The 72,089-nt window shown below is 35.7% G+C and overlaps 2 protein-coding genes, 2 long non-coding RNA genes and 1 pseudogene across 4 annotated transcripts; all 5 read left to right on the forward strand.

The window, feature by feature from the left end:
• The first annotated feature begins 17,217 nt into the window (after nt 1–17,217).
• LOC136063825 (uncharacterized) lies at nt 17,218–25,297 on the forward strand. Its single transcript, XR_010625461.1, has 2 exons — nt 17,218–17,992; nt 25,026–25,297. It is a non-coding gene; the product is annotated as an uncharacterized LOC136063825 (long non-coding RNA).
• Nucleotides 25,298–30,506: 5,209 nt separating this feature from the next.
• Nucleotides 30,507–33,055, forward strand: LOC112007468 (uncharacterized). Its single transcript, XR_010625463.1, has 3 exons — nt 30,507–31,103; nt 31,231–31,806; nt 32,794–33,055. It is a non-coding gene; the product is annotated as an uncharacterized LOC112007468 (long non-coding RNA).
• A 4,235-nt stretch (nt 33,056–37,290) lies between these two features.
• Nucleotides 37,291–43,970, forward strand: LOC112011062 (mogroside IE synthase-like; annotated as a pseudogene).
• Nucleotides 43,971–56,178: 12,208 nt separating this feature from the next.
• Nucleotides 56,179–56,859, forward strand: LOC136063821 (uncharacterized). The gene has a single exon (XM_065764749.1). The coding sequence runs from the start codon at nt 56,179–56,181 to the stop codon at nt 56,857–56,859; it is 681 nt and encodes a 226-aa protein (XP_065620821.1).
• A 669-nt stretch (nt 56,860–57,528) lies between these two features.
• LOC136063822 (uncharacterized) lies at nt 57,529–59,445 on the forward strand. Its single transcript, XM_065764750.1, has 2 exons — nt 57,529–58,386; nt 58,456–59,445. The coding sequence occupies exons 1-2, from the start codon at nt 57,529–57,531 to the stop codon at nt 59,443–59,445; spliced, it is 1,848 nt and encodes a 615-aa protein (XP_065620822.1).
• Nucleotides 59,446–72,089: the final 12,644 nt, after the last annotated feature.

Genomic DNA, 72,089 nt, shown 5'->3' on the forward strand with positions numbered 1-72,089 from the left:
AAATGCAAGCTGTTTATGCCCAAATGGGGGGTTTGGGTTTGGATCCAAGTCCAACCTCTGAAATCCAGGTTTCTTGACAGGCCATGACGGCAACCTAGACCTGCAATGAAAAACTTCCATTGAAGCTCACAACGCTTCTGTCTGCCGACGACTGATGCGGATGTCATACCCATCAATATTATTATTTGGCTGGTTTATGGGCTGGGGTTTCTGAGAAAACGGAGGATGAGAGAGAGAGAGATATATGTTGCCGTGTAAAGGCAAAAAGAAGCTCAGAGAGTGGATTTTTTTTTTTTTTTTTACCAACTTTAGCTTAGGATGTTTCTCAAAAAAAAAAAAAAAAAAAGCAAAAACAAAACAAAACGAAAAACGTAGCTGAGGATGTAAAAAAAATAATATTATTTTATTAGCACTTTGCCCCATCCTTTAAATTCTCCAAATACATCATTAACCACTCTTTTGATACAACTAGTCATTTCATTCCACATCTAATCATCATCTTCACCTAGGCATCACTTGTCCTCTTTAATCAATCTATCTTTGAACACAATCACTCTCTAATTCTCTCTCTTTCTCTCTCTCTCTATTTTTTCCATTAATTTCTTTACTTTATTTTTTATTTTTGTTTAAGTTTCTAATGCACATATCTAGTACCACCAACCAATATTGAGTGGTTACATTCTCCCCTAATATCATCTTACAACCTTTACAACATCTACCATTAACTTTTCAAGTAAGGATTAAATTTATCTACTATCAATTAAATTAAATGTGGGAATCCCTCTTCTTAAACCAAGTGTTCATTAATGCTAAATCCTATGTTGTTGTAAAATCTAATTTTTTTTTTTTTTTTTTTTTTTTTTCAAATTTGATTGTTATTTGCCTTTTTTGTTTTCTACAAGTTTCAACTGAAATTTCAGCTGTTAATATATTAAAGGTTTCAATTTTGGAAGCTTTTTATCACCTATTGAACAGATTTGTGTTTCTGTATAAATATGTTATTCATGAGCTTAAAATACTTATGCTCTGTTTGGATTGAGGGGGAGTAGAGTAGAGTGAGGGAGAGTAAGTTAAATTACCTTGTTTAAATGTTTTTTAAGAGAGGAGTGGGAGGGATTTGGAGGGGTTCTAATTATTCCAACTTCTCATTTTTAATTCCCCCAAATTGGAGAGATTTGGAGGGAGAGTAGAGTACAGAAATTTTTGACCAAATGAATTACCCAATTTACCCTTACCATTTTAACAAAATTACAAACTATATACCTCTGTAACAAATATATATTCTTGGCCTCCTATTGTGTGCACTTGTGAAAGTGAGAGGCTGCGGCGTTCCCAGTCACAGTTCTGGCACAGAGCAAAGCACTCTGTAGAGCAGAAAATGAAAGCAGGGGAGGAGTCACAGGAATCACAGAGACGCGAGCGAGTGTGCTTGGAGAAGAACTGGTTGGTAGAGTGGACTTCACGGTCACAGAGGAGGCAGAGCTTGGCTGAGTCTGCTGAGCTGTGGCTTCTGAGCAATAGTCATGCTTTTGAATTTGAGGGCTCATGATGTTTTGGTCTTGTTCTTTTGTTTGATTTCTAGAGTCAGTCATTTTTTGCTCTAAATTTCAAGGGTTTTGGGTATTGGAGCTCTGTGTAATTTTTTGCTTTCTCTGTATTGTGTGCTTCTTTTTTTTTTTTCAAAGGGTTTAGAGGTTTGTCTATTTATTGCTTCAAAGAAGGAGAAGAAGAAGGTGGGTAGTTTGAATTTTTTTTGAGATCTTGGAAAATTGTTGAATTCTTTTGTGAGAACTATATATTCTACGATTAATCTACTTCTTGAACATTTTTTGGTCAGTAAGGAGCAGCAATGGAAAAAAAAAAAAATAGTAATAATAAAAGTGTGCTAAGGCATATAACTATTTAATTTAACAAATTAATCATAGACCAATGTTGCGAGTTCATTTTTAAACAGGAATAAATTTGTTTATTTAAATATATTTAATTATTTCCTCATCTTTCCATCCTAATTTTTAAAACATCCAAACAAGAGGAAGGATTAATTATTTCTCTCCTCCTTCTTAATTTTATAAACATTTAAACAGAGTGGAGGATAACCATTCTCCTCTACTCTCCTCTCCATTACTCTCCTCCCCTCTACTTTCCTCTCTTTCTAAACTTCCAAACATAGCATTAGCCTGTTAGAGTGAATGCCCCGGGGATTACCCAGCAATGGGTTCTAGTAAATATAAATAAATTTGTTTATGTATGTACTTATATGTGCTCGTATATCTAATTGGACTTAGGGACTAGCTTCTAGATATGCATAATTTGGGATTATTTAGATGGGTTAGTTAAGCATGCTACGTCTATTATATTTATTAATATGTAATTGTAAAAAGTTATTGGTTGAAGTTGGAAGGGAAGTTTATTGTTAACTCTCTGTTTCATGGCTGTATAATTGATTTTTTTTTTCCTTTTGGGCTGTCCATTTTTCATTTGGGATTTGTTTTATGTGAGTTGAGTTTCCTAATTATTGCTCAATTTATTGTATGTTTTAGTTATAGAGTTACTCTTTTATTTTTTTTAAGGGGTTGATGCAGCTATTGAAGATTAATTGCTACTACTTCAAAATTCTTCTAAGGATCTACATGTGAAATTCAATTAAAGTAAAAATCATTTGTTTTTGAAGGTTTAGTTATATGCGTGCTTAGGTTTAAGCGGTTTTTAATATGGGTTTTTATTTAACAAGTTATTGGTCAATTTTGTATTCAAAGGGAAAGGGAAAATTGTAATGCATACTTTGCTTGAACTTAGTCATTCATTGGCCACATTAAACTCCCAAGATGACTCAATTTGTCTTCATACCGAAGGAAGTGTACGCTCAAGTTCTAGCTCAGCAAAAGCAAGTGCTTCTTCCTTTGCTTTTACTCTAGCCCAATCAAGTAGTGCACCCTATTGTGTATGTTGATGGCCAATGTAAGATTTAGTCACTTTATTATAAATGGTTCCACTACAGATACAAGTTTGACCATTCCTTACTAGCAGTGTGCTGCATCGGACCATGGAATTAATGAAAAGTGGGCAAGGGTTGGTTAGAGTGTTCTTTGTAAGAGAGACAATCATTGGTGCTTAGGTATAGTGAGAAATGAGCAAAAATTCCCGCACTTTGATAAGTGTGTGTAAAGAAGTTAGTCCAAGACAATAGAATTTATATAAACACTTCATTGGGTCTTTAACAGGGAAGCTAATGTAAATAGTAGCTAAAATTAGTAGGAAAAACCTTTTAGGTTCGAGAACATGTGGCTAAAGGATGAGGGATTTTTGGAAAGGGTGTGTTCTTGGTGGGAGTCCTATCGTTTCCAAGGTTCTCCTAGTTTTATTTTGGCTAACAAATTGAAGATGTTGAAATTGGATTTGAAGAGATGGAATGTGGACGAGTTTGGTAATATAGGTCTCAGGGTGCAGAATTTGTGGAAGGATCTCAAGGTGTTGGAAGTTATCGAGGAAGATCGTGTTCTTTCAGCGGAGGAAAGTTTGGAAAAGGATCAAATTTGGGGAGAGTTAGAAAAATCAACTTTGTTGGAAGAAATTTGCTGGAGGCAGAAGTCTAGGGCTCTTTTCCTTAAAGAGGGAGATAGGAATACAAAATTTTTTCACCGTATTGCTAATTCTCATAGAAGAAGCAATACCATCGATAGGCTTATGGTGGATGGTGAGTTATCCACAGATCAGGGGATCATAGAGGGGTGCATTTCTCATTTTTATAGACAGTTATACTCGGAGAATGAGGTTCTTAGACCTCTTTTGGATGAGATTGCTTTTTCTAGCATATCTGAGGAAGATGCCAATTGGCTGGACAGACCCTTTGATGAGGATGAAGTTTTTAGAGTGGTCATGGATTTCAATGGTGATAAAGTGCTAGGTCTGGATGGTTTTTCAATGGCTTTTTTCCAATGTTGTTGGAGCTTGTTGAAAAATGATATTATGAATGTGTTTCATAATTACAATGATCCACAGCATCATTTTTCTCAATATCATTTTTCTTGCTTTTCTCTTCCTGTTTTGATTGATCATTGTAATTTGGTTTCTTGATGTTTTTGCCGGTCTAGTACATTTCCTATGTACGGGGCTGTGTTCTTCTTTAATATATATCTTTTGTCACTTATCAAAAAAAAAAAAAAAAAAAGTAGGAAAATAAACGTAGTGTGCCTTCAAGAGATCAAGTGAGTAGGCGAGAAATGTATAGAGATTAAAAGTACATGATATAAATTATGGTATACAGGAAAAGATGAAAATATGAATGGGTATGGATAATCCTAGATAAGTGTCTTAAAGAAAAAGCTCTTGAGGTTGGAAGGATAGGGGATTAAATTTTGTTAATAAAATTTGTTTTAGGAGAAGAGACTATTGACATAGTGCATGCACTCCTCAAATAGGGGTGGGAGAATGCATTAGGCAGAAATTATGGGAGGATAATTCTGGGAGGATTTGTATGAATTGATTTAAGGTGTACTAAATTGGTAAAAGATTTTTATTCAATGAGATTTGAATGGTCATGCTGGAAAAGATAGTGGAAGTTTTGAAAGAGTTCATGCCTTCACGGAGGGCAAGGTTATGTAGTAAGAAATGAATCAAGGGATGTTATTTTAGACTTTGCCACAATCTATGATTCAATATTAACGGACACTTCGTTCAATATATGATTTATATTAACGATTACTTGGTTCAAGAGGAGGGATTCACAATTACACTTAATTACCTTCAAAAGTGGGACAAATATCAGCAATATAAATTTCATCATTGAAATGTTGATAGTGGATGTTGTAAAGATTGTAAGGTGATAGCAGGGGAGAGCGTAACCACTCATTATAGGTTGGTGGCATTAGATTTTTTAATAAGAAAGTGAAAAAGGAAAAAAGAAAAAAAGAAAAAAGAAAAATGAAAAAAGAGATGATATATTAGAGATAGAAACCCAAGAATTAGGAGAGGGTTTTTTTTTTTGATAAATAACGTAAGAATATTATTAATAATAGAAAGATTGCCAAACCGAGTACATTGGGGATGTACTATGGGGGCACAAATCAGGAAACAAAAGAACAACGATAAAAAAAAAAAAATAGAAAAAGAAGAACAAGAAAAGTGAGAAAAGACCATACTCCACTCAAAGAGAGTGTTTAAGAAAAAAGACTTAATCTCCAACAAAGAACGTTTACAATCTTCAAAGCTTCTAGCATTCCTTTCACACCAAATGCACCAAATCAAGCAATGAGGCACTAATCACCAAAACGTCAATGTGACGATGTCGTGCAAACTTTCCTTGCCAAGCCTCAAACAACTCAAGAACAGTATTAAGCATAACTCATTGAATACCAAACAAGCAGAAAACCAAAGACCACAACTCCCAAGCTATGGAGCAATGAAGTAGAAGATGATCCACGGACTCCCAACACCTCTGACACATATAGCACCAGTCAAGCACTATCACTCGTCTTTTACGAAGGTTGTCTGTTGTTAAGATCTTACCTAAAGAAGAAGACCAAGAAAAGAAAGCCACCCTTGGAGGAACCTTTGATTGCCATATCATTCTCCATGTAAAGGAAACAAGAGTAGGAGCGTAGAAGGATCTATAATAACCTCTAACTTCAAAACCTCTCTTCCTTGCAAGCTTCCAACAAACCTTATCTAGGCCAAACCCCTAGACTGTTGAAGAATAGACCAACCCCATAAACCGGTCAAAGGCTTCTTCTTCTCAATCTTGTGATGGACGACGAAATTGCACATCCAGTGAAACCTCCCTGCAGACCACCCCATAACTTCAGCCATTGAGGATTCCTTAGACCTAGGTGAGGGGGTTTGAAAGGAGACAAACAAATTGATTTTAAAGATAAAATGATTAAAGAAGGTAAGTGAGGTCTATATGAAGCTGTTCATAAGATGTGGAATAAAATGAGTAGTTATATTACTAAAAGAGTGATTAAGAGGTATTTGGAGAATCTAAAGGATTTGTGCAATGAACTAAAGAGATTTGGTGGAGGAAAGAGCAACTTCAGGCAGCAGTTATTTCAAGTCAAAAAAGGATAAGAGCAAGGAGAATGAAGTGGAAAAGTATACAGAAGTATTTTATGATCGTTGGATACCTATTAAGTTAAAGGATAAATGTTATAAGATTGCAATAACACGAATTATACTCTATGGTATTGAATGTAAGGCTATTAAAAAGAAATATTCATAAAATGAGTGCAGGCTCACTACAATTTGAGGCCTAAGGCATGATAATTTGAAATAAAATGTTTCTTACATCAAATAACTAAGCAACATATATATATATATATATATAACTTTCTATATTAAGATTTTTATTATTATTTTATTTATAGTCTATTTTTTCAGTTTTTAAGATGCGAAATTAATAATGAAGTTTTTGTATTCAAATTTTGCTAACATCTCCTTTTATATTGAAAACATGATTAATCCATTTAGTTTTTCTTGTGACATGGATTTTATTAAATTAGTCCTGAAAATAAATACAAACTGTCAATATTGAATAGAATATTTTTAGAACTAAATTAATAAATACAAACTGTTAATAAATATTGATCATGTGCAGCGGAGATCAATTAATCCATCAATGAGGAATATGAGTTGGTTCGAGTTGAGTGAATGAAAAAAGGTATAGGAAAATCTAAAATAACATTAATGGAAGTAGTAAAAAATGACATATCAATCAAGGAGACAAAGAGTATGATTAGAATGACAGAAAATAATATATGTAGCTGACTCTGATTAGCCTGTTGAGGATCCCTAGCAGATTTCTAAGTTTTGGGACTAAGGCTTGGTTGTTGTTTCTATTTCAACATCAAGACTAATGCATGTATGAGGAACAAGAAGTCTAATATCAGACCTATTGCTTATTGAATGACTTAAGTTATTACAAACTCACCACTGCCCAAGCATACACTCATATAAAAGACTGAATTTTTAGAATTTTTGATAAGACAAATTGTCAGAGATTATTTCTTATAGTAAGGGTGAATGAAATAATCTTGATAGTGGCTTATTCATCTCTTGATAAGACAAATCTTCAGAGATTATTTCTTATAGTGAGGGTATATTGATAGTGGCTTGTTCATCTCTTTGCAATGAATTGCACTCATTGTGGTAGGTTTGGGAGTGGGCTTCTTCTCTTCCTCACCTCGTTTCCCACTGCCTTAATTACTTTACACTTTCCAGTTTTACTTGATACACATTTTGCTATCATCTTGTTTTTCATCATGGCTACAATCGTCCATGGCATTGCATATATGGGGATAAAACTACTACCTCAAGACACTAGAACCTTCCCAGATTTTTAAAGATAAAATGATTAAAGAAGGTAAGTGAGGTCTATATGAAGCTGTTCATAAGATGTGGAATAAAATGAGTAGTTATATTACTAAAAGAGTGATTAAGAGGTATTTGGAGAATCTAAAGGATTTGTGCAATGAACTAAAGAGATTTGGTGGAGGAAAGAGCAACTTCAGGCAGCAGTTATTTCAAGTCAAAAAAGGATAAGAGCAAGGAGAATGAAGTGGAAAAGTATACAGAAGTATTTTATGATCGTTGGATACCTATTAAGTTAAAGGATAAATGTTATAAGATTGCAATAACACGAATTATACTCTATGGTATTGAATGTAAGGCTATTAAAAAGAAATATTCATAAAATGAGTGCAGGCTCACTACAATTTGAGGCCTAAGGCATGATAATTTGAAATAAAATGTTTCTTACATCAAATAACTAAGCAACATATATATATATATATATATAACTTTCTATATTAAGATTTTTATTATTATTTTATTTATAGTCTATTTTTTCAGTTTTTAAGATGCGAAATTAATAATGAAGTTTTTGTATTCAAATTTTGCTAACATCTCCTTTTATATTGAAAACATGATTAATCCATTTAGTTTTTCTTGTGACATGGATTTTATTAAATTAGTCCTGAAAATAAATACAAACTGTCAATATTGAATAGAATATTTTTAGAACTAAATTAATAAATACAAACTGTTAATAAATATTGATCATGTGCAGCGGAGATCAATTAATCCATCAATGAGGAATATGAGTTGGTTCGAGTTGAGTGAATGAAAAAAGGTATAGGAAAATCTAAAATAACATTAATGGAAGTAGTAAAAAATGACATATCAATCAAGGAGACAAAGAGTATGATTAGAATGACAGAAAATAATATATGTAGCTGACTCTGATTAGCCTGTTGAGGATCCCTAGCAGATTTCTAAGTTTTGGGACTAAGGCTTGGTTGTTGTTTCTATTTCAACATCAAGACTAATGCATGTATGAGGAACAAGAAGTCTAATATCAGACCTATTGCTTATTGAATGACTTAAGTTATTACAAACTCACCACTGCCCAAGCATACACTCATATAAAAGACTGAATTTTTAGAATTTTTGATAAGACAAATTGTCAGAGATTATTTCTTATAGTAAGGGTGAATGAAATAATCTTGATAGTGGCTTATTCATCTCTTGATAAGACAAATATTCAGAGATTATTTCTTATAGTGAGGGTATATTGATAGTGGCTTGTTCATCTCTTTGCAATGAATTGCACTCATTGTGGTAGGTTTGGGAGTGGGCTTCTCTTCCTCACCTCGTTTCCCACTGTCTTAATTACTTTACACTTTCCAGTTTTACTTGATACACATTTTGCTATCATCTTGTTTTTCATCATGGCTACAATCGTCCATGGCATTGCATATATGGGGATAAAACTACTACCTCAAGACACTAGAACCTTCCCAGATTGAGGTTCATTTGTCTGGTTTATGGAATTATTGCTATAGAGCTACTTTTTGCAATAATCATTTCTCCCTTTTGGCTATTCATAGTTAATTTATGTCCAATCCTGATCCCAGGGGCACCATGTCATTCGTACCAACAAATTTATCATTGTCTGTACTACACAGCTAATTTGGTACTCAATGCAGTATGTATCTTGCTTAAAAAGATTTGTCAATTAGTTGATCAGATATATGACCAGGTCCAAAAGAAATTCCAGTAAAGCAGCTTCTCAAGCATTTTATTCAAGGGAACCGGAAGACAATGGTATGCAAATGGAAGAAATTGTTTAAGTGACCTGTTATTGTTAATTAGACAAATTGTAAGCACAATTTTCACTTTGCAATTTTCTGTCTGTGGAAGTCTGAATTTAATTACATTTCATTCAAAGTGAGGTTATTTATACTATATTCAGCATATGTTTTTATACTTTATGGAAGATCTCACATCCAACTGCTTAGATAATAAAATTTGCAATGCAATTTTGCAAATTTTCAACAACTCGACTTTAAGGTTGAAAGGTTTTATGGAAAGTGAGATTTCCATTTCATTTTATTTGTGACAATGCCAAAATTCAGTAGCGAGGGAAACAAAACCAAACAGAAGCCAGAAAATTAGGACACCACATCTGACCTAACCATGCAGCCATATGAAAATACTACAAATTGACAAATCAGTTATGGAAGTTTAGACATGCATATACATTCATGGTGCTACTTTAGCCAGACTAATCGCGTCTCCCAAGATCTAGGAATGGCTTCTAACTGATGTCTGCACACCTTGTGGTTCCTTGATAGGATAATGATGCTTGTGATTCTAATTTAAAAAAAAAAGGGATGTTTTTGATTCCTTTCCTTGGTAGTAGAGTCAGCTGGTGTAAGAGTCAAACTATCTAGCATTATTAGCTTTATTTTTTGCTAACACCAGCACTGCATTGTGACTATATCCTCACCACATTTATTGCGATTCTCTAGTATTTCTGATAAAAGAATGTTTGAAATCCATATGGACCAAAGGCCTTTAAAACTGTCATTTAAGAGGGCATACGGTACTTCTGTAATTGATTAGTATCTAGGCACTACATGTCTATTGCATGAAGTGGAGTCAAAATATGTTCCACAGAGAATTGAGATAGATTCCTCTAAAATGATCCACAATTCCTTGTTCCTTACTGTACTGAGTCGGTCCATTGATCATCTGCCATTTGAGCCTTAAGATTTAAATATTCAGTCTTCCTTTGTTCACCAACATATGAAAATACTTCGTATTTCTCTCTCAACAACCACCAGTCTGATCTACCCTTTTGAGTTCACATAATTTGCTCCCTTTCTAATAGTTCAGAGATTTCCAAATGGAATGGTGCAGAATTCTTCTTTTTGCAGATCTTTCTTTTTGGATGAATAAGATATTTATCCAATACAGGAAACTCCAAAGTAAAAGAATTACATCAATACATTGACCCCCTAAGTGATACAGCCTCTTCTAATTTTTGCATGCTCTGTATCACTGCAACAGTAAGATTGTGTCCCCAAAAATTCCTTTGTTGGCCACTGATACTGTCCTTCCTTCCCAAAATTTCTTGAGAAACATGTCTAATAGGAATTTGAATTTTTTATTAAATTTGAAGAAAATCCTGGACAAAGTGCTTATTACTAGTTAAGAAAGGACATTATTATTCAGTTTTGAAATAACAAACCTTACTACAACCACACCATATTTAAAGGGAGGTGCAAATTAACCCAAATAATTTGTCATATGTGAACTGCCATACCTCTTTATCTTGTTACAAGTTTGGGCTTTGAGCATAAATACAGGTAATTTTCTAAAATCGTACAAGGAAGCAAATGAAGAGCAAGCATGGAAAGCTCTTAACTTCTGGCAATTATCAAGCAAGTTGACATCTTACAAGAATTCTGTCATTACATACTTCATCCTGCAATGAAAACAGAACGCCTAACATGTATCAGCACCATATACCTCAGTAGAGCAGAATCATATTAGTCATCAACGTGGTTAATTAATTTTCAAAGCAAGTCTCATGAGCTTCCTGTGAAGATGTTGCGGGGTGGAAGTTTGATTTTGAAAATGTGCATAAAGAGATGTTCAAAAAGCATAGATTTAATTTTTCATGGTGCAACTAAATCCAAATGATAGGGTAAGTGCATATCGTTATATTTAGAACAAGTAATTAATGACAAAGGACAAGGGAACATTACGTACAACCCTATGTGTACAAGAACGGTAATTAGGAACAGAGCAACTTTTATGTTGTCCAACAAAGAACAACTTTTCATGTTGTCTTCCAAATGCGTGAAATATTCTTCTTCTTTTTTGGACTGAAATGAATGTCAGATGAAGAAAGCAGCGGGGAAAGTAACGTTTTTATCAGGAGAGTTCTTTTTCTTTAACCATCTTCTTCAAAAACGAATTGTGTATCTAAGGAATTCCAGATGTGTCCCACATCATTGCCATTTACTAATTGATAAACTGCTTAATCATTGCAAAGGTCGCAGTCCAGCAGATAATGAAATTTAGTGAAAATCAGTGCCTATGATAGGACCCCGTTTGTTCTGATGATTATTGCTATTGTTGAAATCGAACCAAGAATGGTGTTCTTGATCTTTTGGTAGCTTTTAGCATTTATTTTAGAGAAGATTGTTGTAGGTTGCATTTAGCATTGGCTTAAAAAACTCAACTTATTTTACTATTTAACTTATTTTTGCTATTATTTATGGGTTCTATTGTACTTTTTGGCATTATTTATGAGTCTCATTATATTATTTCAACTAACTTTTATCTCTATCTACAGTACTTTTTAACAAAAAAATTTCAGTTTTACCTAAATAAATTATTCCAAACGTACGGATAAACTTCTTATTTTATATTCTATATGATGGGTACACGTGACACCCTTGAATTTTAGCACACACATTTGTCAAAGCTCATTTATGAGCTTGTTCCAAAAGTCTTCAAAGTTAGCTTTCTTATTTGTTGATAAATGACCAAAGCTTTTGAGAGGTCTGATTTCTCTTGATGAGAAGTGATGCAAGGCGTGTCGGACACGCTAAGGAAAATAAAAAATAAGCCAAAAGAAAAGATAGGCCATTCGAGCAGAGATAGGAATGACAACGGGCGAGTTTGGAGCAGGTTTTTTTATACCCAAATCTGACCCGTGGGTTTGTACCAATTACCCAAATCCGGCTTGTTTAATAAAAGAGTTTTTTTTTTTTTGGTTGCATCCAAACCCGCCTCGCAGGCCATAGCCCCAAATCAGAAATACAGAAATCAATACAAACCCAAAATCACAAATCACATAATATACATGTCACAAACCCAAAAATAAATAAAAATAATTATAGCATTTTCTTTCCATCCAAATGGATGCCAAGATCTAACAAACCAATATCTACAAAAAAATCCAACAAATCCCAAAAATTGCAAACCTAGAAATAAAATTAGCAAATCTGAAAATCCCACCAACAAAACACAAAAAAAAAAAAAAAAACCCCAACAAATTTGGTTTGTCGGCGGGCGAGGATTTGGGATGATCTGTCAGTGAAGAAATTTTTTTTTTTCCTTGGATTTTGTTTTCTGGGCTTGGTTGTGGCTATGGTGGTTTGGGTGACTTGTGTGGTGGAATGATAACATGTTGGCAGGGGAATAGAAATCAATCAAAACACAATGAGAGTGAGAGTGAGGGTGAGGGTGAGAGGCGAGTTGGCCAAGTTGGCCTTGACAATGAGCTGGAGGGAGGGCTTGAAGGGGGTGGCTGGTGATGGACTGTGTTAGGCATCTACTGGTACAAGTGTATCTATCTGTGCAGGGGTATGCGTGTATTTGTGCAGGGGTATGCGTGTATTGGTGCAAAGGTATGCATGTGAGTGTTCAAGTGTGTGCATAGAGTGTTATGGTGAGGTAGTGTATAACAGAAGTTAGTTAGTGTCAGTTAGATGGAGTTAGTTAGTTAGTTAGAGGCATTTACATTTACTGGATGTATAAGATGATTGTGGATGGCTATGGTTCATTCATTAAGAAATAACACTTTGGTTGACTCTCTCTCTCTCTCTCTCTCTCTCTCTCTCTCTCTCTCTTGGTATTTCTTCCAATTCTCTATCAATGGAGGCCTAGGTCCCCTCGAAGTGACCTACTCAAAATCTCCATTACTTCATGTACCTTAACATTGGTATCAAAGTCAATTGATCCCAATTCACCACCATGGATGAAACACATTCTAATTCCCAAAATTCTGAGAAGATTGCAACTATGTCTAAGGTCCTCGACTGCCATGAATAAACATTACAAGAAATTTAGAAACAATTATAAACCCTCAACTCGTTTATACAAAGAATAGCAAAAAATGAGGAGAAGGGTCTCCATTCCCCCATTGATGGAACTCACTAATGAAGACTCTAAATTGTTGGCATTTCCAATTTGAAGAGCTCGCGACCCATTAGAATAACAAAATTTCAAATAGGCACCAACAATTCCCATGAAAAAATTTCAAAAGCCTTATATCAAGCTACATTCAATCAAAAATAGAAATTGAAAAAAAAAATGAAAATACCCATGATAACTCCCTAAATGAACATATTTACAGATACTTGACTATATGGTGCATGATGTTTCAAAATGTAGTTTTGTAATAGGCAACTAGATAACCACATTAAAGTAGTTTCACACATTAGATTCCGCAACTACTCAGAAATAGTAACCTTAAATCCTTAATCTCTTCATCTGTTATTACCCTGAAATTACTATTATCCATCACCTATATAGGAGGGAGAAGTTGGAAATTTTGAATAGAAAGAAAACCAAATGAACTCTAAACAAATTTTTTTGAAAGGTAAAAATAATTTTATTGAAATGAAACTACCTTGTGAAAATAGTCATGAAGTAGCCTAAAGAATTCCAAATGGAAAATTGTCTACACATGGATTGAATCTACGAAAGAATGAATAGACTTATAAACTCTAAAAATTAAAACTCCAAACAATAAACTATTTTAATTTTTTATGATGTTTAGAATTGTTCATTAATGGAACACATAAAAAGGGAATATTATTCTTATTCAAATTATAAACAATAGTAGTTTAAAATAAAAACCCCAACAAATTTGGTTTGTCGGCGGGCGAGGATTTAGGATGATTTGTCAGTGAAGAAAAAAATTTTTTCCTTGGATTTTGTTTTCTGGGCTTGGTTGTGGCTATGGTGGTTTGGGTGACTTGTGTGGTGGAATGATAACATGTTGGCAGGGGAATAGAAATCAATCAAAACACAATGAGAGTGAGAGTGAGGGTGAGGGTGAGAGGCGAGTTGGCCAAGTTGGCCTTGACAATGAGCTGGAGGGAGGGCTTGAAGGGGGTGGCTGGTGATGGACTGTGTTAGGCATCTACTGGTACAAGTGTATCTATCTGTGCAGGGGTATGCGTGTATTGGTGCAAAGGTATGCATGTGAGTGTTCAAGTGTGTGCATAGAGTGTTATGGTGAGGTAGTGTATAACAGAAGTTAGTTAGTGTCAGTTAGATGGAGTTGGTTAGTTAGTTAGAGGCAGTTACATTTATTGGATGTATAAGATGATTGTGGATGGCTATGGTTCATTCATTAAGAAATAACACTTTGGTTGACTCTCTCTCTCTCTCTCTCTCTCTCTCTCTTGGTATTTCTTCCAATTCTCTATCAATGGAGGCCTAGGTCCCCTCGAAGTGACCTACTCAAAATCTCCATTACTTCATGTACCTTAACATTGGTATCAAAGTCAATTGATCCCAATTCACCACCATGGCTGAAACACGTTCTAATTCCCAAAATTCTGAGAAGATTGCAACTATGTCTAAGGTCCTCGACTGCCATGAATAAACATTACAAGAAATTTAGAAACAATTACAAACCCTCAACTCGTTTATACAAAGAATAGCAAAAAATGAGGAGAAGCGTCTCCATTCCCCCATTGATGGAAGTCACTAATGAAGACTCTAAATTGTTGGCATTTCCAATTTGAAGAGCTCGCGACCCATTAGAATAACAAAATTTCTGATAGGCACCAACAATTCCCATGAAAAAATTTCAAAAGCCTTATATCAAGCTACATTCAATCAAAAATAGAAATTGAAAAAAAAAAATGAAAATACCCATGATAACTCCCTAAATGAACATATTTACAGATACTTGACTATATGGTGCATGATGTTTCAAAATGTAGTTTTGTAATAGGCAACTAGATAACCACATTAAAGTAGTTTCACACATTAGATTCCTCAACTACTCAGAAATAGTAACCTCAAATCCTTAATCTCTTCATCTGTTATTACCCTGAAATTACTATTATCCATCACCTATATAGGAGGGAGAAGTTGGAAAGTTTGAATAGAAAGAAAACCAAATGAACTCTAAACAAATTTTTTTGAAAGGTAAAAATAATTTTATTGAAATGAAACTACCTTGTGAAAATAGTCATGAAGTAGCCTAAAGAATTCCAAATGGAAAATTGTCTACACATGGATCGAATCTATGAAAGAATGAATAGACTTATAAACTCTAAAAATTAAAACTCCAAACAATAAACTATTTTAATTTTTTATGATGTTTAGAATTGTTCATTAATGGAACACATAAAAAGGGAATATTATTCTTATTCAAATTATAAACAATAGTAGTTTAAAACAGAGTACAAATAAGAAGACAACTTAAGGGTTTTACAAGAAGTTGTAGCAACCATGATATACCAAAAATAAGTATGACACAAAATTCTATTAAAAAACAACAATTTTTTTTCAGGAGTTAGGTTTTGTTGCTCCAATTTCTAGGCCCCATGGATTGGATCAAATAAGGTGTATAATTGCTACAACATAATTAATCCGATCAAGGGTTTTGTAAATGGAAATTTCAATCAACAAAACCTTAGAAAAATGACAATAGCATCATATCCTCAAACTTTTGAAGAAATATATATATATATATATAACATTTTATTCCCTTTCCTTTCCCTAATCTAGATTAGGAATTGTGCAAAATTAAAACAAAATCAAACAATTCAACAATTCGTTCAAGATCAAGCAATTGTTACCATTATTAATAAAGTATTGTGATAGGAACCCCAAATTATGTCATATGCCTTGTAATCTCCTCATAGTTGTTATAATCCCTTTAGTTAGTTAGTTGAGATTATGATGAGTTAGTTAGGACTTGAGCACATGTAGCTCATTTAATACATGACTTAATTCATAGAACAATGTTGAATTAACTAGCCAATTATCTTGAGCCAATGTGGTTAGAGCTAGTTTCGTATAAATATATAATTGTAATGCAACATTAGATATCGTTGAAGAACAAACCAATTGCTTAGTGTATTAGTGCATCTCTATCTCTTAGTCTCTCTCTTTCTCTATGAATGGTGTGTAACGGCACAAGTTTTTATTTTTATTTATTTATTTATTTATTTTATTTTATTTTTAAAAAAGGGTAAGGTTTGATATTTTTGAGACACATGTGCCCCACTTACCAAATTAACCCCCACCACTCATCCACACTATCTTATCTCCTCTTTTGGCCGGCCGCACTCATTCTTTGCTCTCTCTTCTTTTTTTCATTTTCTCTCGAACACTCATCTCTATCACTACCTCACACTCTTCCACCGGTACCTCCATACCACCATCTCCACATCATTTTTAGGGCAAGACCACCGAAAAATCCTTAGGAACCTCTAAGCAGCTTCGTACCTTTTATTTGAGGTAAAAGTTTCTAATCTTTTTGGTGGGTTTTGTACTTTTGCTTGAGGTTATTTTTTATCTAAGCTTTGATAATGATATTCATGTGATTTATGAGCTTTGGAAGTGATATTTTTGTGTTTATATGTATGGGTTTTGTATTAGTGGAATTGTTTGATGAGTGGGTTTATAGTTTTTATAATAGTGGTTATCTAAGTGGTAAAAATTTGGGGATTTTGGCATTTTAATGTGAAATAAATGGTGAATATAATTTTCATTGATTATTTGGAGCTAGTTAAAGATTCAAATTGTTTGTCTTGGGGGACATTATGATTTTTGGTGTCATGGGTCTCTTGTTGATGTGGTGTAAAGCTTGTGGAAACTACTTATAAATTGTTGAGGTTTTGATGTTAGAGATAATACCTTGGATGATTTATGAGTATAAATTGGAGTCTATGCCTTGTAATTAAATTGTTGAGAAACTTTGGAAGTGGAATATATTATTTGTGAGGTTAAAAACTAGGTTTGCCTAATCAATTGCTTATTTGGCAATTCCTAATTTGTGGCTAGATACAATTTCAAGTTTTATGCTTATTGTGATAGGTTTGCTTGATATTGTTTAGGTTCTAGCTAATCTCCTTTGGAGTTTGGAGAATTAGACTTTTTACTAGTTGCAAGGTAAGTAGCTCTTTAATGGGATTTTTGAAAAATAACCATGTTGCATAAACGTTGTTTTTGGGTCAAACACATTTTGAAAAATTATATATGGATATATATTTTCTTAAAACTGTTGTGTTGTGACCTTATTATGTATTATTATATATGAAAAGTGTATCATATTTGGTATTGCATTTGGGGAAATGCATGAATTGTTGACATGGAAAATATAAGCATCTTTTATTTAATCTTTGATAAGAAATTCATTGATTTTATGGTATATTGAAAAATTTAAAGATGCTTATCTTGTCTTTTTATTTGGGAAATTGATAGAAAATCTTTTTGACAAGAATGAAGTTGAAAACCTTACAAACTTTGTGGAAGTTAGATTATTTAAGGTTTTTCTGAAACTACCTGGATATAAACTATGTGTTTCAAAGTATATGTAACATGTGAGCTTTATGTTGTTTTAACCTTATGCCATGTGTGATTTCCCGGCGATCACTCAATATGGTTTTCGTAGTCTTTGTGACAAGGGAATCAAATCCAGGTCAGTGCCTTTTCATTTTAGATGACGTGTACTTTCATGCTGCCATGGGGGGAAAAGGTTCTTTGATTGTGTGTGGGTGAGGCTGCTGCCCATGGGGCCAAAAGACCACATGCAAAAGATGTCCTATTTGACACGTTCTCCTTGTTGCCCATGGGGGGAGAAACAAAACTTTGAGGATATGGGTGAAGCTGCTGCCCATGGGGCCAAGAGACTGCATAACAGGGAGGACAATATTATGCCAGTTGTGAATAGGTGGATTTCTTGATTGGTCTATGTGGTAGTGTAGTGTATTTGTGATAAATTACCTTATGTTAGATTTTATGGCTTTGGAAGTATATTGGTAGTACTCACAGATTATAGTATATAGTTTCATGGTATTATTTTGAAAAACTTTGAGTTCATTATTTATTATTCTTGTCATATTATTATTGAAATGGGTCTAGCAATATTCAGTTAGAAATTTCCCAAATTAAAACATGCTTTGTCAACTGTTCATCATCATGAAACTTACATTTCCCCCACCCCCATTAATTATGCTACTTGTTGGCCTCTGTCTCATCTCATTATTTTACAAACTTTTTAGAGTAGGCAACAATTATTTTGAGACAGCTTTTTGGTGATGAAGGCTAAAATCATAACTATTGATGGATGCTAAACTTTTGTGATGAAGATTTTTAGATGATGTACATCATAGAGTAGACTTGACTCATTCTTTTGTATATTATAGTAGTTATGATTTTATTCCCACTAATGGGACAAGTTGATGATATATAATTATTTATTCAAACTTCCATTCTTTTGTGGCTAAAGGTCCTTGTAATTATTGCATAGAACTCTGTCTTACTTTTGGAGTATATTTAATGGAATTATTATGATAATTCTTGATATTGGTACTTGATGTGATTATTTGGATTGAATTGTCAAAAAGTAAAAATCTATAGGTACTTTTTAGATGTCTTTCTCATACTTTGGACCCTTTTAGAGTTCAGAGTGTGACAGTTATGGTATTAGAGCTTAGATTATGATTCTATAGACTTTGAAAATAGGAATTGATTTTGATCTAAGTTAGAGCATTATGGGTTTGATGAATTTTTTATTCAATTCATTTGTTTTAGCTTCCATCTGCTATTCTTTTTTCCTTATCTATCTTTTCTATGCTAACCTTCTATGTTGCCTTGTGATTTACTTGCTTTGTTTCTTGGGTATAGGTATAAGTACCTTGGTACACTATGCTTCCTAAAAAGAAAGCATGTAAAGTAAGGCATGTAGATGAGGTTGCAGCTCTAGAGCATGGCCATAGGCAATGCCAAGAGCGTGGGAGATCTGTCACTCCTAATGGTGTTGAGATTGATAAGGTGGCATACAGGATTTATGCTAGGATCGCTAGAGTGGTCTAGGGTGGTGAATGTAGGAAGGAGGGTTGCTCTTTTGGGGAGTTCCATAAGCAAAACCCTCCAACTTTTAGTGGTGAACCTGACCCTATGGTAGCAGGAAAATGGTTGCTTAAGATGGAAAAATTATTGAGAGCCCTTGAATGCACTGATACTCAAAAGGTGATGTATGCCACTTTTTCTCTTCAGGGTTCTACTGAGAGATGGTGGACAGGCACTAAGAGTTTGTTGAGGATAGAGTTGGGAGAGAACACTCCCATTACTTGGGAGAAGTTTAAGGAAGTTTTTAACGAGACATATTTCCCTGATGTAGTGAGGGACCGAAAGGCAAGAGAATTTTTTGATTTGGTTCAGGGGGCTATAACGGTGGAGGAGTATACTGCTAAGTTTGTTGAGCTCTCTTGCTTTGCTCCTTACTTGATTCTGGATGAGCCCAAGAAGGTGAAAAGTTTCAGAAAGGCCTTAATGGTAGGATTCGCCCCCTCATTATAGCCTTTGGAGTGGATACTTTTACCGAGGCTGTGAAGCGGGCAATGAGTCTTGAAGAAGACTTTAAGTACAATTCCAGTTCCAAGGAGAATGAAAAGAAGCAAGGGCCCTCTAATTTTCAACATGATAAGGGTCAAGGGCATAAGAAAGGGTTCTTTAAAAACTCTGGTAATAGAAGACAATTTTCTAGGCATAGCAAGAGTGCCTATCCTTAGTCTGGTGATAAGAAGCCTTGCTTTCATTGTAGTAAACTGCATGATGGACAAAATTGTGATGGGGTCAAGATTTTCTTTGCTTGTAAGCAACCCAGACACTTTGCTAGAGATTGCCTAAATTCTAAGGGCTCGGGTTCCTCTTCCTCATCTCAAGTTGCAAAGGGTAATGACAATGGGAAGAAGGTGCAAGGTAGAGTGTATGCCTTGACTACTCAGGATGTATAGGCCACGGATACAGTGGTGACAAGTATACTTCCTTTGTTCTCCGCACATGCTAAAGTTCTTTTTGATCTTGGTTCTACACATTCTTTTGTTTCTTGTGCATTTGCTAAGAATCATGACAAGAGCCCCAAACTACTTGATTTTGAGTTATCAATTTCTACCCCTGTTGGTGATACTTTAATGACTAATCTTGTACTTAAGTCTTGTATTATTTGTATTGAGGGTAGAGAGTTATTGGCTGATTTGGTGTTACTAGATATGCATGATTTTGATGTCATTTTAGGCATGGATTGGTTGGCTTCTTACAACGCTAGTGTGCATTGCTTTGAGAAAGAGGTGGTGTTTAGGCCTCTAGGTGAATTAGAATTTCTATTTAAGGCTTCATGTTTACCTTTTATGCCTTGTGTGATATCATGCATTCAAGCAAACTGCTTGCTTAGAAAGGGATGCCAAGGATTCCTTGCTAGTGTAGTTGATTTACAAAACAAAGAATTAGAGATAGAAGACATTCCCATTGTGTGGGAATTTCCAGTTGTTTTTCCTGATGATTTACCTTGGTTGCCCTCAGATTATGAGGTTGAGTTCTCTATTGACCTCTTTCCTGGTACCGCACCATATATAATGGCACCCATAGAGTTGAAACAATTTAACGAGCAATTGGAAGAATTGCTAGACAAGGGGTTTATTCACCCTAGTGCCTTGACTTGGGGAGCTCCAATTTTATTTGTTAAGAAAAATGATGGATCTATAAGGTTATGTATTGATTACCATGAGCTAAATAGAGTTACCACTTACCATTAAAAATAAATATCATTTGCCTCATAGTGATAACTTATTTGACCAGTTGCAAGGAGCACAAGTCTTTTCTAAGATTGATCTTTGTTTTGGTTACCACCAGTTGAAGATTAAAGGTGAGGAAATACCAAAGACGGCCTTTCGGACTAGATATGGTCATTATGAATTTTTGGTGATGCCATTTGGATTAAATAATGCCCCTACTACTTTTATGGATTTGAAGAATAGGGTACTTCATGAGTACTTGGATCAATTTGTCATTGTGTTCATTGATGATATTTTGATTTATTCTAAGAGTCAAGAAGAGTGAAGAACACTTAAGGATTGTTTTACCAATTCTAAGAGAAAGGAAGTTGTATGTTAAATTGAAGAGGTGTGAATTCTGGTTGAATCAAGTAGCATTCTTAGGTCATGTGATCTCTAAAAATAGAATTACGGTGGATCCTAATAATATAGAAGCAGTGGTTAATTGGGATAGGCCTACAAATTTAAGCGAGGTTAGAAGTTTCTTGGGCTTTGCTAGTTACTATAGAAGATTTGTAGAGGGGTTTTCCTGCATTGTAGTTCATTTGACCCAATTAACTTGGAAGAATGTTAAATTTGAATGGAAGGAAGAATGTGAGAAAATCTTCCAAGAGCTAAAGCGAAGATTGATCATAGCTCACGTGTTAACTATCCCTTCAGGTACGGGGGGTTTTGTTATTTATGGTGATGCTTCTCATAAGGGACTTGGTTGTGTGTTGATGAAAAATGGGAAGGTTGTGCCTTATGCCTCTCGTTAGTTGAAAAATTTTAAGAAAAATTACCCTACTCATGACTTGGAGTTGGTTGCAGTTATTTTTGCTTTGAAATTTTGGAGACATTATTTGTATGGGGAAAGATGCGAGATTTTCACTGATCATAAAAGTTTAAAGTATTTCTTTACCTAGAAGGAGGTAAATATGAGGCAACGGAGATGGTTGGAACTGGTTAAGGATTATAATTGCTCTATTAGCTATCATCCTAGTAAGGCTAATGTTGTAGTTGATGCTCTTAGTAGAAAGCCTTCAAGTTTTTCAGTCGCTTTGCTAACCACACAAAAGGAAATTATTCGTGATCTTGAAAGGATGGAAATTGAGGTTGTTATGGGCCATTCTGAGGCCTACCTAGCTAGTTTGAGTGTTCAACCAACTTTGGCTGAAAGAATTTAATTGTCACAGGTTAATGACCCACATCTAAAGAAAATCATGGAAGAGGTGCGTAGTGGAAGGAAATCTAAATTTTCTATCTTTGAGGATGGTGCTTTGAGATTTGGGAGTAGACTTTGTGTGCCAAATGATCCCATTGATTAAAAAGGAGATTCTAGAAGAGGCTCACTATTCCTCCTATACAATACATATAGGTAGTACAAAGATGTACCATGATCTTCATGAAAATTTTTGGTGGAATAATATGAAAAGAGAGATTGCTCACTTTGTAGAGCAATGCTTGACTTGTTAGCAAGTTAAGGTGTTGCACCAAGGACCCTCAGGTTTGTTGCAGCCACTTCTTATTCCCCAATGGAAGTGGGAGAAAATTACTATGGATTTTTTTCAGGATTGTCAAGATCTCCTAACGGTCATGATGCTATTTGGGTGACTATTGATAGAATGAAAAAATCAGCTCATTTTCTCCCTATTTGGATGAACTACTCTCTTGATCAATTAGCTTAGCTCTATGTTGATGAGATTGTGAGACTTCATGGAGTACCTGTTTCTATTGTTTCAGATAGAGATCCAAGGTTTACTTCTCATTTTTGGGGTGGTGTGCAAAAGGCATTGGGTACTAGATTGGATTTTAGTATAGGTTTCTATCCTCAGATAGATGGACTGTCTAAATGAACTATTCAAACTCTAGAAGATAAGTTGAGAGCATGTGTTTTTGATTTTAAGGGGAGTTGGGCTAGTCACTTACCTTTGGTGGAGTTTGCTTATAATAATAGTTACCATTCAAGTATTAAAGTAGCACCTTATGAGGCTTTGTATGGAAGGAAGTGTAGATGCCCAATTTGTTGGGATTTAGTTGGAGAACGAAAAATCTTAGGGCCAAAAATTATTCAGAGGACTTGTGAAATGGTAAATCAGATTTGTGATATACTATGTGCAGCCCAAAGTAGACAGAAGAGCTATTATGACATTAAAAGGAAGGCTTTGGAACTTGAAATTGGAGATAAATTTTTACTATGTGTTGCACCTATGAAAGGAGTAATGAGATTTGGTAAAAAGGGTAAGTTAAGCCCTAGGTTTGTAGGGCCTTTTGAGGTCTTGTAGAGAATAGGCAAAGTTGCATATAGAGTTGCCCTACCACCAGCAATGTCAGGAATTCATAATGTTTTCCATGAGTCTATGTTAAGGAAATAGATTCCTCACCCTTCACATGTATTGAGCTATAAGCCTCTTCAAATGAGAGATGATTTATCATATGAAGAAGTTCTAGTAGAGATTTTGGATCATAAGGAGCAAGTGCTATGCAATAGAACAATATCTTGGGTAAAGGTCCTTTGGAAGAATCATTGGGTGAAAGGAGCATCGTGGGAGTGTGAGGATGATATGTTGTCAAGATAGCCAAACCATTTTCAGTATCAAGATACGTAAAATTTTGAGGACGAAATATTTTTATAAGAGGGGAAGAATGTAACGGCCCAAGTTAAAAAAAAAAAAAAAAAAGGGTAAGGTATGATATTTTTGAGACACACGTGCCCCACCTACCAAACTAACCCCCACCACTCATCCACACTATCTTATTTCCTCTCTTGGCTGGCCACACTCATTCTTTGCTCCCTCATTTTTTTTTTTTTCATTTTCTCTCAAACACTCATCTCTATCACTCCCTCACACTTTCCCACCGGTAACTCCATACCACCATCTCCACATCATTTTTCCAGCAAGATCACTGGAAAATCCTTAGGAACCTCTAAGCACCTTCATACCTTTTATTCGAGGTAAAAGTGTCTAATCTTTTTAGTGGGTTTTATACTTTTGCTTGAGGTTATTTTTTCTCTAAACTTTGATAATGATACTCATGTGATTTATGAGTTTTGGAAGTGATATTTATGTGTTTATAAATTTTTGAAAAATAACCATGTTGCATAAATGTTGTTTTTGGGTCAAACACATTTTGCAAAATTATAAATGGATATATGTTTTCTTAAAACTGCTGTGTTCTGACCCTATTATATATTATTATATATGAAAAGTGTATCATATTTGGTATTGCATTTGAGGAAATGCATGAATTGTTGACATGGAAAATATGAGCATCTTTATTTAATATTTGATAAGGAATTCATTGAATTTATGGTATATTGAAAATTTTAAAAATGCTTATCTTGTCTCGTTATTTGGAAAATTGATAGAAAATCTTTTTGACAAGAATGAAGTTAAAAACCATATAAACTTTGTGGAAGTTAGATTATTTAAGGTTTTTCTAAAACTACCTAGATATAAACTGTGTTTCAAAATATATGTAACCTGTGAGCTTTATTTTGTTTTAACCCTATGCCATGTGTAATTTTCCAGTGATTATTCGATTTGGTTTTCGTAGTCTTTGTGACAACAGTATTAGATCCAAGTTAGTTCCCTTTCATTTTGGATGATGTGTTCTTCTCTCCTGCCCATGAGGGGAAAAGGTTTCTTGATTGTGTGTGGGTGAGTCTGCTGCCCATGGGGCCAAAAGACTACATGCAAAAGAGGTCCTATTTGACACATTGTCCTTACTGCCCATGGGGGGGAGAGACAAAAACTTGAGGGTATAGGCGAGGCTGCTGCCTATGGGGCCAAGAGATTGCATGCCAGAGAGGACAATATCATGCCAATTGTGAATGGGTGGATCCCCTGATCGGTGTATGTGGTAGTGTAGTGTATTTGAGATAAATTACCTCATGTTAGATTTTATGGGTTTGGAAGTATATTGGTAGTGCTCACATATTATAGTATATAGTTTCATGGTATTATTTTGAGAAACTTTGTGTTCATTATTTATTATTCTTGTCATATTATTATTGAAAAGGATCTTGCTATATTTAGTTAGAAATTTTTAAAATTAAAACATGCTTTGTAAACTGTTTATCATCATGAAACTTGCATTTCTCCCACCCCCATTAATTATGCTATTTACTAAACTCTGTCTCATCCCATTATTTTACAAACTTTTCAGAGTAGGCAACAATCATTTTGAGACAGCTTTTTGGTGGCTAGCAGTAGTTAGACTAACTACTGATAGAGGCTTAACTTTTGTGATGAAGATTTTTAGTTGATGTACATCATAGAGTAGACTTGACTCATTCTTTTGTATATTATAGTAGTTATGACTTTATTCCCACTGATGGAACAAGTTGATGATATGTAATTATTTATTCAGACCTCTATTTTTTCATGGCCAACGGTACTTGTAATTATTGCATAAAGCTCTGGCTTACTTTTCGAGTATATCTAATGTAATTATTATGATAATTATTGATGTTGGTACATGATATGATTATTTGGATTGAATTGTCAAAAAGGAAAAATATACAAATACTTTTGAGATGTTTTTCCCATGCTTTGGACCCTTTGGGGTTTGGGGTTGTGAGAGATCTCACCCAAGAGTGCCTCTAAAAAAAAAGGGATTTTTGGTATGCTTTTTAGAGTACCTCTCTTTTTGGGTAAGTGGTGTGGAGTTGCCACTTTTTTTTTTTATACAAAAAAATAAGAATAAAAATATAAACACGAAGTACATGACTGAATTGTTCTTTATATTGATTGAATAATAAAATACATAATTGAAAAATTGAAAATTACAGGGGTTTGGGTCCTAGTTACAAACTACCAAACAATTACATGGCTTTTTGTCCTAGTTACTTCTACCCAAAATAAAATAAAGACAAAGCTTAGATCTATCTATCCAAAGACCTAAATTTGGAGGCTAAGTTACGGAATAGGAAGGTATTAGGCACCAATTTCGCTTAAATAGAGTCTGGTCTTCTAGACTCTTGTGACCAATGTACAATTTATGCATGCTATGTATGACATGTTGTGTATACACATGAAAAACTAAACCACATAAGGTTATTTATGAATGCATCATCTTCTTTGTTAAAAATTCAGATCTATTTTTGATTAAAAAAAAAAAAGAAAGGATTTTAGTTTGTAAAAAAATTCCAAATCTGTTTTTGTATGTGTAAAAACATGGTTTTTGAAAAGAAAATTTAGATCTGTTTTTATTTAATAAAACAAAGTCTTTTGGTTTGTTAAAAATTTCAGATCTGTTTTTTGAGAAATAAAAAATGGTTTTAACTTTGAAAAAGATCAGATCTATTTTGTGATGATAAAAAAAAATGGTTTTTGGTAACTGGAAAAATCAGATTTGTTTTTTATATGTTCAAAAAAAAATATGGAAATGATTTTTTGAAGAGGATTTCATTCATGTCATAAATTTATGCTATATAAACAAAACAAAACAAACACAAACACAACACAAACACAACACAAACACAATCATGCATAATCTTTTTCTTTGTTTCAAAATTTGCATACGTTAAAAAAAGAATCAGATCTGTATCTAAGAAAGATACAAATCAGTTTTTAATTTAAGAAAAATTCAGATATGCATCTAATAAAGATGCAAATCCATTTTTTATTGAGAAAAAAATTCAAATCTACGTCTAAGAAAGATGTAGATCCATTTTTTTATTAAGAAGAATAATTGGTTGTATGCAAATTATTGAAATTAAGAAAGAGATTATAACAAACCAAGATCATTTAAACAATGGTTAACATTCATATTAAAAATAAAAGAAGACATGCATCATTAGAAACAAGAAGCATAAAAGAGAATAGAGTGATTGAAAACAACCTCTTGCATGAGCACTCCTTGTTCTTGAGAGGATGTTTTAAGGTTCAAAGAAATTTGTTCAGTTATCTTTGAAATCTAAAAACCCTAATTTTGGTAGCAAGTACCAGAAAGGATCAACAAATATAAGCACTTGGAGAGTCTAAAAACGTACGCCCCTTAGAGCACCCCAAAAAGAAGTCCCTGAATTATGAGATTCAGTTTCTATTTATAGAGGCCAGAAAATTCTAAAAAATAGCTCTGATGTGTAGAACACGAATCAGGACTCATCCTTTTGCGAAAAGATTGAAAAGGGTGTGCCTTATTGTTACCTGAAGGGCATTGGGCCAAAGCCCAAAAGAGGACAATTCAGCACTTTTAAAGTGCCGTTCGGCACTCCAAAAGTGCCGAATGGTACTTTGGACGCCAAACGCACTTTCGTGTTTGTGTGCATTTTGGACTTTCTTTCTAGGGTTTTTTGATCCGATCTTGGTACCTAGACATGTTTTAGGAACAATTATCTTGTAGATAAATCCCTTAAAATAAATATTGATAAAATTCAGATTACCACAATTTTAATGTTATCCAATCATCCATTTTATTCCTATGCATGCAATCCTATTTTAGACATTAATTATCAACCAATCACAAAATTATTTAATTAATTTTAATTGTTAAACCAATTAGAATTAATTTAAATTAATTGTGCATGGTCGACTCTTCCTAGACACAATGCATGTTGACCATGCGATATCTTTTGATCCGGTGGTTCGATTTAAAAACCGGGCACACCTTTGCGACCGTTAGAATCTCAAGATCATTTTTATGATATGCGAGAACAAATTGATGCATGTAATGCGAGAACAAATTGGTGCATGTAATGCAAGAACAAATTGATGCATGTAATGCAATCATGATTTTTCGGTACATGAATGGTCACTCCAATAATCTTCCTTGATTAAATCATTGGTGCAAAATCAAGTGTCTATAGGGGTGTGACATGGTGACTATTTCAAATTAAATCAATTCCCTTACAATCCTTATTCATCCTCATTAGAAACCGCTAGGTTCCTAACAAGTGGTATCAGAGTCGTTGATCTTGGGATGACCAAATCCATTGCAATTCATCAAGCTTTCATGGAGTTTTATTTCAAAGGCAGAGATCTTTTTTGGTGGCTTGTTAAGCTCTATGAATTCTTTGTTGTAGATAACACACCATCACTTTGCATGGTCTTCATTGCCTCTTGTTACGTGGAAGGAGAAGTATGAAAATGGTTCCAAGATTCGGAGGCATTGGGTTTGTGCACAAATTGGGTGCATTTCATATGCGCCCTACAAGATTGGTTTTGAGCACCAATCCTTGATGCATCAATGGAGACTATCACCTAAGAATATAAGATGCAAGAGCTCGCAAATTTCATGCTGAAAGACCAAGAACCAATTATTAAGGCTCCATGATTCAAGAATCAACAATCCAAGGGTCGATAATCCAAGAATCAAAGATGTAAGCGCCAACAATTCTAATGGTGAAGTCTTGAGCATCCAAGAATATTCTAAGGTCCAAAGAATAAATGAAACCTTGAAGATTGAAGAACCATTAAAGGATAAAAAATTTGAGCAAAGGTTGAAGATCTACAAAGAAGGAACCTTCATATACATAGGATCACTTGTCAAAGAGAAATGCATGAATATTGCGATCAAAATATTACTAAGGTATTGGTCCATTGGAAGATTTCCTTTGATGAAGGTGACAACCACAACAACACTTTGTGGGCAATGTGTTATGGAGGGGTGGAAAATGATAAGAATCCCAAATTATGTTACATTCCTTGTAATCTCCTTATAGTTGTTGTAATCCCTTTAGTTAGTTAGTTATGATTTGAAGTAACTCATTTAACACAAGGCTTAATTCATAGAGCACATGTTGAATTAACTAGCCAATTATCTTAAGCCATGTGGGCCAATGAGATTAGAGCTAGTCTCTTATAAATACATAATTGTAATTCAAAATTAGATATCTTTTTTTTTTTTTTTTGATAATCTAAAATTAGATATCATTGAAGAATAAACTAATTGCTTAGTGCATTAATGTATCTTTCTCTCTTAATCTCTCTTTTTCTATATGGACCTCGAATTAAATCAGTTCTCTTACAATTCCTATTTGCCTTCATTAGAAACCACCGGGTTCCTAACACATTGTGTGAAGGACCTAAGGGAGAAGCAATTTTGAAGTCTCACATCGCCTAGGAAAGCACATGGAAATGTACTTATAAAGAATGATCTATGTGCAATGGCATGGAAAAAAAAAAGGAAAATGGTAAAATCAATTATCATCAAGGTTTTAAAAACTGGACCAGACTGGCTGGTTTGACCGATTGAACGGGGAGTCGACCACCAATCCGGTCAAAAAATAATGCCCAAAACCAGGAACTAAAGGCATATTTAGTCCGGTTTTTAAAACCATAATTATCATGTCTTAGTCAACCTCGTACTCAAATATTAGAGTATCTTAAATTTGAGTGAGAGCAAATATAACATTAAAATATTATAGACCAAACAGTTAACGCCAACTAAAATATAATATTAGCTCAGAGCTGAAATGCAAATATTAGACCAACGCAGTTAACACCAATTAAAATATTAGAGCTGCACCATCGTAAAAGCAAAATTTGAGTCTGAGTCTCTACCATAAGAAAATATTACTCAGTCTGCAGCATCAGCAAAAACTTTACCCGCCTATCAATCATGATCTCAATCCAAAGAATGGCTGGGAGCACAGAGTTAGAGTCGCAGACCATTGTCGATTCTGCGGTTCATCGTGAAAGGTTAGTCTACTGATTTCATTTTCTTCTTCACATATATGTATATATATATACACACACGCACACACACTGTTTTCACTATGTACATATATATTTTATCTTAATTATTATCTGTTAATTGTTAGATGCTGAATATGCTTAGAACAGTGGTCTGGTTGCCCCGCCTTTTGAATTTTTTTTATTAATATATGAAAAGATAATAAATCAACTTTTAATTTTTTGTGCATTAAAATAAATTTTTTGTTAAATTTAATAACACAAAATCTGTTGAGTTTTATTTGATACTTCCTATATAAAAGTTATTTCAAGAATATTAAAAAATAAGTGGGTTTCAGTTTAACTCAAACCACCTATAGCAAATTATCATGAAAAATATACTAGTTTTATTTTTCATATTAATTTAATTTTAATTTTAATTTTTAAATATATATATATATATTTCTAATTCTTAAATACGTTACTAAGTTATGTTTCCTTAATTAGGTAAGAATTTAATTTTCAAGAATATTAAAAAATAAGTGGGTTTCAATTTAACTCAAACCCACCTATAGCAAATTATCATGAAAAATATACTAGTTTTATTTTTGTATTAATTTAATTTTAAATATATATATATATATATTTCTAATTCTTAAAATAATTACTAGGTTTTGTTTCTTTAATTAGGTAGGAATTTAATGTTTTAAGAATATTAAAAATAAGTGGGTTTCAGTTTAACTCAAACCCACCTATAACAAATTATCATGAAAAATATACTAGTTTTATTTTTCAATTTATTTTAATTTAAAATTTTAATGTTTAAATATATATATTATATATATTTCTAATTCTTAAAATGTGTTATTAGGTAATGTTTCTTATTTAGGTGAGAATTTAATGTTTCCTTATTTAGGAAGGAATTTAACCGTTCTTTTCAATTAAAAAATATTTTTATTACATTTATTTTAATTAGCTATTGAGATTGAAAGTTTTTATTTTTTTTCATCAATTTCAGCAGTCTAGAGCTGATGGAGCTATTACATCAATACCTACTACTAGGAGAGCTCTGTCATTGTACTTGTCAACCGTCATATTTGCTATTTTGTAAAAATAATAGCTTCGGACAGAAAGCGTTGTGAGCTTCGATGGCAGCGGCAATGGAAGTTTGTCGTTGCCGGTCTGTGTTAAGAAACGTGGATTTCAGAACCCAAAATCCAAACAATGGCATGCGTCGAGTCGCAGATTTCAGAAATTAGTGCTCGAACGACGCCTCTTCTTCACCTTCACTCTCTCTTTCTCTCTCTCTCTCTCTCTCTCCTATGAAAAAAACCATGACTGTTCCTATGCCCTCTTATCCGCAAGTTTCAAGGCCTCTCTTTCTTTCTTTAAATATTGATTGTTACTTTGATCTATTTGTATTTAGAAGTGGCGATTGTTAACGATCATCTAATATCTCTATTCTTTTGCTTTTCAATTTTGATTGTTACTTTGATGGTTGGATTATTTTTTTGTTTATTTATTGATTTTTTGCATTTTGTTCAAGTTTCAGCATTTTTGCTGCTGTGCTTTTAGCAATCCGTTTGAGGGTTTCAATTTGGGCAACTCTTGGTCACACATTGAACAGGTTTGGCTTTATCTCTCTATTCCTTCGTTTTTCTCTTTTCAAATTTGATTGTAAACCTCAGAAGAGAAACCAAAGAAGTTTTACTGGATTTTGAAGCTAATGGATTTTTTGTTTGTGTATGTGCCAGTGATGAAGCAGTTGTTTTCTTTGAAGCATTTCATGTGTTTCTTATCTTCCTCAATTCGATTCTGGGTGCCATAATTGGTATACACTTTCAAGCCTTGAACATCTCGCCACTTGAAACACATCTTGGTATCATCTTGCTTTTCATAATGGCTACAATTGTCTATATCATTGCATATTTGGAGATAAAATTACAAACGCAAAATGCTGCCTACCTTTTCATATTCAGGCTCGTTTGTCTGGTTTCTGGAATTCTTTCTGTTGAGCTACTTGTCACATTAATCGTTTCTCCCGTTTGGTTATTAGTGGTTAATTTATGTCCAATCCTGATCATTGGTATACTGCGTCATTGGTACCAAGGAATTTATGAGGGTCTTTACAAAACAACTGATATGGTACTCAAGGCAGTACATATCTTGTATAACAAGATTTATGGATTACTTTGTTGGATGTATGGGTGGCTCCTACAGACATTCCAATCAGAAGATTCTGATGCAATTTCTTCAAGGGAAGGAAACACTGAGATGCAGCTGGCAGTAATTGAGGGTTAAGTGGACTGATATTGTTAACTACCTACAAAGTAAGCAAAATTTTCACCTACTCAATTTTCCCTGTGGAAGTTTGAATTTATTTTCAGTTTGTTCAAAGTAAGTTAATTATAATAATTTCAACATATGTTTTTATACTTTACTAATGATCTCACATCCAACTGCTTAGATAATAAACTTTGTAATGCAATTTTTAAAAATTTCAGCAACTAGATTTAAAGGTTAAAAGGTATAGGGAAAGCTATATTTCCATTCTTTTTAAACCAGACAGAAGCCAGAATAGAATACTACAAATAGACAACTCAGTTGCCATAGCTTAGAACAAAAAACATGCATATATAGTGATGGTGCTACTTTACTCCGATCTGGGAATGGACCCTTCTAACTGATGTTTACAAACGTTGTGGGTGCTAAATAGGATCACGATTCTTGTGATTCCTTTCCTGTGTAGTAGTCATAGCTGGTCTAAGAGTTAAAACTGATTGCAGTATCCTTTTTGTGTTGCATTACCAAGTGTGGCTATTGCTTTATCTGTGTTTGCACACATGAGCAGCAGCTCTCGATTTGGTTCTTTTGGATCCTGCTCTATCTAGTGTCAAAATTACTTGCCACTACAGCACTTACCAATTCTGGATCCTTTCTTTGCTAACACCAGCATTGCATTGTGACTGTACATTCTCATCACATTTATTATGGTGCTCCAGTATTTCTGATAAAATAACGTCTAAAATCTATCTAGATTATTGGCCTTTAAAACACTCATTTGAGAGGGCATTGTTTATTGCTATTTATCACTGTCTAAGAAACTGCATGTCTATTGCTTGAAGTTGACTCGTAATATGTTCTACAGAGAATTGATATGCTACAAAAAAAGATTCCACTAAAATGATCCAATAAGGCTTGTTTCATGTCTTGTACAAAATCGGTGCTTGTCTTAGTTGTCTACCATTTTGAGCCTTAAGATTCTGTTATTCGCTCTTCTTATGTTGATACATGCTCATGTTTATGCTATATTCTAGGGAGACAGCAGCTGCAGATAATGAATAGAAGAAGATGGTTGCTAAGAAGATAATACCTCAATTAGGATTGCTGCTATTTGAATTATATTAGGATTGTTGTTTTCAATAAGTAATCACTTGATGATAGGACTTCCCTTGTTATCTTGGGATAGGATTAGTCGATTAGTAGGTTGTTGGAGTTATTCTTATAATTTGAATTTCAAAGATTATGTATTTAAGGAGGAAGTGAATAATAAGAGGCATTAGATTAAAATTCCAGAAATTTCTCTCTTCTTAATACGTTCTTGGAGGGTTGTCACCTCGAATACGACTAATTCCTACTCTTATTTTACCAGTACACAGCAGTTTACTTCCAATGATACGAAAGTATCAAGAGATGGAAAGCATGTGTTTTGGAAAGATTTACAAAATATATGAAATTGATTAGTTTTGAAACCTACGTGCTGTGAGCACTTTGTGAAATGGTTTTAATACCTAGGGGCATGTCATGAATGGAAGTACGACATTGTAGCTAGTCCCAATGCACCTTTAGTAGCTCCAAATAGGGAGTTTTCCCGTCGGGAGGTTCAAAGAGGGAGTCCTAAACTCCTAATAGAAGTACTGGATTTGTATAAAATGTAACATTTTACTAAAATGACTCATCCCCATGCCCCATCCTACTTATTGGGTCCGTTTAGATATAATTTATTGTCGCTGAAAACTGATTGTTGCTGAAAACACTGTAACAAAATAATTTTTAAATGGGTAAATAGTGCCGTGAGATCTATTTTAAATATTTTTTAATGCATAAACAGTACTGCTACAGTGCGTAAACAGTACGCTACAGTATATAAACAGTAATAAATGTCTAATGCATAGTGATTTTACTGTTCATGCGTTGAAAAAAAAAAAAAAAAAAACAGAAACGTGAAATAGGAAAACGCAACGCCACATTCAGTGAGAAGAAGTGCTATCCAAACCGGCACATTGTATATTAAAGAAAAAGGGATAATTACAGTAAACCCACCTGAGGTTTGGCCCGTTTTCACTTTGCCTACCCGTGGTTCAAAACTTATCACTTTGCTCACCTGAACTTCAATCCGTTACTCCCCCGTTGCCCACCTCACCCCCAGACGTTAGACAAACACGTTTTAATTCCAAATTAGAACATATCACGGATCAAACAACACAAACTCACTCTCTTCTCACTCTCTTTCCCTCGCGAGCCCTAGGAACGCGAAAATCCATTTCTGCATCTGATATTGACATTCTGTTGCAAGTGTAAACCCAGACGAGCAACAGGTTGTTCTCATCCATGTGATTGGACTGTTCATGCGCTAAAAAAAAAAAAAAAAAAAAGAAGGATAGAAACGCAGACATGGATTTGGAAAACGTGGTATCCAAACCCACACATAAAGTAAGTAAATTTTCACTTATATAATTTTCTGTTTGTAGAAGTTTGAATTTAGTTCACTTTATTCAATGCAAGATTTTTTTTGGAGATAGTTTAAATCTATGACATTTGCTCTTGATAATTGTTTTTATTTTTTATCATCAAACTAAGATATCAAATTAATTTTTGGTGTAGGCGAGGATCGAACCTCAATCTCTTATTTAAAAACAAAAGACTTTGCACACACTACGATGCCGTTTGGATACTGTGTCCGCGTTTTAGGATTTCGCGTTTTGCCTTTTTTTTTTTTTTTCCTTGCGCATGAACAATAACATCACATGGGTTCACTGTGCAAGGGACAAAAATCACTGTTCATGCATTGTTCATTACTGTTCATAGCACTGTTCACGCACTAAAAAATATTAAAAATGGGTCTCACGGTATTATTCACACATTTAAAAATTATTTTGCTACAGTGTTTTTAATTTTCAGTTTTCAGTTTCAGCAACAATAAGTTCAATCCAAACGGACCCTACATATACAATATCGAAATATTAAATTCTCTTGGCTAATCCAAAATGGCAGCAATATTTATAATTTTGATCAAATTGATAATTTTATCAACATAGGTAAAAAAAAATTTATCATAATATCAAAGTAAATGACCCAAAGTTCAAACCATGTTCCATATGATATTCAATTTAAAATTTTAAGAAATTTTATGTGTTGGAGCTCACTCATTAATGGGGAGTTTAAGCCCACACATAAAGAGTATTATCTTTTGAGTTTGTGAAGAGGAGCAAACCAAGTAGTATTGCCTACTGCCTATTATAGTCATGTTGGCCATAGCTTTAAAAAATTTTCGATCCTTTTTGGTCAATAGCAGACAAAGAAAGCAGCTTTTTGCCTCCGTAGAGAGCACACCAGGGCCAACCAATCTATATATATATATATATATATATACACACACATATTAAAAGTCAAAACTTAAAAAAAAAATTTAATTAGATTTTAATTGAATTCTCAATTCTATGCCACGTGTCTCATTTAATTTTTAATTTTTGTGTCAATTGAATTATTGAGTATAAAAATCAAAAAGTCTAAATTTAATTAGATTCTAAATTGGATTTCAATTAAAGTCTAATTTCGTGTCATGTGTCCATCTAATTTTTTAATTTTTGTGGTAAGTAAATTATTAGGCACAAAAACTAAAAAGTATAAATTAATTAAATTCTAAATTATATATATATAATGAAAAACCATTGCATATTTTAGAAATATATGGTTTAAAAAAAAAGTGTAAACTAATACTATATATAATTTGGAATTACTAGTTTGGGTTACAGGTGTAAGTCACATTCTACTCTTTTAGTGAGAAAATTAAGATGTATTTTTTTTTTTGGGAAGAAGTACAAAGTCATGTACTTAAATTTAGAATAGCTATTTAACATATGAATATTTATTTACTTTGACAATTTCTTAGAACCTATTTGCTATAGGTAATATATACTCACTAAAAAATTCTACTAGGAATGATAATGAATGACATTATCTTCCAATAATAAATAACTAATTCTTGATAAAACATTGTCATAATATATAAACTTTCACAATGAATAATAATATATACTACAATTGAAACTCTTCATCAAATGAAATACCTACAACCATCTACAATGAAGATTTTATTATCCATACTACCTTCTTTATTATCTTATTTTATGAGCATAACTATGATGTATAGCTTACATAAATTTTAATAATAAAAACCCTTTTAAGCAAGAAAATAAATTGAAAAGAAAAAGCAAGATAATAAAAGACATATGTTATCAAAGTTTCCAATAGATAAAATTATAAGTATAAAAGATTTAATATATATAAACTTTCACAATGAATAATAATATATACTACAATTGAAACTCTTCATCAAATGAAATACCTACAACCATCTACAATGAAGATTTTATTATCCATACTACCTTCTTTATTATCTTATTTTATGAGCATAACTATGATGTATAGCTTACATAAATTTTAATAATAAAAACCCTTTTAAGCAAGAAAATAAATTGAAAAGAAAAAGCAAGATAATAAAAGACATATGTTATCAAAGTTTCCAATAGATAAAATTATAAGTATAAAAGATTTAAACTTAATAAATTAGTATTTTCGAGCTAATAAATAACACCATATATCACCACTCTCACTTTTCAAGCATGACTATCACATAAAATTCAAAATATATAAAGAAAATTTTTGGACATTAAGGGCCCGTTTGGATTGAGGGGGAGTGGAGGGATGTAGAATAGAATAGAGTTGGTCAAAAATATGTTAATTTCCAACAAACTCTACTTTACATCCCTTCTCTTCCTCTCAATCCAAACAGACCATAAAATATAGCGGAGTGTATTTTAAACATTGCGCAATAGAATATTTTAGAAATCATAAAATTTCGTTAGGGTTTATCTAAGAGTGTAATAGTATAGGTGTATACTCCTTTACAAAATATAAAGGAGGAAAACTCAAGTTTCATGGCAAACTCGAGTTTCACATACTCGAGTTTCAGAAAGGTGGTAGGTCCTTACATATTTCTAAAATAATAATAAATTGCTAAATTTTTTGCTAAATAATGATAATGAGCCATTTTCGCCATAACTTCTTCAATTAGATTGTGTGTACGTCTGGGAAGCGCGTTTTGCACTTCCCACGTCTACGTCTCCATGAACAGTGCATTAAGGCATATGAACAGTAAAAAAGAGTGAACAGTAATTTTTTTATTGTTTTCAATTTTTAACAAAATAATCCGTATCCAAATAGACTCTATGTATCTAAAGAATACCAAATGTGTCCCACATCATTGACATTTACTAATTGATAAATGTAGGTAACACTTGCCACATCAGTTTATATATTTTAGCCCTTTTTTTTTTCTTTTTATTTTTTTTTTTATTTTTTATTTAATAATTGATGGGTATGCGCCACGGTACGTATTCGGCAGAGGACAGCAGCGATGTGGGCTATTGCGGCGGCGATGGCAGATTTGTCGTTGGATACGAACCCAAATCCCCATAAAATCCAGTCATTTCAAATTAGGGAATTTTTGAAACCAGTTCAGCTAAGAATGACGCCTCTTCTTCGCAAAAAACTTTACCCTAACCAAAACTATTCGCATCATAGCCCTCTCCTCCACCAGGTTCAACCCGTCTATTTCTTTTGTTTTTTCAATTTACAAATTTGATTGTTACTTAAATCTGTTTGAAACTGATTTTCTTTCGTCTTTTTAATTTCAGTTTCAGCTCAAGTGCATCTGTGAGCTTAGTGATCAGATTGAAAGTTTTGATTTTGAAAGCTGTTTACGGCCTTTTGAACAGGTTTGGAATAAAGGCTCAATCTCTCTATTCTTTTTTTTTTTTTTTCAAATTTAATTATTAATTGTGTTATATTAGTGATAATGTATTTAGATTAAGGATTGTAATTATGTGAAAAAAAAAAAAAATTCAAGTCTGAAGCTGCTAGTAGCATCTGCAGAATTTTGCTCAAACAAGCTTGTCAAATATGTCTTAATTCATGTGTCAATTCAGATTGAAGTTAGTGGAATTTAGGCAGAGATTGATGAGAGAGTGGGCTGTGGTAACAAAAGAGAAGGTTGGGGATTTTATGTAGGTGTGTTGAGCTTAAAGAAGAAAAACAAAACAGAGAGAGAGGTTGGGTTTTTGGGGTGTGGGGCTGAGCTTGTGAAGCTGAGTGTTGAGGAGAGCTTAGTGTTTGGTAGAGAGCCATTTTGTAGAAAGCAACAAGAAAGAGTTTCTTGTTCAGGTGCTCACAAGCCAAAAGTAAAATGAAGATAGGAGCTTTTATTGAGATCCTTTGCAGTTTGAAAATCAACAAGAGTGAGCTATTATTTTCTATCTTGTGCCTTTTTTTTCTGTATCACCATGATTTACCAAGATCATTAAAAGAAACCATGCTCATTGCTTCATTGAAAATATACCCCTTTGATTCTCAAAATATATATATATATATATATTACCCCTTTCATTAATCCACTCATATTTCAGTCCCATTGTGAGCAAGTGTGAGGTTGAAACCACAGAGCTAAAAGTCCAGTGAGATTTACTTAGAAAACCTTCAAGTGGTTCTGGTTCAAAGGAGATCACCAGAAGAGGGTTCTAGAGGTTCTGGGGCTGATGTGGCAGGAAGGCAAGCCGGGCCCTTGCAGAGGTTTCATAGGTCTAGGCTATAAAGGTTTTGTGAGTCATTGACCTTGTTACTATTTTCTCTTTAGTGATTTTTGATCAGATTGTCTGTCTCTGTAGTGATTTTTCCATTGGAAAGGTTTTCCTTTGGTTTTCCATTTCATGACCATTCCCCGTGTCACAATATTTTTACATATTTGGTTTATTATCTATGGTGTGTGTATATATATATATATATATACATAATCGGCTGAGCATATTATGAATATATTGAATATAAACTGGGTTTTATTTTTATTTTTAAATACTGTGTGATTGATAGCCATTATTTATTGCATATTGTTAATTACCAAGGGGTCTAATCCTTAAATCTGATATAGGAGTTTTTTAAACTTGGATCAGTTTTTGTTTAACAAATGATTTTTTGTTTTGTTTTGTTTTTTTTCTATCAGTTTCAACCCAAATGCGATAGTGAATTTAGTGATCAGACTGAAGGATTCAATTTTGAATGCTCTTGATTACTTATTGAACAGGTTTGGGTTCTTGTGTAGATATGCTTACGTATGTACATATGTGTGCTTGAATAGCTGATTGAACTTAGGGTTTAGCTTCTGAATATGCATAGGAGAATTTTTTTTTTAATGAGTAATTGAACTTCATTAAAAAACTTTACAAAACGTATACAAGCAGAATACTATGGGTAAAAGATGCAAAAAGAAAAACAAGAAACTTAGAATGAAAAGATCAAAGTCCTTGTATCAAGGACAAAGGTATAAAGAATCTAGGAACTCCATCAAATAGTATGTAGAAAGAGTAAGAGACTATGATGCCCACTCAAATAGAGTCTTCAAAAAGAGGAACCTGCGATTTGGAAAAGATAGCTCCCTTCCCTCAAACGTATGTCAATTTCGTTCCCTCCAAATACACCACATAAAACATGCCGGAACTGCCCTCCAAACTTTCACATATCTTCGAATTCCCCTTTCTCCACCCCAGGATTCCAGCATGGTGTCAACAAAATTTGGCATAACCCAATCAATCCCAACTAGGGTTGTTCATGCTTGGATCCAACCTGACAGAATCAACCAACACCACACTGCTTGAACCGCTCAACAGGGCTGCCAACAGTGAATGGGGCCAGTGGTCGGAGGTGAGTGTGGCTTTCTGATGTCATCCAGCACAGTTATCGGCCACGAATCTGCTATTCCAACAATACTGAACCAGCTGACTATATATATAGATTGATTTTTTGTGTCTGTGCCAGTAATGAAGCACTCTCTTTCATTGAAGCATTTCATGCGCTTCTTGGTGACCTCGCCTTGTTTCTGACAACCTTAATTGGTTTACACTTTCAAGTCTTGGGCGTCTCCCCACTACATACACATTTTGCTATCATCTTGCTTTTCTTCATGGCTACAATAGTCCTTCGCATTGCATATATGGAGATAAAACTACAACCTCAAGACGCTGGGTACCCTCCCATATTGAGGTTCATTTGTCTGGTTTCTGGAATTATTGCTATTGAGCTACTCTTCGCAATAATCATCTCTCTGTTTTGGCTATTTATGGTTAATTTATGCCTAATCCTGATCTTAGGGGTATTGCGTCATTTGTATCAACAAATTTATCAGTGTGTTTACTACACAACTAATTTAGTACTGAATACAATATGTAGCTTGTTTAAAAAGATTTGTGAATTAGTTGATTAGATATATGACTGGGTCCTACAGAAATTCCAGTAAGCAGCTTCTCAACCATTTTCTACAAGGGAATAAGAAGACAATGGTACGTATTCAGATGGAAGAAATTGTTTAAGTGACTTCTTGTTAATTAGACATATTTTAAGCAAAAAGAAAGGGATGCTTGTGATTCCTTTACTAGTAATAGAGTTAGCTGGTGTAAGAGTTAAGACTGATTGCAGTATCCTTTTATGTCTCATTCCCAATAGTGGCATCCTGGTAATACTTTATTGCCTGATCTGTATTTGCACACATAAGCAATTGTCATCCATTTGTTTCTTTTGGATCCCACTCCATCTAGCATCAAAATGACTTGCCCTACAACACTTGCCAATTCTAGGTCCTTTTTTATCTAACACCAGCATTGCATTGTGATTTGTGACTGCATATCCTCACAACATTTATCGTGATTCTCCAGTATTTTTGACAAAACAATGTTTGAAATCCATTTAATCCAAAGGCCTTTAAAACACTCATTTGAGAGGGCATACAGTCTTCTGCGATTGATTAGTGATCAGGCACATGTCTCTCAATACTGACTTTCCACATATAGCTCTTTATATCAAGTTATTTTGTCATGTGAGAACTGAACTCAATCACAGTCGCAACCACATACAAAATAATCAACTTGCATATTTTGTTTGGAAAGCAAACAAATATGTTGTACATCTGTCGAAGTGTGCAACAATAGCATCAGTACGCCACTGAGAAGGTGACTAGAAATAATAATGAACGTTTTAAACATTTCTAGGAATTGGAAATCGTAACCTTTTTTAAGCTTTTACAAAATCTCCCTCTAGACTCTCCCCCTTGGAGGATCAGATTCTATGAAAATGTTTATGTTATAGAATACAAACATGTGTTGCCTAGAGTCTTATTACTCAACTAGCACATCCTAGTGTTTCTTCTAGGTGCAAATCTGTCCTCTCTTATTTATCAGATTATAATATTATCTTTTTTTTATATAGATATGATAGAATTTCAATCTATGATGTCCGTTTTACAAAATTTAGGAGAAGAAAATGGGAATTGGGAAGTGATCCCGTTCTAGTTGTGGGGCTTTCTTTCAATAAAATCTTCTTTACTAAGAAAAAAAAAAAAGTTAACATCATCCCCTAAGCACCTAATTAAGGAATTTTGGAATCAGCACTTTGAATACATAATTTCATTTATTAGTCAGCATGTAGAATATTTAGTCGTTGAAAATTTGTACAAGACATATACATTTTGAGCATGAAATTCTCATAAATAAATAAATAAAGCGTTTTGAATTTCTCTGACATGGGACTGCAATAGTGCAATGCAACTTTTCACTGTGGAAGTAATGCAGATTAATATTATCCATCCAACTTGATTAGATTATCTAGTGGACCTTGACTCAAAATTAGCATTGGCCAATCTTAAGAATGGCTTCTTTGATCAGATTAAATATTGACACATAATTGGTGGGTCCAATTCCAGTTTATCTGAAAACCAATAATTTTCCAATGTCTTCCTGGAAATATAATGAGGAAATACCTCATCAGCATTTCTATTTCATAACTCATTCACCAAGTTTGGCCACAGCGATTGAAAGGGTGAGCCTTTTTTTCAATATTCAGTCATAATTTTCCATGGTAAAATTAGTTCGAGGCACCTCAAACTGGGCCTATAAGCATGTCTTCTATTCATCAATCAAGGTACATCCCTGTATTAAACAAGAAAAATGAGCAACTGAAAAGGTCATGTTGTTGTGCTCACTTATCCTGCCACATAAACCCACTCCTCCAGTTTGCCAAACGTTCAGCCTCCAAAGGGCTCAAGGCCACTCTAGCCATAACCCATTACACTGTCAAGGTCATTCATGCAACCACTGTTGGTGTTGAGCCCATCTCAGATGGTTATGATGAAGGTGGATATAAGCAAGCTCCTAGTATAGAAGCCTACTTATAGTCATTTAAATCAGTTGGTTCAAAAAATTTAACAGAGCACATCAAAGTTCAAAGACTCAGCCTCACCTGTAAACTGTGTTGTGTATGACTCTTTGCTTCCAGGGGCTCTTGATGTGGCCAGGCAATTTGGCATTTATGGAGCAGTATTCTTGACAAACTCAGCTTCTGTATCCTCCATGTACTGGCATATCGATCACGGTTGCCTAACTTTGCCAGTGAAGCAAGAAACTGAGCCTGTGTTGTTGCCTGGATTACCTTCACTTGGCCTTTCTGACTTGCCTAGTTTACTTGCTCAGCCTTCAAGTAATTCTGCTTATTTGGCAGTGATCAAAGAAAATTTTGGCTGTTTTTAATAAAAATGACTGGGTATTCTGTAACAGTTCTGAAGAGTTGTAAAGTGAGGTAACTTTCTATATTTCACCCACACAGCTTTATGTTTTACTAGACTACTCACTATGGCATGTTGGTTTTTTTTGTTTGTTTGTTTGTTTGCTTTGGGCACTATTTTCTATTGTTAATAATAGATGCCAGGAAGAAAAATATTTTGTAAACATTGATTTATATGAGCATGGTTAAATAAATCGGGGACATAGAATTATTATATAATCTGCCAGAAATAAATTAAAACCGATAGACAATCATGGAAATTGAGAAAACAAATGATGTTAAGAGGGAAAAAGTAGAAGATGGAATAGGTGAATTCCTATTTTTTGATTTTTGATATGAGATGAGATCAGAAGACCAAGGAATTTCCAAATAATTTAGAGCTTCTCAATATATTCAGCATAATCTTGGACAATGGATAAGTATGAAAAATATAACTATAGGTTATACATTTGGATATCATGTGTTTTATTTATGCCTGTATTGAAGTCAGAAATGATCAAAGATAAGGAGTTTTATTTTTCTTCTTTCTTTTGAGAATCAAAGATTAGGAGTCAAATTCTTCTCAACAAAAAAATTTAGGAGTCAAATTTATCAAATTCTACATTATATTTTTATATTCCGAGTAGTAAGACCTGTAAAGTTGTATATCTCTCATTTTTTTTTATTGATTATTGAAAAGCTAGTGAGGGCCATGTATCTTATGGAGCCAGTCTTTGTGAGCTTAGTAGTGACCAGTGCTTGAGCTGGCTAGAGACAAAACCACCAAAGTCAGAGACATATGTATCATTTGGAAGCATGGCAGACATAACAGCTAAACAGGCTGAAGAAATTGCATGTGGTCTGATAGCAAGCAACATGCACATCTTATTGGTTGCAAAAGATTACAGAAACAAGTTTCCAATTGAATTTATTAATTTAGTGCAAGAAAGAGTTTTGGTTGTCCCATGGTGCAATCAACTAGAGGTGCTAGCATATCAGGCTGTGGCTTTGCTTTGTGACTCATTGTGGCTGGAACTCAACATTGGAGGCATTGAGCCTAGGGGTGCCAATGGTAACAATGCCACAGTGGAGTGATCAGCCTACTAATGCTAAGTTTGTGGAGGAGTTGTGGCAGGTGGGAGTAAAGGCTAAGAAGAACAAAGAGGGGATAGTGACATGGGATGGGCTAGAGATGTGTATAAAAGAAGTTACAGCAGGAGAAAGAAGTGAAGTGATTATAAAGAATGCAACTAATTGGAGAAAGCTTGTTAGTTTAGGTGGAAGCTCAGATAAGAACATTGATGAATTTGTAGGTAAGTTGGTCGAAGGAGAGGGGAAGAAACTAGAAAGCTTGATTTTAGATGGCACTTGATCAACAAAATTAACTCCTTTGGATGATAATATGTGTGATTTTAATAGCAGGAAAGAGACTTGAAAAAGGCTAGACTGAGTACAACACATACCCTTTTTCAGGATGTATTTTGATCTTTCAATGTTTTATAAGAATAGTAGCAAGTGTTCAATAAGAACATGGCTATGCATTGCAATCTTTTCATCTTAGCAGGTTAATCCATACATGTTTTCTGGCACATCACTTAGTGATGCAAAGCATCTAATTTAAGTTGAGCAGCGTTACAATAAATTCTAGTGTCCCCAACAATAACTTGTCTAAAGCATTTATAACCTACAGTGAGTCTCCCTCTAGGACGATCTTCCGAAAACCCAGATCAATTGCAGCAAATAATTCTGCTTCTGTGGGATTCATAGTCAGTCCCTCACTGCCAGCCTTCGCTGCTGTCGGTTCACCTTGAAAATTCCGTATCACTATACTATCACCAGTGAACCTCAGCTGCTAAAACATGACCCCCCATAATTAACTTTATAGATATCCTCGCCTGGTTCGCTCCATTAAGCCCAAATCAGGTTCAATCTTAGTTTGCTTTCAAAAAGAAGGAATTATTCAATGTCAGACCCAATTCATCAGGGTTATGAATTTTAGTCCCAACCCACTTGTCCGGCCCAAATGGAATTAAGCGATTGCACCAGCATAGTCCATAGCACACCTAGACGTCTATTAGTCTTTTGTGGAAAAATGTTTCTATGTTAACCCAAAAAAAAAAATCAAAACAAAGAACAAAAAGATCTATCACTTGGTGTGTGTGTGTGTGTGTGTTTTTTTTAAGGCCAAATATATTGAATTGCAAATGTTAAAAAGAGTTTCCCAAGTAATCTCGTAAACAATCAAGTTATTATTAAAAATAATACTAATAAAAAAGTAATATTGTGAACTTTGTAACATACACTTGTTATTTGGGTTTTGGACAAATAATATTATTGTCTTTATAATTTTTAAAAATCAAAATACGAATTTAATTATTGAAAATTTAAATTTTGCATTGAAATAATGTTTTCAAAACATGATTTCGATACAAAATTTGAAATCTCAATGCTTAAAATTGTAGGAGGGGAATGATCTTCCAAGGATCTCTTGAAGGCCAAGCGCCCACAACGAGCAAGCTTTTAGGCAAACTAGGATCACTCGTACGGTCTAGTATGTCCTTTGTCCAACCCATGCTCATTTGTCGAACATCTTCGGTATTCGACATGCCAACGATGGATATGCCCACCCATGAACACCATTTGCCTAACAAAAGCCTCTTATTTAACCAACATTGTCACTTGTTCAACATGTGGCCTCATCCGTCCAATCCCCAAGATAATCACCCTCCATTGCTGGTGAATTCATGGAAACTCTTGGGTATCACATCTAAAGATCTTCCTCCCAACCCACATTTTTTGATTATTGGCATGAACCCTAAACTTTCTAGTACCATTAACTCCACTCCTTCCATCACACCTCTCATAAGGAAAGTGGCAGAGATCATGGAAGAGAGTAGTCAGCCCAAGGCTAATCCTCTTCATTCTAAGGTATAAGTGAAAAACCTTAACTCTTCCATTATTATAATTTTTTTGGGCTCTTGTAAGTTTATGACTTAAGCATTGGAGAGTTGTTTGGATGATAGGCTCACTAATTTTCTTTGCATCATCATCGTATTTTGAATAAAGGCTATTCTCTTATATAATTTTACCACAACTTTATTTTTAATAATTAATTAATAAAATGTAATATTACTTTTCCAATTAATAAAAAAAAAAAAAACTCTATATTATCAAATTTCATACATCCCGATCCGCTTTGAACCTTTTTTTCCCTTTTATAATTCGAAAGTTGGGCATGGGAGGTTGAACCAAAAATGTCTCTTAAAAAAAAAAAATATTAAAAGGTACTAACCAATTGAATTACAAAACTCTTAGTGATCCTATTTCTTTAAGCAACTGGATTTTAATACAGCCGCTTGGGACCAAATAGCTCAAACACTTTTTTTTATTATCATAATTCCATCCTTGATTTGTTAGAGATATTATTTTTCTATAATAGTGAGACTCCATTTCCGCTGCCACATTAACTTCTGTGGTTGAAGTTCTAAAAAAAAAAAAAAAGAAAAAAAAAAAAAAGAAGAAGAAGTTCTATTAAAAAAAAGTGTGTTGTTGAAGGGACAAATAGTTTTATAAAAATATCTTCTTATATATATTACTTTAGTGAACTTCGCAGAAGTATCTTGTAGGCATGATTTGCGTTGGGAAGGCCCTTTGGGTCCAATAGGATGTCTGTAGGATCCGCTATGGAGTCCGTTTAATTTTTAGCATTATACAAAAGTCGTCAAGTCTCATCTTATAAGTTATAACATCCATTTTGAGGTCAGTACAGACGTATAGAAGTAGACTAAAAATGTCAATTATGAAAAGGAACTACTTTTTTTTTTCTTTTTTTTTTTAATAAGAACTACTTTTTTTTTTTTGGTTCCCCAATTAAAACGACAGTTTTAACTTGAACTCTAAAATTTGACACCTAGGACTAAGGAATGCACATAATTTTCAAATCTATATATATATATATATATATAAAAGCAAATACCTCATGCGAGAGAGCATGAAGTTCTGCCATGTAACGTACTCTATGAAGAGAATTGAGATACATTTAAGCCATGTTAGAGATAAAAACACATTTAAAAGTGGAGACTCTTTATTTTCTTTGGTTCAATGTTTCAAGACTAATTTTTATTACATTTTGTATTCAATTTTTAAGACTACTATTTATTTCATTTGATTCAATGTTTCAAGACCTTCCATCTCTCACATATACAAAAAACTCTTTGCATTTTCATTCATCATTTTCACTTTTACTCCTTTATATACACATATCCATAGCCTTTCATATCATCCTATCTCAAATACACTTAGATAAAAAAATGATGTCATTTAGCCTTGACCTTTCAATGACACCTACATAACTCCAACATTGTAGTATCATTTGATTGTAGATTTTGTGAAGGTTATGATTCGCTTGGAGTTTTTGAGTGTTTGAGATTTTGGTTTGGGAAAGTTATAAATGTATTTTATTTTAGAACTATAAATAAATAAATAAATAAATAAACCCTTTAATTGATTATTTATGAAGTTAGTTTAAAAAAAAAAAAATTGTGGAATTAGAATTCATAATTTGTAGGTTTCATTGTATGTAGCCATAGTGGTAAAAACAAAAATCGACGGTGACTTAAAAGTATTTTTCACTTTTTTTAAAAGATATAGAAGTCTAACTAAAGTCAATTGAATTTTGATAAATGAATGTGTTTTAAGCAAATTTTTCTTTGTTTAATCATGTTCTCTTTATGTTGATACTTACAAATGATTTCCTTAATTCCATTGAGATAATTAATTGGGTGTTTATGATAAAGGTCTCCATATTTGATTGTGAGAATAGAGTGATTGAGAAAGTATTTGGTAGGTTGCTTAAATTTATGTAATTTTAGGATATAAAAATATTTTATATTTTAAATTCTTATTTGTAGATTTCAAAATCATTTAATCAGTTTGAAAAATAAAATATACTTTTAATGGTAAATATTATAATATATTATAATCTTACAATGTTATACAATTTTTTAAAATAAATTATGAATTAAAAAAAATCAAGTTTCAAAGTATTTAACAATATTGTGGGCAAACATAAATATTATCAACAAAATAAGTATTAAGTATTATATGTAGATTTTAATATACATAAAAATGATTTTAAATGAAATTGTAAAGTAGTTTGCACATTGCGCAGGATATTATCTAGTGAAATTAAAGACTGAGATTGAGGCTAGATCCATTTTAGTTCATGTCCGCTTTTTATTTTTATTATTATTTTTTTAATAATTTACGTATGACCTATTTGGATTGAAGAGGAGGGAGGGAGAGTATAATAGAGTTGACCTGACTATACTCCCCATCGCTTTCCCTCAATTCAAGCAGACTATTAGGGTTTGTTTAGTTGGAGTTGTGGAAAAGTAGGAAAATAAAAAATAGTGGGAGGATGAAAAAGTGGGAGAATAGAAAAGATTTTAATTTCTCTCATTTTTGTTTACTTGAGAGTGGAAAAAGTAGAGAAATAGAAAAAGTGAGTTTTTATAAATTTACTCTACACCCTTGTTAAAAAATGATAGCCAATTAAAATAAAAAAGTGACAAACAACCAAAACAAAAAAAGCAATCACCAAATTTATTAAAAAATAAAAATCATGTCCCAAAAAAAAAGTCATGTCTAGTTAAACAAAAAAAACAAAACAACTATCACACCCACAGCCTAGGGAAAAAAAAGGTCCAAGAAAGGAAAAAAAAAAAAAAGGAGGAGGCAATGTGCCCAGGAAAACACAAAAAAGAAAAAAGAAAAGAAAGGAATTGGACGAATTGCCCATGTGCAAATATACATGAGTATTTTTGTCCATTAAGCAGTTTCATTTTCTCTCTTCAGTTTTTTCTTAATTTTTTGGAGAAAACTTTTTGGTGAACTCGTGGAGAAAACACTCGGGCCCCACCATTTATTTACCTTCCTCGCCCCCCCCAAACTAAACACACTCCAAAAAAGTTTTCCTTTTCATTTTCTCTTCAAAGTTATCCATTCACCCTATTTCATCTCTAAACAAACACACCCTTAGGGTTGGTTTAATTGGATGGTGGAAAAATGTGAGTATAGAAAATTAGGAAGGAATAGAAAATTTAAAGGATAGAAGATATTATTTTTCTCTCATATGTGTTTGGTTGGGAGGATGGAAAAGCGAAGAAATGAAAATTTTTTTTGTTTGGTTGTGAAGAAAAGTAAGAGAATGGAAAATGTAAATTATATAAATTTACCCTTTTATCCTTATTACATTGAATAAGAAAAATATTACTTATTTTCAATTAAAATTAATAAAATTACATCTTATAAAAATTAATACATTACACATGTTATACTGTTTTTTTTTTTTTTTTTGTTATTATACTTATTATATATATTATATATATATTTTTTTTAAATGAAAAAAAAAAAAAAAAGGAGCACAAATTTGACGTTGAACAACATGAGGGAAAAAAAAAAGTAGGAGAAAGAGGAAGAAAGTAGGAAACAACATGAGAAATAGCTAGATAAGCTATTCCCAAACAAACATTATGCCTAGGTTTGGATAGCGCTTCTTCTTGCTGAAAGTAGAGTTGCGTTTTCTGTTTTTTTTTTTTTTTTTTTGTCGGTTTTGTTGACTTTTGAGAGACAAAAATCACTGCGTGTACTGTGCGTGCACTGTTCACGTACTGTTCATGCAATATTTAATATTAAAAGTGAGTCCCACAATACTATTCACACATTTAAAAATTATTTTGCTACAGTGTTTTCAGTAATAATCAGTTTTATCAACTTTCAGCAACAATAAGTGCTATCCAAACGGATCCTATATATTGGTCTTCGTTTTCTCTCTTAGTTGTATAGGTGATATAGAATATTATGACACAAACAAAAAATGGGCAATGAATCGTATGACTAGGCGTGTGTAACGTACTTGCTTCCTTTGCACTTAACAACGAGATCATTCACAAAGATAGACAAGGGGTACCATTTTGAAAGTAGACTCAAATGTATATACGAGGGACTAAAATAATAAAAATATAATATAAATTTAAAGGATCAAAATGAAAGTAACTCGGCTTAAATTTGGATATTTGATTTTACATGGATAGGTATCTCATTATGTTCTTTGGGTATCATCTAGTATTAACATAGGATGATATCAATATATAAATAGATGCCAAATCAGCGTTGAATATCCTGAATTCAGGTACTAATTCGATTGATTTGTCTTATCCATGTAGTACTTTAATCTCTTATTGCAGATTATTGTTGAAGCTTTTTTAGGCGACTCCATTTACAACATTAGCATCATAAAGGGAACCATACGTACGGTCCATACCTTTAGGCAACGGCAGAGAAAAGTAGTAGGGAATTTTTTGAGTTCTATTCAGACCAATCATTGGCTGCATTGGCCTAGTAACCTTCGTAGTCGTCGGTTCCTGCATTCTTGAACACCTTGAAATGCTACGAGCTGTTCAAAAATGGTTGAAGTAGTTGAATTGGAGGATAATATGACTATAGAGTACAGACTATACACCATTCTACTTGTATTGTAATTTGTAAGTCATTTTTTTTTTTTTTTTGCTGAATTTATAATTCAATTATTAATGGATGCATGGGGTGTTATGGATTGATAGGGTCTATTTGGTATTTGATTTTAAACAACAATTTTCAATGTTTAAATAACAATAATATTTTTAACACGTATTTTTATAACACAAACATGTATTTTTATAATACCGAAAATTGAACAACAATACTTAAATACTGCTACCAAACAGGCCATAGTTTCTCTAGATTCTCATGTTAACTATTTTGTATTTTTGATAAATTCCCTTCTCAACGAAAAGGAAGAAAAAAAGTTTCACATTGTGCTTTGGCACAAAATCTTTTGGAGCTACCTTACTGCAAACTACACAAATATAAATGAAATAAACGATTTCCAGTCATGTCAAACACATACACGCTTACACACAATCATTTTATATTAGATAACAATGTTTCACAAATACCAAAAACACGGAATTCCCACAAAACAGAAACGTACGTATTAGACCTGCAGTTCCTGCACTAGGAAAAAGCTGAATACGAAAACGGTGAGTAAGACAACATAAATAGCCCAAGAGAGAAACTTAAGGTACAGTGGCATGGGAATTGTTATTGCAAGGAAGAACGCAGTAGTCACAAAGAAGACCGCAACTTCATTTACTACTTGAGCTGGGACTGGATACTTGGAGCCGATAAGTTTGGCCACAAACAGAGCAGAGAAAGTGAGTACCACAGTGAGAGAAAGCAAATGGAAAGATAAAGGAAGAAGTTGGGATGGAGTTTTAATGTACTGGAGTGCGATTTGAAGGGCTGATGTGAAACAAAACCCCATAATTATGTCTTGCCATTGTGGGTTTCGCGGTTCTATGTTCTGCTTAGCAAGAACTGGAGTTACTGGTGGTGCTTCCGGGTCTGTGGTTTGTGAAGGTTGTGGCTGCGTTGGTGAATGTGATGATCGAGGTAAGAGTTGGGACATAAATGCTAACATAGAAAGAAAAAATTCTCTGAAACGAAGGGAAATGTCCATGTTGATATGTATTTAGATTTACAACACATGCAACAGGATGACATATATTTATAGTGTAACGAGGAAAGAGAACTGTATATGATTCTTATGAAAGCATGTCTGGAAGGCCATTGGTTTGTTTAGAGAGAGACCATCGGGTTGAAAGTCGGATCTTCTTCAATCTATTTAGATCCGACTATTTTTAAATTTTTTTTAAAAAAAGAAAAGAAGTTGAAACCGACATTAGATCCGAGAATTTAAAATAAAAGGATTTCGGGATCAAATATTGCTTTTATAAATTTTAATATAATTCAAAAACAGTTCTAGGCTTAGTGTTGGGTTTAAATTTACCTTGTTTAACTAATCTATTACCTAAATTGATTAATTAATTCAATTATGTGAAAGGTACAGTCACATCAACAAAACTAAATTTTATGCAGCAAAAAGTAAATTTCAAGTACATGAAAATATGGTTATAATGGAGAAAACCCTGATGAGAAAAACCCCAACCTATGGTTTGATGCAACCACCAACTTGAAGAATTCACTATGAAATTGAAGTTACACGTACAAGGTATATAAACCGATCTTAAACTAGTATAACTTACTAAACTATCCAAGTAAAACTCTAACCTGATTGACTACTCTTTACATGAATCTCTTTTGTGCACAAATACTCAATATGTGACTAACATCACACAATCACTCTTTGATTGTTTGAAGGCAAAGGATATAGTAATATTGACTCGAACATTATGAACTTTTCATCTCTGAAAACTTGGTTTGGTGGAAAACCCGAGGTGCACAAGGTCGTGTTGGTTCTCTAGTGTAAAGTGCTCCAAAGTTGAAAATATCTCTCTACGATGTCACAAAGGAATTCTCCTTGATCTCTCTTGATGATGGTTCTAAAAGTAGCTTTAAAGTTGTTTTGGAATCCTAGTGCACGAATTCTAAGGTTGCCATAGCATTAAACGAATAGAATTAAAATTATATTTTCCTATATCTCGATCAATCAACCAGGTGTTAAGTAGGTATGAAGAAGCTTCAGGTTTCGATTGATCGACTGGTATTGAGACGTGTTGAGACTATAGAAAGCACATTTTCTTAAGCACATCTTTGAATAGTTTTTTTGTGTCTTTAATGTAGTTCTTTAACACAATTAAGATTAAGAACACACTTTATTTGCTCAAAAAAAAAAAAAGATTAAGAACACTAAAAACTAATGACTCAAATACATTAAAAATAGTCATCAAAAAAAAAAAAAAATACATTAAAAATATGTTTTGACTTGGATTTGCTAACACATACTTATTTGACCGTAACACCTAGGACTAAGGCCTCGATTACAAAAGGCCCAACCTCCAAGATCCAAAATTTTATAATAATAATTGTTTTTCTTTTAAAGTTGTGCACTATTTTTCCAACCTCAAAGGATGCCTAAAAAAATTAAACTTAATATTGAAACCCTAAATTGTTTGGCCAAAAAAATGTTGTAATGTGTTGTATCATAAGCATTAGCCATCTAATTTCTCACATGGCCACACCAAACAATCTATCTCTCTCTCTCAACACCGAAAACAAATTTGAAAATTAGATTAAAACTTTACTTTTTCCTGCATCACCTTATCGAAAGTAGAGCAAACTTCTTTTTTAAAATAATAAAAATAAAAATAAAAAACATATTTTCAATTACTTTTACTAAATTTTATGCTTAAACTATTATATTTGATTCTATAAGAAATTAACATTGATGGATTTGGTTGGTACTGATAATAAAGCATATAAATCTAGCTGCCATATAAATCTAAATCTTATGCCCTATAGATCTAAACCACATTGTGCATTACCCTGTGCCCACCGTAGATGATCTTGTCCTTTTTAATGAAACTTGTTTAGCCTTCAATATATATATATATATATATAACTTTGCTAAGGTATAAATTATGATTTAATCTAATAATATATTTTTAATTGGGTTAATTATTATGAACGTTTTGAGTTGTGATTTTTTTTTTTTTTTCATTTTTGAGAAGAATGCAAGTTCAGTTTTATTAAAACTTTTGTTAATCAATTGGCTGGTAAATCAACCAAAACAAAAGAGTTTAAATTTGGTGGAACAGACTCTATCCAAACTTATAAAGAAAAAGAAAGTCTTGCTCTCTGAGTTAAGGCGTATGCAATTGCATTACCTTGCCTCACAATATGAGAGAAAAAGAAGCTCTGAAGAGAGCTAGCCAAAGATACAATGTATTTTGAGTTGCAAATTGGTTGTTCTCTAAAATTGACATTTCACATGTATTTGGTTAACCTATATCTATATCAAGCCAAGAGCTATGTAGCTCAATTGGTTAGCATCTCCTGGTATGTGCATAACATCAAGGATTTAAATTCTCCCATCCCCACCAACATGTTGGTTGGCTTAGTAGTAAGGGCTTCGGTCAACATGTCTTAGAGTATGGGCTTGAGTTCCTCCATTAGCAGCGATTGTGGTGTGGAGTCTTACCCAAGAGTGGTTAGGGTGTTATTATGGTTATGCTTAGATAAGGAAGTCATACTGTAGGTCACCCTCTAACCATTTTTTTTTCCACAAAAAAAGCCTCCACCCCCGTTGTAACTATTGAATAATATAAGAAAGGAAAGAAGAAAGATTTGAATTTGAATAATACTACAAACACAATAATTTTCACAATATTTGAATTAATAGTATCATCTACCATTAATAACTTATCAACTATGCACAAATTCTCAAAATGTGAATCATGAATTGCATCATGAATCATTTTTTTTTAATGTATCATGTATCTTAAGATGCATAAACATTGTATAAAACAGATGAAAAACAATTTATATATATATATATATATATATGATGGGAATTTTAAATTGGATGCGAATTTTGACAAATCAATTGTTGGATTATATTATCTTTGTATATTCTTCATGTTTGCAAAGTTTCAAGGTAATCAAAGATTAATAGCCATGTTATCAATCAATTATTTAAATTCAAGTTTTTGTAGTATAAAATATTGCGTTAAATATGAGTTTATGGGATGAATACTGTGGGGGGAAAAAGCCCAAAGCAACTTAATGGGCCCGGAACCCCCTGTTAAGGACTATTGTATTTCCGAGGATCAATAGGTGGTTGGGGCGGCCCATCTAAAGTAGGAAGCCCAGAAGCAGAGGGGGAGTGTCGTCCGAAAAGGTCACCATTGGTCCGAAGACGTCTTGCTCCTCGGCTACGATGAGCCTTGATCAAACGAACGTGTGGAGGGTCCGACTAATCTGCCTAACAATCCCAACGGTAATGATAGGTCCTGAGTGGATTCGGAGATGATCAGAACTAAAAAATATCTAAAGGAAGAGCTGCTACCACCGCATTTAATGCTCAACAACAGCTTTTCTGGCCACATTTATGTGGAGAAGACCCCTGAACAGTGCAACCTCAGCTACCGCCACTCACAAAGAACTAAAGTAGACACATGATGATGTGACATGCACTTGAGTAGATGCGCGGATGAAGAACAGGTGGACGATGGAGATGATAGGAGGGGATGCTATATAAAGAAGAAGGGTCACTGATAATGGGGGACCAGAGAAGAGAAAGGAAAAGAGAGAGAAAAGCTTTACTGTAACTCTGAATATTGTAATCACTGTTCACTCAATTAAACACCTCTTCGGACATTCGTTCATAGAGTTATCTGAGCTTTAGTTCATGTTATCATCTCTGCACGTAACCTACCCAACTGTTATGTGCTTCATAACCAGCCCAGCTCTTTCGCCCACTCTCTACAAATTCATTGTTCTAGGTTTGTTGGGCCTTTAACCCATATCCTTTGGGCTTGGGCTACAAAAACTGACCCTACAATTGGCGCCGTCTGTGGGGAGAGCTTGCGCAGGGGTGGAGATAACAGTAGGTGATGGCTGAACACGGTGAACAAGAAGCGGAGTCTAGGGCATCTCAGCACGAGGACCCTTTCCTTAACCTGGAGTGAAGACAAGACTGCGAGGGTAACGTGCACACCATACCCCCTGGTCAGAGCCAGTCACATGGCGGAAGCCACATGTCCCATGCAGAGAAGAACCGAGATTTGCAGCGGGAGGTTGAAAAGCTAAAAAGGGAGTTACGCCATGCAAAGAGGAAACAGACTCCCTTGTATTTTGATGAGGACCCTAATGATGAGCCGGACGTCACTTATCAACCAAAATCCAGGACACCAGCCAGCGAGTCCTATACCTACGAACAGGAATCTCCTCACAAGGGGCAACGCAGAAGTCCATCACGCGGAGACGTCGGAAGCGACGCCATGAGCAAGGCTCTAAACCAGATTTCCAGGTCACCCTTCACGCGCAGGATCGAAGAGGCCAGACTTCCTCAGTGCTTTAACCAACCAACGTTCACCATCTACAACGGCAAAACAGACCCCGTGGAACACGTGAGTCATTTTAACCAAAGGATGGCTGTCTACTCCAGGGATGAGGCGCTGATGTGCAAGGTTTTCCCTTCCAGTCTTAGGCCAGTTGCCATGAGGTGGTTCGATGGGCTGAACCCAAATTCCATCAGCTCTTTCAAAGAGCTCACCCAAGCTTTTGGTTCACGATTTGTCACATGCCGAAGAGTGGCCCGATCTCTGTCTTCTTTGCTGTCTTTGACCATGCAGGAAGGAGAATCCCTGAAGGTATACTCGGATAGATATTGGGAAATGTTTAACGACATTGAGGGCAATTTTGACGCAATGGCCCTGGAAACGTTTAAGCCCGGCCTCCCTACCGATCACGGTTTAAGGACATCCCTGTCTGGTAAACCCGTTACTAGCATTCGTCAGCTAATGGACCGCATTGAGAAGTACAAGAGAGTTGAAGAAGACCAACAGTAAGGGAAAGGCAAGGAGAAGGTTATCCCCCTAGAAAGGAGGGATTTCAGGTCGGATCGATACACCAGCAGCAAACCGATGAGAGATTTTCCTGCGCAGTCAGGAATAGCCAATCCCCAGACTGTCAACACCGTATTCAGGGACCCAGTCCACCAAGTTTTGGAAAAGGTCAAGAACGAGCCGTTCTTCAAGTGGCCGAACAAGATGGCAGGGAATCCTGACAGACGTAATCGCAATCTCTACTACCAATACCACCAGGATCATGGGCACACAATTGAGGACTGCAGGAACTTGTGGATTCATTTGGAACAACTAGTCAGCGAGGGAAAATTGTGACATCTCCTACATTACACCAGTGGCCGAGGAGTTCCGATGAGCGCGGACTCGCGGAGGGATGATCCTCTGAAACTCCCTATGGGAACTATTAACGTTATCTTCACGGCCCCAGGGAGAACAGGATCCTGGCCATCCAAGGTCTTGTCTGTGGATCGGTTACCTGCGGGGGAATCTGGCCAGGGTCCGAAGAGGTGCAAACTTGATGATCAGCTGGTTTTAGGCTTCTCGGACGCCGACAAGGTGGGCACTGTCCAGCCTCATGATGATGCATTGGTCGTCACCCTCAGAATTGAGGGGTACGATGTGAAACGGGTGATGGTTGACCAAGGAAGCGTTGCGGAAATAATGTACCCTGATCTCTACAGGGGGCTGAACCTCAAACTTAGTGACTTAACACCATATCATTCTTCGCTGATCTGTTTCGAAGGAAAAGTTGTTACCCCGAAGGGCCAAATACGACTGCCTGTGCAGACTGGCTCAGAGGTGGTGGAGGTGGATTTCATAGTCGTGGATGTTTTTTCACCCTATACGGCAATTGTAGCCAGACCTTGGCTTCATGCGCTGGGGGCGGTTTCTTCCACCTTGCATCAAAAAATCAAATATCCTTCCAAAGGCCGAGTTTGCAAAATCTGGGGGGATCAATCTGTAGCAAGGCAATGCTTAGTGACTGCCATTCAACACGAGCCAGGAGCCGAGTCATTAACTAGGGGCTTATAGCAACCAAAGCACTAGTCATCGCCCATTGAAGATCCGGACCAGGGCGCAGGGTGCGAAGATTTGACGAAAGTCATCATTGGGGATAATCCCGAGAAATTCTTTCAGCTCGGATCCCAATTGCCGTTGCAGGAAAAAGAGGAGTTAGTGCAACTTATTAAGGAAAACCTCGACGTATTCGCTTAGGACGCTTATGAAGCCCCTAGGGTGGATCCAGAATTTATATGCCACCATTTGAAAGTAAACCCCATGATCACCCTTAAGAAGCAGCCTCCTCGGCGTCCGTCTAAGGAACACGCTGAGGCAGTCAGAGAAGAAGTGGCAAAGCTCAAACAAGCTGGGGCTATTAAAGAGGTCTTTTACCCAGAGTGGTTGGCAAATACTGTGGTGGTGAAGAAAAAGAGCGGGAAATGGCGAGTATGTGTGGACTTCACCGACTTAAACAAGGCATGCCCTAAAGATCCATTCCCCATGCCTAAAATCGATCGGCTAGTAGATGCCACCGTCGGACACCCCCGAATGAGCTTCTTGGACGCGTTCTAAGGCTATCATCAGATACCCTTAGCCCTGGAAGACCAGGAGAAAACTACTTTTGTGACCCCCACGGGAAACTACCATTACAAGGTGATGCCATTCAGTTTAAAAAATGCGGGGTCTACTTACCAAAGGATGATGACGAGGATGTTTGAACCACAGCTGGGGAGAAATATTGAGATTTACATAGATGACATGGTGGTGAAGAGCAAAGTGGTGTCCGAGCACGTGAAGGACCTAGAAAGCACCTTCGAAGTTCTCAAGAAGCACAAGCTACGCTTGAACGCTGCTAAGTGCTCGTTTGGTGTGGGGTCAGGCAAGTTTCTGGGATATATGGTGACTCACAGGGGAATCGAGGTCAATCCTGATCAGATAAGGGCCATTAATGAGCTACAACCTCCTCGGAACCCCAAGGAGGTTCAGAAACTGACGGGGATGACGGCAGCCCTAAATCGATTTATCTCTCGATCAGCGGATAGGTGCCGGCCTTTTTTTTCCTTGATTAACAAGTGGAAAGGGTTCGAGTGGACAGAGGAGTGTGCTGTGGCCTTCCAACAGTTGAAGGATTATCTAGCTCGACCACCAATCATGTCCAGCCCTGAGCCCGACGAAGTCTTGTTTGCATATATCGCTGTAGCTACCCATGCTGTAAGCTTGGTGTTGATCCGAACAGAGGGCGGTGTGCAGAAACCCGTTTACTGCGTAAGTAAGTCACTTCATGAAGCCGAGGTCCGTTATTTACCGTTGGAAAAGGCTATTCTAGCAGTGGTGCACGGTACACGAAAGCTCCCACATTACTTCCAAGCCCATACAGCCGTCGTCCTCACCCAGCTTCCGCTCAAGGCTATACTCCGAAGTGCAGATTACACTGGGAGAATTGCAAAATGGGGGACGATCCTAGGGGCTTTTGACATTAAGTATATGCCACGTACCTCGATCAAAGGCCAGGTGTTTGCTGATTTGGTAGCCGAGTTCACAGAGCCCCGTCTAGAAGAGGTAAAGCTGACATCGGACATGGACGAAAAATCGGTTGGCATGATTTCTCAACAAGAGCCTTCTCTTTAGGAGGCGTACGTGGATGGTGCTGCAAACCAGAGAGGCTCCGGAGTGGGGCTAGTGCTGATATCCCCCGAAGGAATCATTATTGAAAAAGTATTAAGGTTGGGCTTCTCGGCAACGAATAATGAGGCGGAATACGAAGCCCTATTGATGGGAATGAATATGGTTCAAAGGATGGGAGGAAAGGCAGCAAAAGTATTCTCGGACTCAAGGCTGGTTGTGGGTCAAGTCCAGGGAGAGTTTGAGGCAAAGGACGAAAGAATACAGGGATACCTGAGCCAAGCTAAACATTTGCAGTCAAGGTTCGAGTCTTTCAGCTTGCTGCATATTCCTAGGAGTGGCAACTCACACGCTGACTCCTTGGCCACTCTAGCTACCTCTTCGGCACAAGATTTGTCGAGAGTTATCCTCGTTGAGGACCTGCATAAGCCTACCGAAGCAGGAAAAGGAGTAATTCAAGTACATCAGGTCAGGGCTGGACCCAGTTGGATGGACCCGCTGGTTAAGTTTCTGAAGGAAGACATCCTGCCTGAAGAGAAGGGAGAAGCTGATAAAATTCGGAGGAAGGTAGCCACGTTCTGGTTGTCTGAGGATCAGAAACTATACAAACGTTCCTATTCAGGGCCGTACTTGTTGTGCGTGCATCCTGAAAAGGCTGAGCTGTTATTAGAGGAACTGCATGAAGGAATCTGTGGAAGCCACACCGAAGGAAGGTCCTTGGCTCACCGAGCCATCACTCAAGGTTATTGGTGGCCGAACATGCAAAAGGAAGCCCTGGATTATGCCAAAAAATGTGATCAATGTCAACGATTTGCTCCACACATTCATCAGCCAGGGGGGACTCTCAACCCGCTATCCAGCCCATGGCCTTTCGCCCAATGGGGCTTGGATATCGTGGGACTATTCCCTAAGGTTGCAGGAAACAAGAAATATCTGGTAGTCGGCACTGATTACTTCACCAAGTGGGTCGAAGTAGAGCCTCTTGCAAACATCTGAGACGTAGACGTGCAAAAATTTGTGTGGAAGAGTATAGTTACTCGATTTGGAGTCCCATGTGCTCTCATCTCGGACAATGGCCTGCAGTTTGATAGCAAAGCATTTAGGAGCTATTGTAGCGAGCTGGGGATCATAAATAGGTACTTCACCCCAGCTTACCCCCAAGGTAATGGCCAGGCTGAAGTTGTCAACAAGGTCATTGTGAATGGCTTTAAAAAGAGATTAGATGACGCGAAGGGTAAATGGGTAGAAGAATTACCACATGTGCTTTGGGCTTACTGAACCACTCCACGCAGGTCTACTAGGGAGACCCCTTTCTCAATGACCTACGGGGCTGAAGCTGTCATACCTTTGGAAACTGGATTCCCGACACTGAGAATTAACTCGTTTAGTCCGACGGGTAACGACGAGCTGCTAGAGAAGAGCTTGGACCTCATCGATGAAAGGAGGGAAAATGCAATGGTCCGATTAGCACATTACCAACAAAAGTTTAGACAGGGCTACGATGCCAACGTAAGGCTCAGACCTCTGAAACCTGGCGATCTCGTACTAAGAAAGGTGGTTGGCATTGTAAAAAACCCAGCTTGGGAAAAATTAGGGCCTAATTGGGAAGGACCATATCGTATTACTTCAGGAGCTGGCATTGGGGCATACTTCCTTGAAGACCTAGATAGTTACGTGATACCACGCCCGTGGAATGTAAATAACCTCAAAAGGTATTATTATTAATCAAACTCTTCTTTTAATCAGCATATCAATCTATTATGATTCTTTTAAGTGTTTAAACTTAGATCCATTCATGCCTGTAGTCCTCGGACCAGATGATTTGGGTTAGTTAACACTATGTTACGATTCTTTTAAGTGTTTAAACTTAAATCCATTCATGCCTGTAGTCCTCGGACCAGATGATTTGGGTTAGTTAACACTATGTTACGATTCTTTTAAGTGTTTAAACTTAAATCCATTCATGCCTGTAGTCCTCGGACCAGATGATTTGGGTTAGTTAACACTATGTTACGATTCTTTTAAGTGTTTAAACTTAAATCCATTCATGCCTATGGTCCTCGGACCAGATGATTTGGGTTAGTTAACACGACATTACGATTCCTTTAAGTGTTTAAACTTAAATCCATTCATGCCTGTAGTCCTCGGACCAGATGATTTGGGTTAGTTAACACTATGTTACGATTCTTTTAAGTGTTCAAACTTAAATCCAGTCATGCCTATAGTCCTCGGACTAGATGATATGGGATTAGTTAGCACTGTTACAATTTCATTAAATGTTTAAACTTAAGTCTTTTAAATAAACACTCTATCACAGCTCTCTTACTACTTGAATCTAGACCCAATGTAACGGTCCTTATTGAAGTGTCACTCCCTGATGAGGCATGATTAAGATTCCTGAACGTGTTTAGATTAACCCTAACCTATATTGCCTCTTAGTCTTTTGTACACATTCGGAAAGGCTTGTGGAGCTTTTCACTATAACCCCTGTAGTTTTCGTTGTTTAGTAATAATTCTCATACATTCTGCCCCTTTTCTAACACCAATCTTAGTCATGCGAGTTGTTGACATGATATCAGGACCACAATAAAGTTAAGGCACAGAACTTTAATAGTAATAGTGAGTCGTATTACACACAGCAAAGCAAAGGAATGCGAAGGAAAAACTGCTTCATTAATCAGGAAAATAGCTTACAAACCTCTTACAAAAAGAAAAACACAAAGAAAATGGGGGCCCTATATGTCTACTCTTGAGCTGAAGGAACCCCAAGGTCAGCAACCTGGCCTGTCTGAACAGCAGCTTCTAGGGCTTGGCTCTGGGACTCAGCAGGAGTCTTCTCTTCATCCAAGCCTTGACCTTTGTCTCTGGCTGGTTCAACTGGCAAACCAGACTCTCTGGGTGCATCAAGGGCGGAGGGGGAAGCTACACTGACTAAGCTTTGCTCTGTAGCCTCCAAAAGCTGGGGAGCAGGAGGAGAGTCAGTCTCTGGGAGCTCTCGGATATCTGGATGGTAGTATATGCTCCCAGGTAGCCTTAGGGGACAGTCCGAAGGGACCCCAGCAACGTCCAGTGCCTTTTGCCAGGTTACGCCGCAGTACTCGCGAGCAACCAGGGCAAATTGCTCCGTAAGCTGCTTTCCAGTCTCGTCTACTCCTAGCTGATACGCCGCTTTCCTCTCAGCTTCAACTGACTCCTTGGCCAGTTGAACTGCCTGCTCAGCTACTCGGGCGCCCTCCCTGGCTTTCTGGAGTTCAGCCTTGAGACCTTTCACCAGCTCTCTTTCGGTCGCCAGGTTGATCTTTGATGCGCGCAATTGTTTGCGCTGCTCCTCGGCCTGGGTCTCGGCGGTTTGGAGGCTGGCCTTATGGTTGTCCCTTTCCCGGGTCACGGCCTTAAGCTGCTCGAATGTGCGAGCATAATCGTCCTTCAGCAGACCAAGAGCCTTCTCCGCCTCGGATTGGGACTGGGCTGCTACTTGGGCCTCGAGGGAGGACTTTTTGTTCCATTCCTCAGCCACGTAGATCTGCTGAGTAATCTGCATGACCACATTTTTAGCACAAGATGAAGAAAGGAAGCAATGCAAGTTAAAAATGGAACCCAAATTAAGAGAGCAAATTCATTTACCATGGCCATGTCCCTCTTAAGGGATAAGAAGAGCTCCTGTTGGCTGAAACGCCTGAAGGACTCCATATCGTGAGGGAGGAGGAGTGGCTGCTGCAGGGCTTCAACAACGTATCCTACCCTTCCCCCATCATAGTTCCTGAGGGACGTATCCCAAAGAATGGGGGCGCCATCCAGCTCAAGCCTTGGGGACCATATGCGAGGTCCTGCTCCTCGGCGGACCTCAGCCGCAACATTTTCGTCGCGGTTTTCAGTGGAAGAGGCCCTCTTGCCTCGGTGTCCTCTGCTGCTTGCTTACCTTGGGTGGCACCCCCACCTCCCTCTCTTCGGGCTCATAGGGCCTCTTCTTCTGAAGGTTCGGCATGGTTTTCAAGCTGACTCCAGGAGCCGCAGGAGGCACTGGAGGCAGGATCTCTGCTGGTTGGGAGGTCGCAGCGCCTTTCTGCCCGGCCTTTTTGCCTCTATTCTTCATCAAGAGTTTCAAATCCGCCATGTCTTCGTCCGAAGAGTCGTCGGGGAGGGCGGTTATCAAAAACGGGTGGACATTGGAATGCCTGTCACTTCCTTCCTCGGCGTCCGAGACCTCTACCACTTGGTTTGCCCCTGAAGCTTCCCCTCCGAAGTGGAACTTGTCTATTTGTTCTTCTAGCGAGGAGGTGGAGGAACCAACCTTTTCACCCTCAACCTCTGGTCCGAGGGGAACTTGCTGTAGTGGCTGGACGAGAGGGGGTATAGCCCGAGGGTTTGGATGTGGCACTGGCGGAAGATCGTGCGGTGCCAAAAAGCCCTTGAACGAGACGTCGATACGGTTAAGACGTTCATCTCCCTGAACTATCGCGTTGTCGACCGGTTGGAGGTCTTTTCGCCTCGCCTTGTACCCTAGGATGAGGGGAGCCGATCGGAGTTGTCCGTCCTCGCTTACGAAGATCTCGGACCTCAGCAAATAGTTACGCGCGGCGAAGTTAGTGAGGCTTAGCCGAGGAGATATGTTTCTTCTATCTGTTACAAGTCACAGCAGAGCTTTGTTAGAAACCGGAAAGCGGCAATACAAGAAGAATAAAAAACTGTTAAAAGACGAAGGTCCTGAGCCTATGGTTAGTGTGCCTAAGTCTAACGTGTCCTACCTGGCTCTCCTGCTCTGGTCGGACAGTGAGGGCCGTCATACCACGCGCCCGAGATGATCACGTAGTCATCCTTCATTCCCTTATTTAATTTGGGGAGGCAGGAAATGAGCTTAACAATGTCGGACCGGGACTTTAAATAATATCCCGCCCCTTGCTGACTGTAGAACTCATACATGTGCACCACGTCGTGCCAAGTGAGCCCCAATCCTAAGTGGCGGTTGAGGTCCTCAATGGCCCCTAAGATCCTAAACATGTTAGGCGCGCACTGCCAAGGGGTGATCCTATGGTTTATGAGGTAACTAGTGGTGATAGGGCCTATAGGAATCGTCATCCCCCCTTCTAGGAAGGCGATGAGAGGGATCACAACCTCCCCCGTTTCCCGATCAGTTAGGATTTTCTCCGGAGGGCAATACCTCACACCCACGTTTGGAGGTATGCGGTATGTGGCCCTAAACTTCTCCAACTGGGCAGGGTCGTCTACCAAATATTCTAGTTTGCCCATCATTTAATGGACAAATGAAGGCACAACGTAGCAGTGAGGAAATGGTCGCTCAAACTGAAAAATGGACGGTCGAAGAGAAAACCGAAGGATTGAGGTGGTGAAAACTTACAGGAACTGGGTTAGAGGCCGATCTCTGAACTCGCAGGAGGATTCTTGAGAGCTCTGGGAGGGATTGAAAGCGGCGATTGGAAGAGCCCGGAGCGTTTGTGTGCTTGTTCTTATGGAATGATCTGAGAGTTGCAAAGAAAGGAGAAATGTCTACTTCTGGGATTTTATACGAGGTCAAACGAAAGGGCAGAAGTTATTTTGCCAAAATCCCGAGGAAGAACCCCGTCCATTGGATCAATAGCCCACCGTTGGATGCAATGGACAAGGCGCCCCCTGGCGTAATTAATGTAGCGCTTCAGGAATCCGGAAAACAACGGCAGTAATGATGGAACACGCGCATCTATGCCTACACGCGTGCCAGGCCAAACTTTTGTCTGTTTCCAAGCTTTTACCCCATAACAAGTCAAAATCCCATTTTTTCCCTTCGGATGCGAGGGAAAAATTAAGATTTTGAGGGGCTATTGTGGGGGGAAAAAGCCCAAAGCAACTTAATGGGTCCGGAACCCCCTGTTAAGGACTATTGTATTTCCGAGGATCAATAGGTGGTTAGGGCGGCCCATCTAAAGCAGGAAACCCAGAAGCAGAGGGGGAGTGTCGTCCGAAGAGGTCACCATTGGTCCGAAGACGTCTTCCTCCTCGGCTACGATGAGCCTTAATCAAACGAACGTGTGGAGGGTCCGACTAATCTTCCTAACAATCCCAACGGTAATGATAGGTCCTGAGTGGATCCGGAGATGATCAGAACTAAAAAATATCTAAAGAAAAAGCTGCTACCACCGCATTTAATGCTCAGTAACAGCTTTTCTGGCCGCATTTATGTGGAGAAGACCCCTGAACAGTGCAACCTCAGCTACCGCCACTCACAAAGAACTAAAGTAGACACATGACGTGACATGCACTTGAGTAGATGCGCGGATGAAGAACAGGTGGACGATGGAGATGATAGGAGGGGATGCTATATAAAGAAGAAGGGTCCCTGATAATGGGGGACCAGAGAAGAGAAAGGAAAAAAGAGAGAAAAACTTTACTGTAACTTTGAATGTTATAATCACTGTTCACTCAATTAAACACCTCTTCGTTCATGGAGTTATCTGAGGTTTAGTTCATGTTATCATCTCTGCACGTAACCTATCCAATTGTTATGTGCTTCATAACCAGCCCAACTCTTTCGCCTACTCTCTACAAATTCATTGTTCTGGGTTTGTTGGGCCTTTAACCCATATCCTTTGGGCTTGGGCTACAAAAACTGACCCTACAAATACTAAATAACATTTGATTGGTATAAGACTTAGCATGTACGTTAAAAACATATAAAACATGTAATCCAATGGTGAGATTTTCAAAATATGAATTTAATAACAAGTTATTGGATGGTGTAACATTACTTAGAGTTACACCATGTGTAACTTGAATCCAACCCATATGTGATATATTTACTATAAAATTCAAACATATGCAACTAATGACTACTTTTATGTTTCTCAAAAAAAAAAAAAAAAAAAAAAAGTCAAATTAAGCAATTCTAGGTTAAAACAATCAAACAATCATATCAAGAATATAAAGCAGCGGAATAATAATAAACAAGATATGATCACCCAGGAAAACAAAACTGGTAAAAAACTGAGGTGGATTTTACCACCGATCCTCAAGACAAAACTGAATTCACTATGAAAGAATCGAAGTCCATGCAAAAGACTTACAAGCTCCCGCTCGACTTCCTAATGCTACTACCAGTAGAACTTACTGACACGACCCCGTGCATGCTTCGAATCCACGACTCTTCTTTCTTGAATTCTTCAATCAGTTATAAGCACCCACGCTTGATATTCTTATGCTTCAATGGTAGCAACCTTGTTGATCATCAAGATGTAGATAATATCTCTACCTTGAAAACCCTAAGTTTATGTGAAGGAAACTCCTCTAGATCTCACAAGAAATTCACATAAACCGCAAATATGAGCAACAAAGACTTAGAGAGGTTTTGGTACAAAACCCTAAAAATAAAAGGAGGCACAAGAGGCACTCTAATCTCTCTCTCTAAAGTCCCAAAACGTGGCTTAGGGTTTCCTTTATATAGTGGAAGAGTAGATCTAAAACCCTAATCCTTAATGGGCTTAAGCTGCTGTTTAGGCCGACTTAAAATTCTGCAGATACGATTTCGATCGATTGAGCCCGTTCTTCGATCGATCGAACAAGGCAGAATATGAAGTCTTCTTCCTGCAGCTTGTATGTTCTTGAATCTTGACTTGAATCACCTTGAGCATTGTCTAATAAAACTATAGACTCTAAGATCTATATCTAGACAAGTTTGTGTTCACATTTGCCAATTGTTCTAAACATTTAGAACCTAACACTTGATTTCTTGAAAATAAAATACCATACAAAAGAAAAGAAAATGACAAATCACTCAACAGTCAAAACTCTAAATACTTATAACTATCTTCAATTTTATTATCCACTTAATAATATAAAATTTACAAAAAAAAAAAAATTTACCCAGTACTTTATTTCTCGAAAGTAAAGTACCATACAAAAAAAATAAAAAAAGAGATAAAGATAAATCACTCCACAGAACATATTCTAATACTTATTAGTATCTTAAATATTTATAATCCACTTAATAATATAAAATTTACAAAAAAAAAAAATTGAAAAACGTAATTTCACCTGTACGTGATTTCTCGAAAATAAAGTACCATAGAAAAAACAAAAAGAAAGAGTTAGAGATAAATCACTGCACAGTTCACACTCCAAATACTAATTAACATATTAAATATTTATAATCCACTTAATAATAGAAAATTTACAAAAAAAAAGTGAAAATTTTTTTACACAATACTTGATTTCTTCAAAGTAAAGTACCATACAAAAAGAAAAAAAAAACGATAAAGATAAATCATTCCACAATCTACACTCTAAATACTAATAACTATCTTAAATATNACCACTTTATCATCACTTATACGATAATATTTGACAAAACTAACCAAATAAATCAAATAAAAATATATTTATAGAATTCATATTCAAATTTATCAAATATAAAAGTGTTAATACCATAAAATATAAGTCAAAATAGACTTTTAATATAACTTTAATTATCATTTGTGGTCCCGTGGATTAATAGTTGCAGAAGTTTTTTTTAAAAAAAAAAACAATTGTTATACTTGAGAAGGAATGAGAGACCTAATTTTGTGAGAGAGAGAGAGAGAGAGAGAGAGAGAGAGAGAGAGAGAGAGAGAGAGAAGAGAGAGAGAGAGAGAGAGAGAGAGAGAGAGCTTAGGAAAGAAAAATATGAAAGTGGGCAAATGTGTGATCTAGAATTTTTAATGTAAAAAGACTATAAAAAGAAAAAAGAAAAAAAAAACACCTCATGTTTTGTTTTTGTATTGGTCTAAACAACCTAAACTGCTAATGTATTACTGAATTAGTAACCCAATAATTTTATTTAAAAATAAGTAGATAAACATTTGGATTCAAGCTATAGTTCAATTTTTTAGTAAAGAGATTAAAATTTATAAGGATCTGGTGTAAAACTTAAATTTTACCTCTGTGGGGCCAGAAAATCAGGCAGCCTCGGCCCACCTCAAACCGGGCCCAGAGGCCCGCGCCGAGGATGCATGTGGGGTCCGAGGATGAAAGCGCGGTGTCCGGCCCCCAAGGAACATATCCGAGGACGACCTTGCCCTCGGACAATCCGAGACCTCGAAAGTATACGAGCACCACTCCACCAAAGGGGGGGGGGTCTTCTTGAATATCCGAGGAGGAGAGAGGCAATTGCCACGCGTCAGCGACGGGAGCAGGTCTCAGGCGAGCTGTCACCTCCACATTGAATGCCCTCAACTAACGTCCTGGCCGCATTAATGAGGATAAGACTCCTGAACAGTGCTGTCTTGGGTGTTGCAACCCACGAGGGGAATGGGGATGCGGCTGATGGGACAGGCTCTCAAGTGGTGGTCTGGCTGATCAATGAATAGAGGGTTAGGATCAGTTTAGAAAGAGGTATATAATGTAAGGAGTCCCTCTTGAAAGGGAGAAAGAGAAAAAGAATCTGCATTAAGAAGGACTGTAGCGACTTGTGTTCTCTAGACCTTTGTAATCAATCTTTAGAGAAATAATAAGAAGGCCAAGCCTCGGGAGACATGCCCGAGGAGCATTCTTGTGCACCTCAATTCACGTTTAGGTTGATAAACCCACATGCAACCATGCAAGACAGTTGCATCCCTTACTAGAGCCTAGTTCTTGAGCCCACTCTCTATAAATTCATTGAAGGGCAAGCTGGGCTTGGGTCCACTCTCTCTCAACCTGAAGAAGTATCCCAAACCTGGTCCTTACAACCTCCTAATCTCAATATGATATATATCATATCACATATTTAATAATAGGCATAATCACATTCAATTAATCCAACACAATTAAAAGTTCATTAAGATATTATTAAGTGTTGTAAGATGTATTGAGTTAAAAAAAAAAAAAAAAAAAAAAAAGGTCACCATTTTTTATTGGATGGTTTAATGTTCATACCTATTCTTACCAAACTCAAATTCGTTACTAAAACACAGTATTCTTTTTTATTTTTTGAGAGACTAAAACACAATATTTAACTATATGTTTATGTATCATTACATACCTGTGTATTATTCGATTCATAAGCATCTTTGATACACTCTTTGCCTATTAGTATAAGAACAAAGTTTCTCTCCAAACTAGTTTGGAGAGAAACTCTACAAACTCATCGTATATATTTATATTGAGTATGAATTTTGAAAATCTAACCGTTAGATTGCATGTTCTTATTACATCCTTAATGCTTATAAAATTTTAAGAAAATCAAAGATCAATTGCTATGTCATCAAATAAATGTTATAATTTCAAGTTTTTCTAATTTTAAGTTGTATATAAAAAATAAGTTAATTGATCAAATAGTAAATAATATCCGATTTGAACGAAATTTGATATGCATGTTAAAAACATAAGGAACATAAAATTTAACGATTAAATTTTCAAAATTCACACAAAAAAAAATATATGAGAAGTTTGAAGAGTTTCTCTTCAAACTAATTTGGAGAGAAACTTTCTTTTAGTATAACCATTGACCAGAAAGTTTCGTGAATGAGAAGAAAAACGTGTCCTGCTATTGGAGAACCCACCACGCTTACTTTTTGACATTGAGGAGCGAGGACCAAACATAAAATTGGGTTTTTATTTTTATTTTTTTAGATTTTGGTATTCGGATTGAATCGGATTTAAAATTTGGAAGTAATCGGACCGAGTCGGAATTAAAAAATAATAATAATAATAATAATCGGACTGACTCGGATTTTATTTATTTTTAAAGTAATCGGACTTTGTCGGATCCTACTTTTTGAGAAGACATGGACATAAAGCTTTTTAGTTCCTCCAGGTTTTATCAGTTCCCAACAAACACTTTTGTCTCAAAAAAAAAAAAAAAAAAACATTTTTGTCTTCTCAGTTCTCACTACTCTGTTTCTTCTACAAGTGTATCTGACGGTCAAGATCAATTCGGATCAATTCGGATCTGGGAGTCTGGGCCAACTATAAAACACACCCAATTCTAGATTTTTAGTACTTGACAACTTGTCTTTTATGTATTACTTGTCAGAACTTATGTATTACTATTACTACTTTTACTTTTATGTGTGCAAACTATAAATACATCTTGGAGAAAGGAGAACACAGTAGCAGAACAAAAACTCAAACGCCCTGTCTTCTTAAGAGCAGTGGTGTTTGTCACAAAATTGGGAGTTGACTGGCGGCGGAGTGCGGCCGTGATATTGGTGGAGGGAGCTCAATCAAGTTCTTGCATTGGCGTAACCAAACAAATGTATGTTTTCTTTTCTTTTTTGACAACTTTATTGCTGTTTTTTTTTTTAACAACTTATAAATACTGTTTCAGTCCGTAATAAAAATTTTAAATTGTGCTAGCCTTTTCATAAACTTATAATTTTATTTATTTATTGAAAGTTAGAAAAAATTATAATTTTTTTAAAATTTTTTTTGAATGTGATGTGATAAGTGTGTAACAAACAAATTTTTTTTTTTTGTTTTCTACCGTGTTTCTTCAAGGTTTTCAAAGGGACTAATCACTGTTTGTGCCGAGTGACCCCAACGAAGGATAACAAACAATATTTACTTCCATATATTAGGTAACTGAATATTTGAATTAGTGTTTTTTTTTTTTGGGAAAACGAATTAGTCTTCTTCTTGGCTGAAACAGAGGACTTGTTGTTATTCATATCATATCTTCCGGTTTCCTTGTCTTTGAAAATGCTATGTTTGATTCAATGTTTTATAGTTATGTCAATTTTATGGCTAATTAAGCTCCTAGGAATAGGATTACCCTCATAACACGCACAAACAATTTTCCCTCCTCTATTGTCATCGACTAATATTTTTCAAGTGTAATATAAATGTAGTAGGTTATTGTTTCCTAATAAGACCTAGGTATAAATTTTCAATTTTGAGAGTTCTTTTGAGATTAGCTAATGAATGCCTAAAATGGAATAGTGAATAGATTGCCCTAAGGCATTTATAAAAGTGAATATGTATATAATTCTTGGAATGCAATTCTTAATGAATTAGGTAAAAGAAGGTACTCAACTGGTATTTAATGTTTCCAACAGAGATATTTGGGATTCAAATCTTCTCATCCCCAACTATCAAAAAAAAAAAAAAATGTCAAGGAATGTATAGTTTATAGAACTTTGAAACTACTGTTGACCTTGAATTTTGATATGGAGCACTAAACTCTAGTTCATGCTAAATTTAATTGGTGAGATAATATTTGCCTAGTACTCTGGAACCAAAATACTTATCCTACTAAACTTTTGTCTCGACTTAAATTCTAAATGACTTTAGATTACTGTTGGTAAATAAGTGTGGCAAGGGTTTTTTTTTTTTTTTTGGAAACGGAGCATGTGTTGCAAGTTAAGTTACCTACAAACTTGTAAAAAAAAAAAATCAGTATTTGGTTTCTTGAAAGTAAATTACCATACAAAAAGAAAAAGAAAAAGAAAAGATAAATATAAATCACTCCACAGTCCACGCTCTAAATACTAATTACTATCTTAAATATTTATTGTGGGGCCAGAAAATCAGGCAGCCTCGGTCCACCTCAAACCAGGCCCAGAGGCCCGCGCCGAGGATGCATGTGGGGTCCGAGGATGAAAGCGCGGTGTCCGGCCCCCAAGGAACATATCCGAGGACGACCCCGCCCTCGGACATCTGAGACCTCGGAAGTACCCGAGCACCACTCCACCAAAGGGGGGGTCATCTTGAATATCTGAGGAGGAGAGGGGCAAATGCCACGCGTCGGCGACGGGAGCACGGTAAGGGAGCAAGTCTCAGGCGAGCTGTCACCTCCACATTGAATGCCCTCAACTAACGTCCTGGCCGCATTAATGAGGATAGGACCTGAACAGTGCTGCCTTGGGTGCTGCAACCCACTAGAGGAATGGGGATGCGGCTGATGGGACAGGCTCTCAAGTGGTGGCCTGACTGATCAACAAATGGAGGGTTAGGATCAGTTTAGAGAGGTATATAATGTAAGGAGTCTCTCCTGAAAGGGGGACGAGGGAGCTGCATTAAGAAATACTGTAGCGACTTGTGTTCTCTGGACCTTTGTAATCAGTCTTAAAAGAAATGATAAGAACGCCAAGCCTTGGAAGACATGCCCGAGGAGGATCCTTGTGCATCCCAATTCCCGTTTAGGTTGATAAGTCCATATGCAACCATGCAAGGCAATTGCATCCCTTACTAGGGCCTAGTTCTTGAGCCCACTCTCTATAAATTCATTGAAGGGCAAGCTGGGCTTGGGTCCACTCTCTTAACCTGAAGAAGTGCCCCAAATCCGGTCCCTACATTTATAATCCACTTAATAATGTAAAATTTACAAAAGAAAAAAAAAGTGGAAAAAAAAATTTACCTTATACTTGATTTCTTCAACATAAATTACCATACAAAAAGAAAAAGAAAAAAGAAAAGAAAATGATAAATCACTCAACAGTCCAAAACTCTAAATACTAATAACTATCTTAAATATTTATTATCCACTTAATAATATAACATTTACAAAAAAAAAAAAATAAGATATTATTAAGTGTTGTAAGATGTATTGAGTTAAAAAAAAAAAAAAAAAAAAAAAGGTCACCATTTTTTATTGGATGGTTTAATGTTTCATACCTATTCTTACCAAACTCAAATTCGTTACTAAAACACAGTATTCTTTTTTATTTTTTGAGAGACTAAAACACAATATTTAACTA

The sequence above is a fragment of the Quercus suber genome, unplaced genomic scaffold, assembly GCF_002906115.3.
Source record: "Quercus suber isolate HL8 unplaced genomic scaffold, Cork oak 2.0 scaffold_582, whole genome shotgun sequence".
Classification (NCBI taxonomy): domain Eukaryota; kingdom Viridiplantae; phylum Streptophyta; class Magnoliopsida; order Fagales; family Fagaceae; genus Quercus; species Quercus suber.

Excerpts from the sequence above, each read along its gene's own strand:
- LOC136063821 (XM_065764749.1), top strand. The coding sequence starts at position 56,179 with ATGAGCGCGGACTCGCGGAGGGATGATCCTCTGAAACTCCCTATGGGA.
- LOC136063822 (XM_065764750.1), top strand. The coding sequence starts at position 57,529 with ATGACGAGGATGTTTGAACCACAGCTGGGGAGAAATATTGAGATTTAC. Across the intron at positions 58,387-58,455 it reads CAGAGCCCCGTCTAGAAGAG|GAGGCGTACGTGGATGGTGC; the intron begins GTAAAGCTGACA and ends CCTTCTCTTTAG.